Source organism: Macaca mulatta, chromosome 9 (genome assembly GCF_049350105.2).
Source record: "Macaca mulatta isolate MMU2019108-1 chromosome 9, T2T-MMU8v2.0, whole genome shotgun sequence".
In the NCBI taxonomy this organism is placed as follows: domain Eukaryota; kingdom Metazoa; phylum Chordata; class Mammalia; order Primates; family Cercopithecidae; genus Macaca; species Macaca mulatta.
In genome coordinates this window covers 33,370,245-33,442,333 of record NC_133414.1, presented here as the reverse complement: position 1 = coordinate 33,442,333, position 72,089 = coordinate 33,370,245, and the positions used below count along the sequence as shown (strand labels likewise).

General features: G+C 39.5%; 1 protein-coding gene across 1 annotated transcript; it reads left to right on the top strand.

Moving 5' to 3' along the window:
* The first annotated feature begins 23,556 nt into the window (after positions 1–23,556).
* On the top strand, positions 23,557–71,749 carry KIF5B (kinesin family member 5B). Its single transcript, XM_015146761.3, has 26 exons — positions 23,557–24,128; positions 31,545–31,632; positions 40,064–40,137; positions 41,085–41,189; positions 41,698–41,746; positions 42,313–42,368; positions 42,875–42,962; positions 43,100–43,224; positions 44,511–44,615; positions 44,911–45,056; positions 45,726–45,874; positions 46,531–46,724; positions 48,381–48,449; positions 49,888–50,094; positions 52,276–52,419; positions 56,730–56,918; positions 57,506–57,623; positions 58,479–58,540; positions 58,635–58,744; positions 60,461–60,562; positions 61,816–61,876; positions 61,992–62,063; positions 62,232–62,336; positions 63,024–63,240; positions 64,682–64,832; positions 69,235–71,749. The coding sequence occupies exons 1-25, from the start codon at positions 24,003–24,005 to the stop codon at positions 64,810–64,812; spliced, it is 2,892 nt and encodes a 963-aa protein (XP_015002247.2). The 5' UTR covers positions 23,557–24,002; the 3' UTR covers positions 64,813–64,832; positions 69,235–71,749.
* Positions 71,750–72,089: the final 340 nt, after the last annotated feature.

Sequence of the window (72,089 nt, the reverse complement as noted above, 5' to 3'; positions counted from 1 at the left end):
TTTGTTTTGTTTTGTTTTTTTGAGATGGAGTCTCACTGTCACCTAGGCTGGAGTGCAGTGGCATGATCTTGGCTGACGGCAACCTGCACCTCCTGGGTTCAAGCGACTTTCCTGCCTCAGCCTCCCCAGTAGCTGGGATTACAGGCGCATGCCACCATGCTTGGCTAATTTTTGTTATGTTTAGTAGAGATGGGGTTTCACCATGTTGGCCAGGCTAGTCTCAAACCCCTGACCTCACGTGATCTGCCCTCCTCAGCCTCCCAAAATGCTGGGATTACAGGCGTGAACCACTGCACCTGGCCTATACAGTCATTCTTATGGTGCTACATGACTGTGTGAAGTGAGGACTGCCTGCACAAATTTAAAGGGCTCAGAATGTCTAGTAACAAAGCCGTAGAAATCCATATCCCACTGATTGTCTCTTCTATTACAAAAACATACTCCTTTGTTCTATTATTACAGATAGTCATTTCTGAACTTTTCTATTTAAGGAAGCAACTGTTTTTAAATGTTTTTCAGAGCAGAAACCATTACAAAGCATACATGTTTCACATGTTTGACCACAGATGCAATGCAATTGGGAAGGTAATTTCTTAACTCACGTTTGGAAGTTGCAACCTTCAACTTTCTGGTCTTCTCCTCCTATATTCTTTGTCCTCTACTGTGCCTCCTGTGGAACTGAACTCCCCAAATCCAATCTCTAGCCCTGGGTCCTCACTAAGCCAACATTAATGAACAAGCAGGGATGGGCCCATGAGATCTCATTCACAACATGTCTAAAATCCATATCTTTATTCTTAAAATCCTCCCTCCTAACTTACTGATTTTTTATTTTTATTTTTATTTTTGTTTTCTTGAGACAGTCTCATTCTCTCGCCCAGGCTGGAGTGCAGTGGTACAAATATAGTTCACTGCAGCCTCGACTTTTGAGGCTAAAGTGATCCTCCCACCTCAGCCTCCTGAGTAGCTGGGACTACAGGCACACACCACCACGCCTGGCAGATTTTTTTCATTTTTCTGTAGAGACGACATCTTGCTTTGTACCCAGGCTGGTCTCAAACTCCTGGGCTCAAGTGATCCTCCCGCCTTAGCCTCCCAAAGTGTGGGGATTACACACATGAGCCACTGTGCCTAGACACATATTTATTTTGATTGATTATTGCTGTTTATTTTGGCTATTTGAATTTCAAAACTTGGAGTTAAAAACTCCTCATTCTTCCCTGTACATAACGTACCTTTAAGATATCTGTTCATTGGTAGGTTAATTTAAACTAATGAAACAGTACACTTATTTGTGGATACCACTGCACTAAAGGTTTTAAAAATTATTATTTTCTTTTTTCTTCTCTTTTCTTTTTTTTTTTTTTGAAATGGAGTCTTGATCTGTCGTCAGGCTGGAGTGCAGTGGCGTAATCTTGGCTCACTGCAACCTCCGCCTCCTGGATTCAAGGGATTCTTCTGCCTCAGCCTCCTGAGTAGCTGGGACTACAGGCATGTGCCACCATGCCCAGCTAATTTTTGTATTTTTAGTAGAGACAGTTTCGCCATGTTGATCAGGATAGTCTCGATCTCTTGACCTTGTGATCAGCTCGGCTTCCCGAAATGCTGGGATTACAGGTGTGAGCCACCGTGCCTGACACTCTTTTCTTAAATTTTTTTCTTTCTGTCTCTGCTGCTTGAATCAGAAGAGTTTGGAGGTACAAATATTCCACATGTATATACAGACATGTTTACTTATGTAAACGAATATATGAGAAGGGGAACTGGAATTATGCTCATGGTTTGAAGGAAAGGTGAATGAAAGAGAAAAGCTTTCTATCCACCATGACCTTTATGCTGTCAAAGCAGCCAGTGGCTCGGCAGAGACGGAATTCCCTTGAGGTTTGCCCTGACACAAAATCAGGCAGGAATGCCAAGGGATGAGTCAGAGGGTGGACTGGGATCTGCTTCTCCCAGCCTCCACTAAAAGAATGAAACTTTGAGGCATTTCACAAGGGCATGTGGACCCTCAGGTTGCCAGGGTACGTATGGCCATGAAAATGTGTAACCATGACTACATCCCTGTTCTGGTCTCTCAGTGCCAGCGTCATCCACTCCCAGGAAATGTCCTAGACCATCCCCTCTTCCCACTTTTCATACTACATCAGTCTTTTTGTTCTGTCGGCAATATTGGAGTTAGGTTTTCACAGAAATAAGTGGTTAGATGATCACAGCTTGGCAGACAAGGAGAATGGAAATTCCATAGACAGAAGTTCCTCTTTTTGTTTTTTATTTATATTTTTTGTAGAGATAAGGGTCTCACTTTGTTGCCCAGGCTGGTCCTGAACTCTTGGCCTCAAGCAATCCTCCTGTGTTGGCCTCCCAAAGTGCTGGGATTACAGGCGTGAGCCGAGATCATAACACTGCACTCCAGCCTGGGTGACAGAGTGAGATCCTGTCTCTAAAAAAAAATAATAATAATGATAATGAAAAGACAAAATGCTTTCTCCTACTTTCTTTTTTATTTTTTTGAGACAGAGTCTTGCTCTGTCGCCCAAGACGGAGTGCAGTGATACGATCTTGGCTCACTGCAACCTCTGCCTCCTGGGCTCAAGCGATTCTTCTGCCTCAGCCTCCCGAGTAGCTGGGATTACAGGCGTGCACCACCATGCCCAGTTAATTTTTGTATTTTCAGTAGACACAGGGCTTTGCCATGTTGGCCAGGCTGGCCTTGAACTCCTGACCTCAGATGATCTGCCTGCCTCGGCCTCCCAGAGTACTGGGATTACAGGCATGTGCCACCTCGACGGCCAATTCAATTCACTTCTGATACTGCCTGGAAACAGCATCAGATCCCTTAAGCCTGTGCGTGACTTCAGTTGCCAATCTTGTTTTTTTTTTTTTTTTTTGAAACAGAGTTTCCCTCTTGTCTCCCAAACTGAAATGCAGTGGCGTGATCTCCGCTCACTGCAACCTCCGCCTCCTGGGTTCAAGTGATTCTCTAGCCTCAGCCTCCTGAGTAGCTGGGATTACAGGTACCTGCCACCAGGCCTGGCTCATTTTTATATTTTTAGTAGAGACGGGGTTTCACTATGTTAGCCAGGCTGGTATCGAACTTCTGACCTCAGGTGATCCGCCTGCCTCAGCCTCCCAAAGTGCGGGGATTACAGGCGTGAGCCACTGCGCCCACCTCAGTTGCCAATCTTAAGGACTAGTCTAGCACCTATACTTCTGATCGACATGCTAAAAAATTGGAATTTCCACACAACTCTCTCCTTAGGTTCCATTAATTTGCTAGGGTGGCTCACAGAACTCAGGGGAACACTTTACCTACATTCATCCAGTTATTATAAAAGATATTACAAAGGATGCAGGTGAAGAGCCCAGGAGAGATGCCCAGGGTAAGGCACGTGAGAAGAGTCTGGGAGTTTCCTCCAGAAGCCTCCATGTGTTCAGCTCTCTGGAAGTTCCCCAACCCTATCATTTTGGGCTTTTAGGGAACCTTCATTACGTAGGCATGATTAATTAAATTACTGGCCGTTGGTGATCAACTTGAACTTCAGCCTTTCTCCCCTCCTTGGAGGCTGAGGAATGAGCTGCAAGTTCCAATGGGTCCCCTAGCCACCAGTCATTTTATCTGAATACAAAAGACACTTAAAGGCAAGGGGCAGTGGCTCACGCCTGTAATCCCAGCTATTGGGGAGGCTGAGGCAGGAGAATCACTTGAACCCAGGAGGCAGAGGTTGCAGTGAGCCATCACTGCACTCCAGCCTGGGCAACAGAGTGAGACTCCATCTCAATAACAACAACAAAAAACTTACCATGACATTATAATCATTTTAAAAGTATAACGTTATTAGGGAAAAGTGTACTGATGTCTGTAATTTAATTGGAAATGTACCAAAAAGAGGATGGATCAATGTATGGATACAGTGATTGATAGCTGTCAGGATACGTGATAAAGAGAAGATAATTTCCCACTAGTTTGCATTTTTTTCTCTGGAAAATTAAATAATCACAATAATTAGAAAGCACAATAATGATGTTTTATAATAATATGTATCTCAGATATACCTGATATCTTTTTGTTTGGTTTGGTTTTTGTTTGTTTTTGAGACAGGCCTCACTATGTTGCCCAGGCTGATTTTAAACTCCTGGGATCAAGGAATCTTCCTGCTTAGACCTCCCAAAGTGCTGGGATTACAGGCATGAGCCACCTTGCCCAGCCTACCTGATGTCCTCACCATGTGAGATTTCATTTCCCTGTATGCTGAAATATAAATTATCTGAACCTTCATCCTATATGACTGTTTGAAGTCTAGTATTTTTATTATTAATAATGATTAACTTTTATTAAGTACTTATTATGTGCCAGGTCCTTTGATTTTTTTTTTTTTTTTTTTTTTTTTTTGAGATGGAGTCTTGCTCTTGTCACCTAGGCTGGAGTGCTATGGCACGATCTCAGCTCACTGCAACCTCTGCCTCCAGGGTTCAAGTGATTCTCCTGCCTCAGCCTCCCAAGTAGCTGGGATTACAGGCACCCACCACCATGCCTGCCCAGCTAATTTTTGTATTTTTAGTAGAGATGGGTTTTCACCATGTTGGCCAGGGTGGTCTCTAACTCCTGACCTCATGATCTGCCTGCCTCAGCCTCCCAAAGGGCTGAAATTACAGGCGTGAGCCACTGCGCCTGGCTCCTTTGATCTTTAAACAAGAAAACACACAATACACATATACATCTATATGAATAATCAATAAAATTCAAAGACAGCAAAAAGTAAAGCCATGTTTAAGAAAGAAATATTATCCTAAAGAAATCAATTTACAGGAATATAACTCCTGCAATGAAGACAAATGTTCAAAATACTATGCAGAACAGCATAACTCCTCATTTTGTTGGATCTTTTTATTACAAAATAGAATCTTTCTTACCAAAAAATCTACCATCCTGTTTTTCCAAAAACCAAGAAAGAAAGGAACAGCCTGCCCTCAGAGAAAAACCTAAGTCTCCCCTTCTGGTAACATGAAGCGGAGTGTTTGAAATTGTAAGTTTCTCCTAATTGTAAGGATCCCAAGATCCAGATAATCAGGGTAGAGTTATCTCAGCTCCTTTCTCTCCCTTTGGCCTAGAATGGAGACCCCAGGCTCGAGAGGAATCTCTGCTGCATTTTTCCTTCACCATATAAGCCTTTGAGGTCCCAGTTTTGTGGTTTTTTCCGCTTTTCAACATCTTAATAGGAAATTGCTTTATCAAATTTTCTGAGCTATATAATTGAAAAATTCATTTGGGATAACAGTGAAACTATAAACTTACTGTGAAATTACAATTTTTAAAGTATAGTGTTATATTTAGGGAAAATTGTATTGATGTCTGCAATTTAATTGGAAATGTACCCAAAAAAGGTGAATCAATGGATATACAGAGCGATAAATAGCTGGGTGAATACATGATAAAGAAATGATAGGGAAGTGTTAATTGTAGAATCTAGGCGGCAGGTATATAGGTGATCGCTATAAAATTCGACTTTGCTGTAAATTTTTAAATTTATATGGTGAAGGACTATATAAATAGATTAATAGAATCGTAGAAGCTTTCATCCTAGAAGTCCAGAAACACACCCATAAATATGTGGAATCTTGTTGTATGACAGTAGCATCACAAAGTTTTGAGAAATAATGAATGATTTAATAAATGGTGTTGAAGTCCGTTTCTTTAAAAAAATTAGATTTCTATCCCAATTAGCCTTACAGTCTAGTGTTTTCCATTGAACTCTAAGTTCCATGACAGCAGAGTTTAGGTCTATTTTTCCTCCTATTATAATCCCAGGGCATGGTGCTTAGTAGGTGGTCAATAAATACTTGTCAATTGGTTAAATGAAGAATACATGAATGAAGACCTCAGTCCTGGAAGCATTGGAGGAAAGAGCCAAGCAGCTGAATCTGAAATCTGTCCACTTCCCTGTTCCTTCTTAGCTGAGCTAAAGCAGTTGTCACACTGACTGTTGATTACAAATAAGCAAACTTAATGATGAGTGCTATGAGGTTGTCCTAGATTTTATTCAGGGCTGACAGAGCTCCCTTGAAGACTTGCTTATAACTTTGGACTTGCAGGAACGAAGTGTAGCTGTTTGTGCTTTCTAAGGCTGTAATAAATGGGACGGGTGAGCAGGTTTTGGGGTGGGGGAGAAATAATGATGTAGAAATGATTGATCCAAGTTCATTGTATATACATATAATATATATCACATATATATGCATTATAGATGTATGTATAAATGTTACATATATTATATATATATGTTTGAGTGAAAGTGTGTGTGCATAAAGAGATAGCAAAAATTTCTACCATGAGCTTAGCCAGATCTAATATACATTTTCCTCATAGCCTTGAAAAAGGAGAGCAAGTTATTTCACAGGGAATCAAATTTGGCAACTGATACTTTGAACTACTTTCACATATTGATTTGATGATTTTGTTGTCAGGACACACATTGTACTTTGATTCTGGTAAGTCATGTGCTTATTCTCAGCACACCAATCATAAAATGAAAAGGCTGCATTTGAATTATGGATACTGCACTTAGAGTTTCCATTTTGACTGCTAAATCAATCAAAGTGTGTTTTGTTCCATTATATGATAAACATTGGTATATACATTTTAGTATAGTTGAATTTTTTTTTTTTTTTTTTTTTTGGTGGACCATGGGCACAATGCCTCCAAAGCCACAGTGGCTTCCTTTAATCAGATAGACTCTTAAAACAAATATTCTTCTTTTAACATAGAGCCATTGAAAAGAGGACACATTAAGAAACATGTAAACACTGCAGTAGCTTAATTACAAATTGTACTGCTTGATTTAGTACCTATGCACTCCAGGTTTGGGGACTTTAAAAGAAGGGGACAGGAGCCTCCCCTCACTTTCACAGTTGGATAGAGAAGGCAAGAATGTGGGTAGAGTAACAGAAAACAGAAGACCTGGCTTGTGCACAGCGCCTGAGAGAATCAAAGCAAATTCTATCTTCTAGTTCTTCTAGAAGAAAGGTTTAGATGTTAGGAAGGTTGGAAAATGAATGTGTGTTGTCATCTGGGAGGCAAAGGAATTGACAAATGCTTCTAGTTAGAATACGAGCTAGGAAAAGGAGGCACACAGAGCTGACCTCATGCTCTGAAAAGGCAAGGAACGCAGAACCTGCCTCCCTCATCCACTTAAGGCCCAACCTTGATCATCGAGGGCAGTGCATGGGTGATCCTGTGCATCACACCTGAACACAGGACCAGCATAGGGGAAACAAGCTTGCCTTCTTTGGTTCTGCTGCCCCCAGTCACCCTCCCAGGCCACACCAAATGCCTCTCCCTCAGTCTCAGCTCTGATCCATGAGCCCTGACAAAGGCCTGAGACTGCACTGATCTCAGGAAAACAGGAGTCTTCCTTTCCCACACTAACTAAAAGGTGACACAGGAGCCAACCCGTTAACTTTCCAAATGACTGAGAACTCAGACCACCAAATACTCTACCTGTTGGCCAGTGGAGCCTGCTTGGTCTTTCTATAAAGGGAAGGGAGGCCAATAGGAGAGTAATGCCTGTCATTTCCAGGGGAGGCAAAAAAGGACAGTAAACTTTACTACTATGGACCCTAGCGCAGAGCCATAGAAGGAGATGTGCCTTCCTCTCTAGCATAACAAGGATATTCACAAGAGTTTTTGTATATGTGTTTTTTAAACTAACAATATCAATGGTCCTAAACTTGGGTCAGTCAACTGGTGAAGATGACATATTTGGCAAGCAGAATGATTCGGAACTGTGGCAGCAGAGTCTTCTGCCGAGGCCCGGGTCTCACCTGTGTAACCTGTAGGGAGAGGGGTGAAGGGGCTTGGGCATTAGTAAAAACAACCTTGTGAGGGTTCAAAACTAAACCCCAATTCCCAGAAATGAAACGGAGGGTGAGGAGAGATGAGGGTCCACTCTCAGGGAGGCGGAGGGATCAAGGTTCCTTCCTGGTATTGCTTCTTAAGGGAAACAGGCTCTCTTGCTAAGGGCTTGTTGGGGCACATGGAGCAATACCTAGAACAGCGCAGATCTTGGGGTTACCAGGTGGAGCCATGTGAAGGGAGGCAGTTGCTATGCAATGATCTTCCTTGGTGGGTCAGGCTCAGCCTCCTGGGTTAGTTGAACAGTTTTTAAGTCTTCATAATCCTAAAAGTCAAAAGAATAAGCTGAATAAAAGTGTTGTACAGATCTTCAGTTTTCCTCCAGTATAACGGAAGGTAAAGTAGATACTTCACAAATATTCTCTGTATCACTGTGTATTATAGAGACTGTGTATTACATAGACAACTAATACAAAAATGCATGCTTTCCACAAACAGGAGTGCATGTTGTCTTTGCTTAGATAAGCCCTATATGCAGCATAGTAACTGTTTTCTTTATTTTAAGACATAAATCCAAATACTCTTTAGAGCACATCAAAGAAGATGAAGTGTGACCCATAAAAGAACTACTTACTAACAAAGATTCTTCAGAATGAACCATCCTAAAACACACACACACACACACACACACACACACACACACACACACACAAAGATTCTTCCCAAAGACTTTAATCTTTGTTTTTATTATCTGAATGAAATACATTTTCCTGTTCATGGTCTCCCCATTCATCAACAGGAAACTCAGCTCCTTCATCTCATGAGCATTAGAACTGCTAACTGCAAATGTGCTGAGTACAAATCACTTTCAGAAATGTCCAACAATCAGACCTATTTTAATGCTGCGAATAAAAGATTTGATGCCTAATCGGTTCATCTAGCAAGCAAGCTATTATAGCACTACTTTACTGCTGGTACTATTCAACTACCACCCGTAAATGATATATTTAAAGTTCCAGGATCTTGAAAATGAACAGAGCCCTTGTAAAAAGGGTGTTTATACATTTTGCATATTAAATAACTTAATGATTACTTTGAGTATTTGTGCAGCTGAAACCCAGGGGTGAGGCTGCAGTTGTCCTGATTAAAGTAGTACATTCCTGCAAAAGGCTTAGCTGCAATAGACATGTTACAACATGAACACAATTAGGATAAAAGAAACATCACCATCTTGATTTAAAGTGCCTATTTTAATTTTGTCTATAAGATGTCTATGATAAAACGTCAGACTACACTTTTAAATAACACTTCAAGGCCTCCAAAATAAGAGAAAATTATATTATCTTTCTAAATAGGTATATCGATATAATATAAATCAATACTTTTGTCTTGATTCCTAAACTTTTGGAGTGACAGTAATAAGCAGAACTAAAAAGAGGGTGGACAGTTGTGACACATACAGGTTCAATATTCCAAAGATTCATCAATGCTAAGAAATACATTTAGGGCTGGGCACCGTGGTTCACACCTGTAATTCCAACACTTTGGGAGGCTGAGGAGGGAGGCTCATTTGAGTCCAGACATTCAAGACCAGCCTGAGCAACACAGGGAGACTCTGTCTCAACAAAAAATCTGGCCAGGCACGGTGGCTCATTCCTGTAATCCCAGCACTTTGGGAGGCCGAGGTGGGCTGATCGCCTGAGGTCAGGAGTTTGAGACCAGCCTGGCCAACATGGTGAAACCCCATCTCTACTAAAAATACAAAAATTAGCCGGGTGTGGTGATGGGCACCTGTAGTCCTAGCTATTTGGGAGGCTGAGGCAGGAGAATTGCGTGAACCTGGGAGGCTGAGATTGCAGTGAGCTGAGATTGCGCCACTGCACGCCAGCCTGGGCGACAAGAGCGAGACTCCGTCTCAAAAAAAAAAAAAAAAAAAAAATCTAAAAAATTACCCAGGTGTGGTGGCATGTGCCTATAGTTTCAGCTATTCAGGAGGCTGAGGCAGGAGGATCGCTTGAGCCCAGGAAGACGAGGCTGCAGTGAGCCATGATCAGGCCACTCCACTCCAACCTGTGGCAGAGTGAGACCTTGTCTTAAAAAACAAAACAGCCGGGCATGGTGGCTCACGCCTGTAATCCCAGCACTTTGGGAGACCGAGGTGGGTGGATCACCTGAGGTCAGGAGTTGGAGACCAGCCTGACCAACATGGAGAAACCCCGTTTCTACTAAAAATACAAAATTAGCCGAGCGTGGTAGCACATGCCTGTAATCCTAGCTACTCGGGAGGCTGAGGCAGGAGAATCACTTGAACCCAGGAGGCAGAAGTTGCGGTGAGCCAAGATTGCACCATTGCACTCCAGCCTGGGCAGCAAGGGAGAAACTCCGTCTCAAAAAAAAAAAGAAACACATCTAGGAGGAGTTTACTATGCTTATCACTTAGAGAAGGTGGAAGTATCTGAACTCTGGGAAAGAGTTTGCGGAAAATGAATTTCAAGTTGTCTGCCTTTCAATTTAACTATCAGCCACTTGGTTTTGGTTTTGTTTCATTTTCGATAAAGAAAAAAGCAGTTGATGGAAGGGCACAAACTGATAGTTCTTACTGTATTAAAAATCAAGTTGTCTGGGCGCGATGGCTCACGCCTGTAATTCCAGCACTTTGGGAGGCCTGAGGCAGACGGATCACTTGAGGTCAGGAGTTTGAGTGAGACCATTTTGGTCAACATGGTGAAACCCCATCTCTATTAAAAACACAAAAATTAGCCAGGCGTGGTGGCGTGCTCCTGTAATCCCAGCTGCTGGGGAGGCTGAGGCACAAGAATCACTTGAACCCACAAGATGGAGGTTGCGGTGAGCTGAGATTGCACCACTGCACTCCAGCCTGGGCGACAGAGTGACACTCCATCTCAAAATAATATTAATAATGATAACAATTTTTATGTCATTGTACATTACTACTCTATTAATTGGGTTTAAGTGAATGTACTGGTTGTGATAACATTCCTGCCAGTTTTCTTGTGGAGCTGTCTGCTTAATTCTAGATGTGTGGACTTGGCTTTACAAATGTTAATTTCTGTAGGCCGGGCATGGTGGCTCATGCCTATAATCCCAGCACTTTGGGAGGCCGAGGTGGGTGGATCATCTGAGGTCAAGTGTTTGACCTACTCAGGAGGCTGAGGCAGGAGAATCACTTGAACCCGGGAGGTGGAGGTTGCAGTGAGCTGAGGTCATGCCACTGCACTCCAGCCTGGCAACAGAGCAAGATTTTGCCTCAAAAAAAAAAAAAAAAAAGAAAAAGGAGTCTGAAAAAAGAGTCTGAAAAAAATGTAAATGTATACAAGTCTTGTTTTTTAGAAATAGAATCAATTAGCTTGTCAAATCACAGTAAAAATATGAATAAATAGGAGAGGCTCTTCAGTTTATTTTTCAATTATGTCCATTCTCCTTATAATTATTAATATCAGGGGACTTGCTGAGTAACAATGAAATCTTGGTCATTGAAGACATGAGGAGGCTGGGAGCAGTGGCTCACACCTGTAATTCCTGCACTTTTGGAGGCCAAGGGGAGAGGATCACCTGAGCCCAGGAGTTGGAGACCAGCCTGGATGACATAGCGAGACCCTGTCTCTATAAAATATTTTAAAATTAGCTAAGTATGGTAGCACATGCCTGTAGTTCCTGCTACTCGGGAGGCTGATGCAGGAGGATCACTTGTACCTAGGAGCCTGAGGCTGTAGTGAGCTGTGATTGAGCCACTGTACTCCAGCCTGGGCAACAGAGCAAGACCCTATCTCCAAAAAAAATAAAAAATACAAAAATATGTGAGGGAAGCTGCTACGCCTGGTCAACGAATGGTGCATTTAACCTAACGTTCTGCACAGAGAGGCAAGTTTTATTAAACATCTTGACAATCATCCCTGATATCAACTTTAAATGGTCAGGAAAGTTTTCCAAAATATCCATTCTTTGTGCTCTCATGGCCCCGCTTTCATAGAACCTATCCCTATGGTTTCTACTATCCTAACTCCCCAACAGAATCCTGGTCTTTTTCAACGGGACCCTGTTCATATTTGTATCCCACCACCTTTTGAGCAGAGCATGTTAATTAATAGGCACTCGTTGAATTCCAATTTCAATCAGTACAGAGGACTTATTAGCATTCGTGAGATCCTGAGCACTGAGCTAAGCATTGTTGAAGGAAATGAGCCACAGTCACTGCCCTCAAGTAACTTATATTCTTGGGGTGACAACATAATTAAACTAGAGACTCAGACACAAACTGTGGCAAATTAAATATGGGAGGTTGAACATTTACATTTCTCTTCAAACCCCTTGAAGCTCCACTAAAATGTTAGTAAAGAAATACCAGGCCGGTCGCGGTGGCTCAAGCCTAGCCTATAATTCCAGCACTTTGGAAGGCCAAGGCGGGCAGATCACTTGATGCCAGGAGTTCAAGACCAGCCTGGCCAACACAACGAAACCCTGTCTCTACTAAAAATACAAAAATCAGCCAGGTGTGGTGGCATATGCCTGTCCAACCCACTCGGGAGGCTGAAGCAGGAGAATCGCCTCAGCCTGGGAGGCAGAAGTTACAGTGCGTTGAGATTGCTCCACTACACTCCAGCCTGGGTAGCACTGCAAGACCTTGTCTCAAAAAAAAAAAAAAAAAACCCCAAAACAAAAAACCCCCAAAAAACAAAATACCAAAGCCTAAAGCCACGGCATAAAGAAAACTTGAAAGAAGACCATCAGCAAACAGGATTTCAACAAAATGTTGGAAATGTGTAACTACCTAAATAGCCTGGAGAAAGCTAAAAACCTAAGCTTGCAGGCAGAATGTCAAGAAGTAAGTTAATTATCTATATAGAACACCAGAAAGCCTCGGGAAATGTAGACACCAGGAGGCTGGGGTGCAGGGTAGAGTTGAAAATAGGAGGGTTTAGTTAAAAATGTATATAAAGATCTGTTGAAATGCAATTCCCCCCCACCAAAAGTGCCAGAAGATTGTCCTCTCCCCCAGCACAGCAGAAAGAAGGAAGCTCACTCTCTAGAGAAGTTGAACCAGGGAGGCTGTGGACTCAGGGACACCACACACACGAAGATAGGGTGAGTCGTCTTACTGAAAACAGGGAAATAAAACCTACAAACTGAATGTTAAGATTGCCTAACCCCATCACTTCTGAGAAAACTGGCAGCCAGACTTATGTAAACCCGGCAAAAAATAAGATAATTCCTTTCTAGGGAAACGAACCAATTCACAAGAAATGTTTTAAAACGACATTGGGTCTACACTACCCAAAAAGGTCTATAGATTCAATGCAATCCCTATCAAAATACCAGTGACATTCTTCATATTAATAGAATGTTTTAAAAATCCAGAAATTCGGCTGGGCGCGGTGGCTCAAGCCTGTAATCCCAGCACTTTGGGAGGCCGAGACGGGCGGATCACAAGGTCAGGAGATCGAGACCATCCTGGCTAACATGGTGAAACCCCGTCTCTACTAAAAATACAAAAAACTAGCCGGGCGAGGTGGCGGGCGCCTGTAGTCCCAGCTACTTGGGAGGCTGAGGCAGGAGAATGGCGTAAACCCGGGAGGCGGAGCTTGCAGTGAGCTGAGATCCGGCCACTGCACTCCAGCCTGGGCGACAGAGCGAGACTCTGTCTCAAAAAAAAAAAAAAAAAAAAAAAAAAAAATCCAGAAATTCATATGGAACCACAAAAGAATTCAAAGTAATCTTGAGCAGAGAACCAAGCTGGAGGCATCACACTACCTGACTTCAAAATATGCTACCAAGTTATAGTAACCAAAACAGCATGGTACTGGCATAAAAGCAGACACGTAGACCAGTGGAACAGAATAAATAGCTCAGAAATAAATCCACACATTTACAGCCAACTGATTTTCGACAACAGTGCTGAGAACACACAATGGGGAAAAGATAGTCTCTTCAATAAAAGGTATTGTGATAACTGAGTATCCACATGCCAAAGAATGAAATGAGACCCTTATCTGCTACTATATTCAAAAACCAACTAAAAATGGATTAAAGATTTAAATGTAAGACCCAAAACTATGAAACTACTAGAAGAAAACAGGGGGAAAGCTCCATGACATTGGTAGGGGCAATGATTTTTTTGGATATGGCCCCAAAAGCATAGGCAACAAAAGCAAAACTATTTTTAGACAAATGGGATTATGTCAAACTAAAAAAGTTCTGTACAGTAAAGAAAAAAATTAACAGTGGCCTGGCACAGTAGCCCACACCCATAATCCCAGCACTTTGAGAGGCTGAGGCAGGTGGATCACCTGAGGTCAGGAGTTCGAGACCAGCCTGGCCAACATGGCGAAACCCTGTCTCTACTAAACATAACAAAAATTAGCCAGACCTCATGGCACTCACCTGTAACCCCAGCTACTTGGGAGGCTGAGGCAGGAGAATCACTTGAACCCAGGAGGCAGAGGTTGCAGTCAGCCGAGATCATGCCACTGCACTCCAGCCTGGGTGATGGAGTGAGACTTTGTCTCAAAATAAAAATAAAAATAAAATAAAAAAGACATTTAGAATTTCCCTAATGAAATGGCTAGTTTCTGCCCAATCACACCTTAGTGAAACGCATTAATCTCTAAACGCTACCAACATGCACAAGGTTTTCCAACACATGTTTTAGTTTCTCACTCAAGTTGTTAGAATACCAAGGCCCACCACTTATGTGAGGAAATCCTCTGACATGAGTGACAGACACCAGAGAAAATTTGGAGAACAAAAACAAAATAAAAAACGAAACATGCCGGGGGCAGTGACTCACACCTGGAATCCTAGCACTTTGGGATGCCGAGGTGGGTGGATCACCTGAGGTCAGGAGTTTGAGACCAGCCTGACCAACATAGAGAAACCCCGTTTCTAGTAAAAATACAAAATTAGCTGAGTGTGGTGGCACATGCCTGTAATCCCAGCTACTTGGGAGGCTGAGGCAAGATAATTACTTGAACCCAGGAGGCAGAGGTTGTGGTGAGCCGAGATTGCACCATTGCACTCCAGCCTGGGTAACAAGAGCAAAACTCCGTCTCAAAAAAAAAAAAAAACATATATTTTATAAATCTGAATAACAAGAGAAGATATTGGTTTGTGAATAGAAACATTTCATTAAAAACATCCATTTGGAGAATTAAGGGTTCAGAGAGTTTTACACACACACACACACACACACACACACACCCATAGGGTGGGATCAGCACATCAAAGACTTTTTTTTGTTTGTTTCAGACAGGATCTTGCTCTGTTGCCCAGACTGTAGTGCAGTTGCGCAATCACAGTTCACTGTAGTCTTGACCTCCCCAGGCACAGGTGATTCTCCCACCTTAGCCTCCCAAGTAGCTAGGACTACAGGTGCATACCACCATGCCCAGCTAGTTTTTTGTATTTTTTGTAGAGATGGGGGCTTGCCGTGTTGCCTAGGCTGGTCTTGAACTCCTGAGCTGAAGTGATCCTCCTGCCTTGGCCTGTCAAAGTTCTGAGATTACAGTTGTGAGCCATCATGCCCAGTCCATCCAAGAGATACTATCCTCCTAATTATACACACACACACACATACACACACACAGATCACCAATAGAAAAGAGTTGAAAATAAAGTTAAGAGAATATCTCTAAAAGGAGAACAAGAAAACAAAGAAATGGAAAATAGGAAAGAAAAGAGAAATGTAGACAAAAAGAGACTAAACGCTGCCTGGAAGAAAAATTCAGATCACATACAAATGATTAGGACTCGGAATCAGACTTAACAAAAGGAGCAATACCTTCAAAATATCAAGAGTAGCTTTATACTGCTGGTGGCTATTTGGAATGTGTTAAGAGTGAACTGGTAGAAAAAGTTAGGCAATTTTTAAATCCAGAGAAAACCAAAAAGTTGTACAAGGTAGGCAATATAATTACAGTGCACTATATGGCTAAGCTGGGAATAATAATTATGTAGCGTGTAAATGCTGTATATTAATTTAACTAAAAATACTGATAGAAATATATATTGAGAAGATAAAGAGAAGAAAATATGTTGATTCAGATGGAGGCTAGTGTAAAGGAGCTATAACCTCATTTAATAATAATAGTTCATAAGTCAAAAAGCAGCAATAAAATCATGCTACTTAGAAACATGGAGATAAATACTAGAAGAAATTGCTAAAAGATTTAAAGTAGTTGCCCTGGAGAACAGAAATGGAGGTTGGATCGAGTGGAAACAGAACTTCTATTTTTCAGGGTTGTAGTGTAGTTTTCACTTTTTAAACTATGAATGTGTTTCTTTGATAAAATAGAAAAAATATATAGGTTCTAAAGAATTAAATGAAGCTAGATGCGATAGTGTGTGCCTGTAATCCTATCTACTTGGGAGGCTAAGACAGGAGTATCGCGTGAGCCCAGGAGTTTGAGACCAGTCTGGGCAACGCAAAGAGACCCCGTCTCAAAAAATTAAAAATAAGGCCAGGTGCAGTGGCTCACGCCTGTAATCCCAGCACTTTGAGAGGCTGAAGTGGGTGGATCACCTGAGGTCAGGAGTTTGAGACCAGCCTGACCAACATGGTGAAACTCCGTCTCTACTAAAAATACAAAAATTAGCCGGGTGCGGTGGCAGGTGCCTTAGTCCCAGCTACTCAGGAGGCTGAGACAGGAGAATCACTTGAACCTAGGAATGGAGGTTGCAGTGAGCCGAGATAGTGCCACTGCACTCCAGCCTGGACGACAGAACAAGACTCCATCTGAAAAAAAAATCTAAAAATAAATAAATAAATAAATAAAACTATAGTATTAAATACCACGTAGGAGTTTTCACTCTGACCTCTGAAATAGTTCCGTGTGGTACAAACCACTTGCAGAAGGCGGAACCTGAGGAAAGATGGATGGGATCTAGACAAGTACAAAGGAGAGAGACACATATGGCAGATCAGATCGACTTTGAAATTAGCAAATTATAATGAAGGACAGTGAAAAGACCAGTTTCCAGGAGTTAAGAATGTAAGTCATGGAGCAGTGGGAAACCCTAATTATGTAATGGGGAGTCAGTGCTAGAATAAGGCCTTGGAATCCAAGCAGAGAAATTTGAATTAGTTTGAGTAGGAAAAGGGGGTGTTGTTGTAGGTTCTTGAGTAATGAAATGACGTAATAAATGTAATGATTTTGGAGACTTAATCTGAAAATTGCATGCAAAACAGTGGATGTGGGAGGAATTGTTTAGTCTTTTTCACTATTGTATTCCTTCAGTCTATCTCAGCATCTGGCCCATGGTGGGAACTCAACCTATAGTTACTGAATGTTTGAATGGGAAAGAGGCTGAGACCTCCCGTAGTAACCTGGGCCTGAAGTAGTGAGGCCTTGGACCAGGATGGGGTCCTGGAGCTAGAAAAGAGCAGGTGTGTCTTATACAGATTTGAAAAAGAAACGCTATAATTTTCTATTCCAAAAGCCCATTTCCAGTCATTTCAACTAGAAACAGAAAATAAATTTTCTTACAGTAGTAATGTTAAAAATAAACATACTTTAATAAATGTACTAATAACTTTAATAAATGTACTTATAATAAATAAGTACATTTATTTTTAAACAGTGGTGATGTTCTTAGATTCCCTCCATTTAATTCATAATTAATTTAGAATATAGCCCACTCTAATACATTTATTACATATAAGTAGCATTTGACAGGATTATTTCCAGGAGAAACATTTTAAATTCCAAGTTTTAGGTTATCATTCCAGGGATCTACCGCTACGTAACAAATGATTCAAAACGGAGCAGCTGAAAACAATAACCATTTTATTATATCTCATGATTTTATGAGTCAGGAATTAGGACAGGCCTCGGCTGGGTGATTCTTCTACTCCAAGAGTGTTAATTGAAATTACTCACTGGTATTCAACTGGTGGGTGTGCTGGCCAGGATGGTCCAAGATGGCTTCACTGACAAGTCTGGTCTCTGGAGGAAAGGCTGGGATCAGCTGAGACCATTGCTTAATGCCCACATCTGGCCTCCCCAGCATGGTAGTCTCAGGGTGGTTGGTCATCCTAGATGGCAGTTCAGAGCTCCTAGAGTATTCCACGAAACTAAGGTGGAAGCTGCAAGACTTCTTCTTGCCTAGTCTCAGATAGCATGTGGTGTCACACTTCTGCCACATATATTGGTTGCAAGTGAGTCATAGGGCCAACCATGTAAGATTTAAGGAGAGAGGCTGCACAAAAGTGTGAACCCAGGAAGGCACAGTTCATCGGAGACTAACTTCCACAGTGGAGATTTTTGTTTTTGTTTTTGAGACGGAATTGCACTTTCTTGGCCAGGCTGGAGTGCAATGGCATGATCTCAGCTCACTGCAACCTCTGCCTCCTGGGTTCAAGTGATTCTCCTGCTTCAGCCTCCCGAGTAGCTGGGATTACACGTGCCTGCCACCATGCCCGGTTAATTTTTGTATTTTTAGTAGAGATGGGGTTTCACCATGTTGGCCAGGCTGGTCTCGAACTCCTGACCTCAAGTGATCCTCCTGCCTAGGCCTCCCAAAGTACTAGAATTAGAGGCCTGAGCCACTGAGCCCAGCCCACAGTGGAGGTTTAATGTTCTTAATCTGTTTAGGTGAAAGCACCACTTGCATTTCCATAAGAAAAAGTTATGCTAATAAGTCTCAAAATGTGCTCTCAAGGAAACCTGCTGTTTCACTGCTAGTGCTGAATAATGGCAGTCTGTTCTATATTTGGAAAAATTACTAGGATTAACCAGGTGTTAAAAAATCAGTCTTTTGTTTCCCCATGAAAATATTTCTTAAACCCTTATCGCCTGATACCATTATTCTTTAGTAGTGTGACAGGACAATGTTAAGAACAATTTTGTTTTTCCATAGCATTTTTCTCCTTCCTGGTTCTGTGATAACATTCAGGCTTTTTGTGCTCTCTTTCCCAGGAAAAGTATGTATGTCAGGTCTAAAAGCAGAAAGCTCTTGCAGACACTTCCCTTTCTCGCTTTTATTTATTTATTTATGAGATGGAGTCTCACTCTGTTGCCTAGGCCAGAGTGTAGTGCTACGATCTTGGCTCACTGCAACCTCCGCCTCCTGGTTTCAAGCAATTCTCCTGCCTTGACCTCCCGAGTAGCTGGGACTTCAGGCACACGCTGCCACGCCCAGCTAATTTTTTTGTATTTTAGTAGAGATGGGATTTCACTGTGTTGCCCAGGCTGGTCTCGAACTCCTGAGGTCAGGCAATCCACCTGCCTTGGCCTTCCAAAATGCTGGGATTACAGGCGTGAGCCACCGCACCCAGCCTCTGGTTTTTATTTTTATGAAGACGGAGCTTCCAGAATCTGTTGTGCAGGAAGAGGAGAGAGGCAGGGGTTGAAAGGCAACAGAAGTTGGCCAGTACCTTCAGTAGCAGAGGTTCCCAGAGTTTCACTCCCTTCCTTCTACCTCCTTTCCTGCCCACACACATGATGTGTCTTCAGTCACCTCTTTGGAACCTCTGTTTCCATGGAGTAGAATTTGAAACTCACTGCTCTAGATCAATCAATCCTCAGGTCTTCTGAGTTGAGGAACATAGGGGAATGGTAGAGTCGAAGTTCAGGAGCTTCAAATACAGACTACCATGTTTCTCTTTTGCATGTATAGGGGATAAAGGGAAGAGCAGAATTACAGGTGATTGGAACTTTCTTAGCCTAGAAGTATAGAAGAATACTGATACCAGTCATGAATTAAGTATTGGCAGGGAGTGGGGGATAATTCGTTTCATTTCTGGAATGCTAAATTTGAGGTTACGGTACAGCATTCTACACAAGGTAGCCTGTAAGCAGCTGGAGAGATGGCAATGTCACACAGATGAAAACATCAGTTGTAGGTAAGAGACTCCAGCAATTGTTAAAGAAGTGAGCCCAGAGATAAGAGAGCCAGGGCTGGGGACAGAGCCCTCACCACATCCTGCTCAAAGGTTGCAAACTAGAGGCCCACCTGCCACATCCAGCCCACAGGGATGTTTTACTTAGTTCATGCATTATTTAAATTATTTTTAAATTGATGGCCAATTGAAGTTAAAAATTGAGAGTTTTAAGGAAATCTGGATTATGTCTTTCTGGAAAAAGGAAAACTTGGTAGTGTTGGGCCCACAATTCTCACGTGGTAGAAGCTGCATAGCCACTGCTGTCTTCAGATGGAACTGCCTCTGAGCAATCACAGTCCCTTCTAGTCAATTTCACCCACTAAATGGCAGCAAGAAGTGGCAAAGATTCTCCGCTTGACCAAACTCTAGCCAGGTTCCTCTGAGCCTTTGTTGAGTAGGCCTCAACCGTGGCCTATAAAGACTTGAACAAAACATGAACATAGCTTAACAGCTCAAGGTCACATTCCTGGGATGACCCTTACTTCCTTTAAAGTGGCTTCCTGAGAAAATTCAAGACTATAGAAAAGATACTGTTTGTTCCAACCAATACCTGAAGATAGGGTCCCTGTCTCCTAGGTTCTGTGGGAGTGCAGGAGCCTAATCTCCATAAGGATCAGTTAGCGAACCCAGATGGGTTCCATGTGGACCAACCCCCACTTCTTGCTTTTTGCCATTTTTCACTTCCCGGGCTCTACTGAGCTCCAGCTCATCCCCCTTTGTAGTTCTCTGTGCTCCCTTTAAAACATCTAGTTACCTCTGTACAAGTCAAAGTTGAGTTCTGTTGACTCTGGCTTATTTTCCCCATTGTAATAGTGTGTTATGTATTAAAATCTGTTGATACCACTTTAACTAGTGTCTGGCTTGTTTTATCTTTGACAGAAGGCAACTAGTCAACAGGAACCAATGAAGGTGTTAGGTTTCATTGTTGTTTTTTTTTTTTTTTTTGAGACGGAGTCTTGCTCTGTCGCCGAGACTGGAGTGCAGTGGCCGGATCTCCGGCTCACTGCAAGCTCCGCCTCCCGGGTTTACGCCATTCTCCTGCCTCAGCCTCCCGAGTAGCTGGGACTACAGGCACCCGCCACCTTGCCCGGCTATTTTTTTGTATTTTTTTACTAGAGACGGGGTTTCACCGTGTTAGCCAGGATGGTCTCGATCTCCTGACCTCGTGATCCGCCCATCTCGGCCTCCCAAAGTGCTGGGATTACAGGCTTGAGCCACCGCGCCCGGCCAGGTTTCATTGTTGTTTTAAAGATAGGGTGGCTGAGCGTATTTGTTTCCCTTTTTTCTCCAGGGAAGCCAAGAAAAGGGAGAAATCAAAGATGGAATAAGACGGTGGCCATTGGTAAGATCCAGGTATTGGACAAAGTTGGAAAGAATTTTGAATGCAACTGAGAAATTAGTTTTTGAGAGGGAGAGTGCTGACTTTTTCTGCAATTGTAGATAAGGATGACAGGATATAGATATGATGAAGGAACCAGGTAAAGAATACTAGGACTGAAAGAGTGACAAAGTAAGACTCTACCTTCATTGATTAGACTGGACTAACAGACAGAGTGTAAAGCCAGCTGAAAGGTAAGCAGAAAAGAGTATTTCTCTTAAGGACATATTACATTTATAAAGTGTCACACAAACTCCTTCTTTGAGTTACCTAATTTTTTTTTTTTTTTTTTTTTGTGAGACAGGGTCTTGCTGTGTTACCCAGACTGGAGTGTAGTGGCATGACCATAGCTCAGTGTAGCCTTGGCTCCTAGGCTCAAGCGATCCTCCTGCCTCAGCCTCTGTAGTAGCTAGGACTGCAGGCACTCACCACCATGCCCGGCTAATTTTATTATTTTGTAGAGACAAGGTCTCTCTATGTTGCCCAGGTTGGTTTTAAACTCCTGGCTTCAAGCAATCCCCCTGCCTCAGCCTCCCAAAGTTCTGGGATTACAAGCACGAGCCATCATGCCTGGCCTACGGATTTCTTACTGAGAAAACCGATTCTACAAAGATCATAGACTATTAGAAACTGTTGCTTGAAATTATATCAGTAAGAATAAAACATTCCACTCTTACTTGGAGGACCTAAGACACAGAGAAGCAGCCTTGACTTCCAAGCCAGGTGAAGAGCTTTGGAAAAAGGGGTTTCTGAAGACAACCCTTCCCATCCATCTTAACTTTAGTATTCAAAGAAACAGAACCTGGGGTCCACTGTAGTCCAGACCTGATTTTTGTTTGTTTTTTTTGAGATGTAGTTTCGCTCTCCTTGCCCAGGCTGGAGTGCAACCTCAGCCTCCCGGGTTCAAGTGATTCTCCTGCCTCAGCCTCCCGAATAGCTGGGATTACAGGCATGCACCATCATGCCCAGCTGCTTTTGTATTTTTAGTAGAGACAGGGTTTCTCCATGTTGGTCAGGCTGCTCTCAAACTCCCGACCTCAGGTAACCCGCCTGCCTCAGCCTCCCAAAGTGCTGGGATTACAGGCGTGAGCCACCACCCCTGGCCAGATCTGATGTTAATGCCTTTACTTGCAGCTCTGCCTTGCTTGGGGCCTCTCAAAACACTGCTTCATTGAAATGTTATCAGAACTCCACACCTCCCAGAAAGCCCCGGGTTAATTCCATCTATTCTTTTGTTTGGTGAGATGCTCTAAGGTTCCTTGAGCTTGAGCTCTTCTTCAAGGCAGTGGATTAATAAACCTGAATCTGTTGAACTCTGAATTGGTTTCTGGAGGTATTAGGATGATTGGGTGAGCACAGGGAGCCCTGGAGGTTTTCATAGTTCAATCCTTCGTTTTACAAACAGAAATTGGGGACCGGGGGAGGAGGTGTTACTGCAGTTCTTCCGCAGCACCTCAGAGCCACTTCCTCAGATCCACTTCCCCGTGGAATTTTATGGTACTCATCTTCTAAAACTAGAAGGCAAAATCAGCTATGGAGTGGTTTTCCTTGGATATGTAATGCACAAATTTACCTAGGCCTTTTATAAAGACCATCTTTATGCTCCAGGTCAGTCATTCCTCCAGTATTGGGATTGATGAGTTCCGTATGTTCATTGCCGGCGAAGTGGCGGGAATTCGCTGAACTGCGTGGGGGCGGCGTGGGTGCGGGCTGGATACAAGGCACTGGGCAGATGAAGTGACAGAGATGCTGTGTGAGGGGGGCTGAGGGCTCTTCCCCCTCCTCACCCTGCTGTTCCACATTTCTTCAGCAACCTTCTTCATTCCTCAGGAAAATTTTCCTTTTTCTTTCTTATTCCTGTCTCCCTACATCCCACTCTCAGGAAAGAGTTACCCTTCATTGAAATCTTACTTTTTCTGGCAATGCGCTCTAAAAAGGTAGACCAGGAATGATTCCCGCCGCCAGAAAAAAATGAAAGCAACACTTTCTTTTAGGAATATAGTACTTTATGTTTTTAATTTTAAAGCTGGTCAAGTGACACAGCGGGAGTGGAGAAGAAACAAATCTCTGGCTGTCATCAACTAGTTGCAAACACCACCGCACCCGGACCAGCCTAGTGATTTATTTAAACAAACCACATTAAGTAGTTAAAGCAAACCCTTTCTCCCCCAAAGAAAAGAAAGCTAAGTACGTCTGCCTTAGCTCTGGGGGATTCTTCGGCGGCTGGGGATGGCGACTGGGAGCTGCCGCCCTGCGTCCCCAGGCACTTCTGCGAGACTGGCAGTGCTGTAAAATTTGAATCTGCGACTCCTGGCCAGGAGTGGTGGCGGAACCGGCGGCGCGGCCGCAGAGACCGGCTGCGAGCTCGGGCACGGATTGGTCGCCGGGCCTCCCGGCCCACCGCGCCTGCGCACTCCTCCTCCCGCGCCGCCCAGTCGCCCAACGGCGGCCTCAGGAGTGATAGGGCAGCAGCCGGCCAGCCGGCCAGCGGACAGCAGAGCGGGCGGACGGGTAGGCCCGATCTGCTCTTTGCGAGGAGGAAGAAGGTGGCCGCTTCCCGGCCCCCAGAACCTCCCCAGCCTCCGCAGCACGCCCAGGCCGTCGAGGGCGTCGCTGAGGAGCCGCAGACGCTCTCCCCGGTGCCGCCGCCGCCATGGCTGCCATGATGGATCGGAAGTGAGCCTTAGGGTAACGGCTGCCGGCGCCGGCTCTTCGAGTCCCGGCTCCCCGGCCGCCTCCGCCCGGGGAAGCGCTGCGCAGCGCAGCTGACTGCTGCCTCTCACGGCCCTAGCGACCCCAGGCCCTTAGCCCCGTCGCGCTCCCCGCAAGACTAAGCAGCCGGGAGTGGCTCCCGGCCGCCGGCCCCGGCTGCGAGAAAGATGGCGGACCTGGCCGAGTGCAACATCAAAGTGATGTGTCGCTTCAGACCTCTCAACGAGTCTGAGGTGAACCGCGGCGACAAGTACGTCGCCAAGTTTCAGGGAGAAGACACGGTCGTGATCGCGGTGAGTGACCCCCTCCGGCACCCCTCCTCCCGCTTCTTCGGGCCGGGCTGTGCAGAGAGTTTAGGGAAGTGGCAGGGTGCAGAATTGAAAGGGAGCAGCGGTGTCCCCAGCCCTCCCCGGCGGGGTTTGCCGGTTCAGATAACCCAGTGGAGGAAGACTGCGCAGCTTCGCGTGCGTTCCGGGATCGCCCCCACCCCGGTCTTTGGCGCCGGGAGACGGGAGGCGCCCAGCCTCAGCCCTGGACACTCCCCCACCTGCGGCAACGGAGGAACGTCCGGGGAGCAATTTCAGTGCACGTTTGTCTGCGTTTCTGTGTGTGCAATTACGGATATTGGTGTTTTGGATTAACCCCAAATTTGCCATTCAGAAAATATGTAATGCTTATATAAAGTTCAGCTGGGGACATTGAGCTGTGAGACAAGCCGTATTATGCTTTAGTAAAGATACTTAGTTTTATAGAAACATAACCAGTCCTTGAACCGTGTTGTTTCCCCCTGGGAGAAGGAAAAAGCACCAAACAGCTACAAATATTATCTACACCTCAAACTTTCACCCACCACTTTTTGAGTGGTGAATGACTTTTCATGTTAACAATTACAAATGGTAAATGGATGATTGTAGAAAGAAATAGTTGAGCTTTTTTTTTTTTTTTTTTAATAAATCGGAATGATCAATTTTGTTTAATCTAGCAGACCTAGCCGACTTTGGTTGAGTCAGATAAGTGCTCCGAAAGACAAATCGCACTCTTGCTAGGTTTTATGGGATAACAGCCTAGGAAAAAGTATCAGCTATTTGTTTTTATATCAGACAAAGTATTATAAAAACAAGCTTATAAAAAAGATAAAAATTGACCAGTATTAGATTCATACTTCTGCAATTAAGGTCTATCTTGAAGAAAATTGATCTTTGGTAATCCCAAGAATAGTGAGATACTGTTTTTTTGTAATGTAAAACATAACTAGAGTTGAGTGATCATTTGAGACCAGAATGTGAGGGTGTTTTAAGGTCTGATCTCTGGCATTGAAAGGTCTGAGAAAATAGCACTCCTAGTTGAAGGAGATTAAAAATTAATTGTAAAGTATGGCATACGAAACAGTGAACTGTGACTAAATTATGTTGATCTTTCTTGGCAATGCTATGTAGTAGAACTAACTTTCTACATTGTTACCGTAGTATGAAATTTTAATATGTTAATTTTTCCTCTAATGTCATTCTGTAGTTAATAATTGTATGGGGCTATTTAATTTGGAAATAGGGCAGAGGTCACAGGAGATGGGACAAGGATGATTGAAAGCATTGACACTGAAGACAGACTAAAGTTCTTTAGGGTTTTGATGTGAAAGTTTCTCCAAAGTTCAGCTCCGAAAAATGAATGTCTTAGCTCCTTGGTAGGCCTTTGGCAAACAAGTCATTAGGCCACTAACAACTGCCAACTATTACTGTGTAAAGATTGTCAGGCCAGTTCTTTGTTAACAAGTGCACAAGAAAACCTCTTGTGTAAATGACATCATAGGTTGGCAGAGGCGGAGTAGGAGTAGTTAAGTGCAGTAATCCTTTTCCTTTAGGATGGTATATTTTACATATAGTCTGGAGGCTTGCAAGGCCTAGATTAGTTGTCACACTTGAGGCCATTAGTTTCTTAAGAGTTTTTGTAATTTACAGTACTCAGCTTCAGCAGTGGTTGGCACATAACAAACCTATTTTTCCTTTTACACTTGTCTTAAGAATGTCTTATTTCTTCAGATTTTGTGTTTACACAGATCTGTAGTTATCACTATGATTCTTTTTGTTGGAATGCTAAAATTTAGGATTCATAAAATGTATTAAGATTAGAAGGTAACCTTTGATGAGGCCCAGATATGACATAAACTATGAAGAAAGAACTAAAGGAAAATGAATAAAGGAAACATACATTTATTCTAGGTTTCCATTGGGAAAAAGTTGCTTATAAGTTCTGTTTCAAAATTTCAGTACTCTATATAAACGGTAATATTAGGAATAAATGTATAGGTTGTTGGTTTGTGAATCCATATTGAACAGTTAACCTTTAGGTAAACTGATAAGCATTTTAGTTGTTTTTTGGTTGGTTGATTTTTTTTTTTTTTGAGATTTTTTTGAGTTGAGTTTTGCTCTTGTTGCCCAGGCTGGGAGTGCAGTGGGGTGATGTCAGCACACTGCAACCTCCGCCTCCCAAGTTCAAGCGACTCTACTGCTTCAGCTGCCTGATTAGCTGGGATTACAGGCACGCGCCACCACGCCTAGCTAATTTTTGTATTTTTAGCAGCGATGGGTTTCACCATGTTGGCCAGGGTGGTCTAGAACTCCTGACCTCAGGTGATCCACGTGCCTCGGCCTCCCAAAGTGCTGGGATCACAGGTGTGGGCCACTGTGCCTGGCCTGTTTTTGTTTGTTTGTTTGTTTTAAGTGTAAGCAAAAATACATTACAACTAAACAGCTTTAAAAAATGAAAGGCAACATGTTTTGTTCATTGTTTTCAGAAATAGTTTCTTGCCTATAGTAACGACATTAATTACTGAAGTCTCATATTTTTGTTCAGTTTTTTAAATGAATTACTTCATTTTGTAAATGGTTATAAGAGCAGCCAGGAGGAGCGGAATTAGAAAATCTCTGGGTAAAATCTCGGTTTATTTTTTTCATTTTACTGGGTTCTAATCCTGATTCATAATGAACAGTTTAGGAGAGAATTGCTGCAATGCAGCATTTAAAACTCAATTCTTTAAAACATGATTTAAGAACATTTTGTACACAATCTTCTATTTAGATCAAAATTGAAAGAATAGTTTATGATGTTAGAAGCATAATCAGTGCTTATGGAGAAAGTAATTTTTAAGGATTCTGATTTTTCTTCTAACTTCAGTTTTTAATACTTTGTCTAAACTTTTTTCCTGCTACTCATGTAATCAGTGATTTTAATAGGACACCATGGCAGGCAAATCTTTCAATTTCATAGTGTTTCTCTGTATGCTGTACAGCCTTTATTACAGAATTTATTTTTAATTAAGTGCTTGGTGAAGTGTTATAAATGTAACATTGAATGAAATGAATTATTTTACGAAAGTCTATAAGTGATATAAACTATTTGCTTTAAATTAGAGAACTTGTTACCTGCAAAACAAGGACAAGGGAAACAATTTATGTCTTTGAAATGAGCTTGCTGAAAACACCAGAAAAAAAAATGATAGAAAAAATTAGGAGCTTGCTAAAAATGCCAGGAAGAAAAATCAATAAAAAATTACACCTGTTTATGAACCATGAAAGTAGAATATGGTTATTTGCATCATTAAGTATCTTTACAAATCATTATTCCTTATATGGTACACCGTGAAGGCTTCCAAAAACAAGTTGTGGTAGTTCAGAGAAATTAGAAGAGAACTAATTAGTTAATCTTGCCCAGTTCCTTGCCTAAAGGAAAACAAGATTCTCCCTTTTCAAGTGAATGATTTGGTGTTTGGACCTTCTTGATTACCTTAAGAGGGAAAAATGAAAGGGAGGAGGGAAGGAACCATCATCACATACCTTTACAGTTGTGGAATGTTAGCCCACTATAGTGTCTAAGGAAAATCTAATATAATACACTCCCAAGTGATCTGAAATAATCAGCTATTCAGAATTCCAGAGAAAGATATATCCCTGCCAGAAGGGTGTCCTTCATAACCAAATTTGGTGTTCAGCCTGGTTGGTGCATACTCAAAACAGGAATCACTTCCCTTAAGAAACCTAAGGTATGCAGTCGAGATCAATTTACTCCTTTTTGATTTGTCCCCTTAAAGCGTCAGTCAGATGTGAATGCATCTTGTGACTTGGAGTTATTAGTAAAATTGAAATCTGAAACTTCAAGGATCTTTGAAGATACATGGGATTAAAAGTTACATAATGTAAATTTCGAGGCTGAAACCAGGTTTGAAAAATACAGATGTCCAGATGAGTTTTTCTTTGTTTAATCTATTTGAAAAATAGAGATATGCCTTAATTATAGACCATTAGAAATAATCTTTATGTATCACAAAGTCAATTTTCATTCCAGGAAGCCAGAGTCAGTCATTAATTTATGGCTAGATCTTTAATTAAAATATTTGCCTTACTTAGTATTACAAAATCATAATTTGGATTTGCAGTCAAGATAAGAAGACTGTTTTGTCAACTTAATGCTAAGCACTTGAGTTAATTTTTATTGAACAATAACTTTTAGAAAGATAATCGCTCCAGTCTCAATTATTTTTATGTTTGTGTGTTACCTTTTAATAGTTGCCAGTTATATTATTTTAGTAAGGTTGTAATGGTAGTTTGTATATTTGCTTTGAGTTGGTAACAAGAGTAAGCAGCTTCAAAAAGTACTTTTGAGGCAGGCTTTACTACTAAAACTGTTTACTATTGTGAAGCTGTTTACATTATTGTCTGGCATATCTCTTGGTAAATGGTTTAGTAGCACTATTTTCTATTGATGTAAACATTGAGGCCAGGCATGGTGGGTCATGCCTGTAATCCCAGCACTTTGGGAGGCTGAGGCAGGTGGATCACTGGAGGTCAGTTTGAGACCATTCTGACCAACATGGCAAAACCTCATCTCTACTAAAAATACAAAAATTAGCCAGGTGTGGTGGCACGTGCCTGTGGTCCCAGCTACTCAGGAGACTGAGGCACGAGAATTACTTGAACCCAGGAAACAGAGATTGCAGTGAACTAAGATGGCGTCACTGCACTCCAGCCTGGGCAACAGAGTGAGACTGTTTTAAAAAAATATATATGTGTGTGTGTGTGCCTGCGCGCATATGTATATATGTAGATATATATAAAATTCAGCTGACATCACTAGATCACTTACATTAGATCCAAGTATACAGCTTAACTTAGTATTCAGGTTTTTGCCTGGCCTTATCCTCTATTACTCTTTGAACGCTACAGTCTGTGCTAATTATTTCTAAAATTGTGTTACTCATCTACAGTATCTCATATCTTTATAGTCACTAAATGAATGTCTGCTGAATAAATGAGGAGGGAAAATTATTTTTGCGTAGAAAAACTATTAGTATGGTTCATTTCTGGGTGGTGATTGTTACTTTGATTGTACTTAACATTTGTTTTCAGAATTGTTCACCATGAATATATCATGTGTCAGCAGTAAAATAATAGATTTCTTTTAGCCACACCTGTAGAATTGAATGTTATTTGTTTCAGTAGCATCTAAGAAAAGGATACGTTCACATATGTCATAACTAAAGAATAATCAGACATTGATGCCTATTTTAAATTGATGCCAAAGTGAGATCAGCTTATTATATCTGTCAGTAATGCTTTCAGCTTTAGAGGGAAAACCAACAGCTAATAGTGGCCTAAATAATAAGAGGATGTTTTTCTCACATAACAGAAAGCCTGAATATAGGTCCTTCATGGTTCCTCACTCTGTTATACTTTGTCATCCTTAGCTGTTGCTTTTCATCATTCTATTTGTCGTATTTGCAAGATGGATACTACAGCTCCAGGCATTCATTCCAGGAAGGAGAAAGGGCAGTTTCAGCTGAGATGGTCCTTTTTATCAGGATAACAACACCCTTCTCAGAAACCTCAAACAGACTACCACTTCGTATTATTCAGAGCTTGGTCATGTGACTACTACTTGCAGGGAGACTAAGCTAGCAGGTATTTGGCTTTCCAGCCTATTGGGAGGTAGCAAGGGAAAGGGGAATTGGGAACAGCTTTAGGAGTGTCTGGTTCATTGTTACTTTTATTTCAGACTTTGAGGTGGGGATGTGGAGTGTAGTAGGTCTTTTTCAGCTAAGACCTAGAAAGTGTTTTCTAATGTTGGGGGCTTTTTCTGGGGTCATGATTGTTTTGTGTTTTAGGGACCAGCTTCCTTTCTTTCCTTTAGAAGAAACTAGAGAGCAGGCAGATACTTGCAAATACATAGAACCCCTTACCTCTTGTTTTCGGATACCTATTCTTTCTCCTAGATTATTAAATTGTTCCTGCAAGCATTTAAAGTTCCTCAGGTCTTACAAGTTTTTAAAACAAAAAAACAAAAAAAAAAACTTTCTTAGACATATAGCAGATTTTCTGCTTCACTTGGTTACCTCCCATTCTTTTTCAATCCATTCCAATCTGACCTTTGTCATTGAGTACTTTTTAGTTTTGTCTTAGCCTCACAACTATGTTTGACATAATCACTCCCTCCTTGAAAAAAAATTTTTTTTTTGACTTACATGGACACTACTGATTTTTTTTTTCAATACCTCTGTCTCCTCAGACTATATAAGTGGTTCTCCAACAGTGGTCCATGGAGTCCCCAATATCATTTTTGGGGCCCGGAAGATCAGAGCTGTTTTCAGAATAAGATGATGTCTTTTTAACTGTTTTGATATTTGCATTTGATTCTTGCTCCTTGTACTTCAACGTAACAACTTCCCTTGGTTTCTTGCATTCTATACTATTCTTTCTGCCTTAGGATCTTTTAAGCATCCTCCCAATGCCTAGACTACTTTTCTACACGAAACCTTTTTCATCCTTCATGAGTAATACTGGAAAGAGTGATGATAAATTAGTTGCTGCTTATTCTTCCATTCTTAAATATTCTTTCTCCAAGCGTGTTTCCCTGATATTCTGCTTTCCCGTAGACTTAGGTTCTCCTCCTATATGCTCTCATTGCGCTTTCATAGCACTCAATTGTATGAGTCAGAATTCTGATCACTTAATTGTTTAATATTTGCCCCACTATTACTTATGCTCCACTAAAGCACAGAGGGAATCTGTCTTGGTTATCATTCTAGCATGTCATCTCACATTCCATAACTATTTGTTAAATGAAAGAATGGTTGAAAAGCTGTTGCAGGACAGGCATGGTGTTTCACACCTGTAATCCCAGCACTTGGGGAGGCTGAGACAGGAGGATCTCTTGAGCCTAAAAGTTCAAGACTAGCCTGGGCAACATAGCATGGTGGCACATGCCTCTAGTCCCAGCTGCTCAGGAGGCTAAGGTGGGAGAATTTCTTGAGCTCAGAAGGTTGAGGCGGCAATAAGCAGTGATTGTGCCACTGCACTCCAGCCTGGGTGACAGAACGGAGACCCTGTCTTTAAATAGGTATTTAAAAAAATAAAAATCACTCAGCAATATTTGGCTGCCATAGTAGTGCTAATTATAATTTACCGGGAATTACAATTGTGATTACTGGGCCCTGGGATTGCAGCAAAGACTAAAGACCATTCATGTTTTCCTGGAGTTTATTCTAATGGGTTTGTATATGGTGATGCCTAAGATCCTTTCCACTTCAAAGATTCAATGATATTAAATTATGCATACTAGGTATACTATTTTGAAGATTAAATATATGATGGCATCTGTAAAGGTTAGAAAGGTTCCTTTACCTTTAATTTGTATAGTTGAAACACTTTTTTGTTTTTCAGTCCAAGCCTTATGCATTTGATCGGGTGTTCCAGTCAAGCACATCCCAAGAGCAAGTGTATAATGATTGTGCAAAGAAGATTGTTAAAGGTAAATATATTTAACCTGCTGAGTTGTCTCAGCAATAAGTAAATAAGTTTGTGATCTTTTCTACTTATTCAACTTTCTCTTTTTCATTTTAATGCTCCTTTCTTCTAAGTTAATTGCAGAAGAAAGTTGTTTAAATAATAAAAAGGTCAAATACAATTAGTAAGTATTCTATTGCTGAAATTCCGTGATTATGTACAGTACCTAATTAAGGGTATTATGAGAACTATGTTACACACTTATTCTTGAGAGATGCATTTCTATTAGATATTCCTGGGAGAATTTCCAAGGTGGCAGTTCTAGAAAGAGAACAGCATGAGAATGAAAACAAAATGGCTAGACACATTTCTAAAAAGTAGTGGAAAATGGCAGTCTATCATTCTTCCATTCCATTGTTATTCCTTCCCCAAAGACTTACCTATATCCCTTGAGGAATTTAACAAGGGTTGCCAAGGGTGAGAAAAGTATGTGCATTCCAGTTAATACTGTAACTTATACAAGGATATGTATAATTTTACGTTTTCTAAAACCATTGAATTTTAAAGCTTAGAGAGTACTCATTGTTTATCTGGAGTTACTTCCAGTTACTGTAGAAATCTGTTTAATCAAAGGGATGACTATTACTTTGTGATATGATTTATTTCATTTTTTTACAGCTGTAGTTGTTAAAAACTGCTTCTTAGATTGAGGCAAAATCTGTGTTGTGGCATTCACCACATTTGAGGAGTTGAGATTCAGTATAAAAGTAGATGGATTAGGATAGCATAGGAGCACAGATGTTCATCCTAGTAGCAGGAGATAAAGTGGAGTTATAGAAGGTCTATAGATGTAAGGGAGGGAAAATGTGGATGTACTCATTATATCAATTCCATATTGTCTAATACAGGGAGGAGAGTCATCATGGAGATGAGGAAGGGGGAAGAAGTTCTAGGAAAAGGCATGAAATGGATGGATTCAGGCAGTGTAAGAGTATTGCCAGGCAGTATTAAGGGCCCACGTGAGGTTAGCTGCTGAAAGAGTTGAATTTTTGCCCATTTGGAGTTTTGCTAATTGAGTACAAAAGAGGGAAGTGGGGGACAAGAGAATTGAGGAAATAGTCAAAGGAGTGATTATAATGGTGGACCATGGGATCTAAGGTGATTAAGTTACAGGCATAAGGATATGAGGGAGGCTGAAGGGCAGTGAAAAAAGGTGGTTACATTAGTGGGTTGTAGATCTCAGTGGGGTCAAAGATTTGTTGGAATCAGGGTACTGGATGGAGTAATAGAAGGTGAATACAGACAGTCCCTGACTTAGAACAACTTAAAATTGTTTGACTTTATGATGGTGGAAAAGCAATACACATTCATTAGAAACAATATTTCTAGTACCTGTACAACCATTTTGTTTTTCACTTTCAGTATAGTATTCAATAAATTATATGAACTATTTGACACTTTATTATAAAATAGGCTTTGTGTTAGATGGTTTTGCCGAATTGTAGGTCAATGTACGTGTTATGAGCACTTTTATTATTATTATTATTATTTTTTTTTTTTGAGATGGAATCTCGCTCTGTCGCCCGGGCTGGAGTGCAGTGGCGCAATCTGGGCTCACTGCAAGCTCCGCCTCCTGGGTTCACGCCATTCTCCTGCCTCAGCCTCCCGAGTAGCTGGGACTACAGGCGCCCGCCACCTCGCCTGGCTACTTTTTGTATTTTTTTTTAGTAGAGACAGGGTTTCACCGTGTTAGCCAGGATGATCTCGATCTCCTAACCTCGTGATCTGCCCGTCTCGGCCTCCCAAAGTGCTGAGATTATAGGCTTGAGCCACCGCGCCCGGCCTATGAGCACTTTTAAAGTAGGCTGTGCTAAACCATGGTGTTTGGTAGGTTACATGTGTTTGATGCATTTTCAGCTTAAGGTATTTTCAACTTACAATACATTTTTCAGGAAGTAGCCCCATTGTAAGTTGAGTATTATCTGTACTTGAAATTGAGATTATGGAAGCAATGCAGTTAGTAATGAAAAGGTAAAGGAGTTGTCATGGAGTTGGCTTCTGAGGTAGTAAAGAAAGGATAAGGCCAGACATGGTAGGTCACACTTATAATTCCAGCACTTTGGGAGGCTGAGGTGGGAGGATTGCTTGAGGCCAGGAGTTTGAGACCAGCCTGGGCAACAGCGAGACCTCATCTCTGTTTTTAAAATAAAAATGAAAGAATAAGATTGCAGAAAATTTGGTTGAGGAGCTGAGAGGCCAGGGTATTTTAGTGGGATTATCTGCTACAGACTTTGAAACCACCAATACTGTTGTATTACAGCAGTAATGGTATTGGTGAGAGGGAGTGAACTGGGTACTGAAATCTTTGTAAAATGAAGGGGAATTAACACTTGTAATTGTGTAAATGACTGCAGCAAAGAGGAACAGGGTCATCATGTTGTAAGCATCATGTGGTTTTCCAGAGGGATCTGTCGTAGAACACAATTTTTTTGATTGAGACATACTTCTGTCTCATCAGTACAGTTTAAGATTACATTAGCTTTCTAACGAATAGAAAGTTACTGATTCATGAATTCATGGGCAATTTGAATATACAGGTCTTTTTTATATCTCTTGCTGCCTACTTTAAACCCCACCCCATACTTGCACTTTGGAGAGCAAACCTTTAAGGCGCAGATTCCATTTTGTTCATTTTAGCTCTTAATCATATTTTGAGTTTTATTTTTATAATTATCTTACCGGGGGGGATCTAGTAAGTTGGCTGTCAGCACATTTGATAAGTCTATTAAAGTGTCAAAGGCATTGAAGTTCGAAAAATATGATTCTAAATCATTTATAAAGTGCTTAATGGGCCATGGTCCCTAGCTTAATCTTCTAAAATGAATAAGATTGTTGACAGTTATTTAAATCACACTGTTTGGGTATTCAGCCGACCTCAGAGCGTCTTACCTATACAGTTGGCTAGTCCTTAATTTGTCAACATACTCACAAGAAGATGATGAAAAACTTGAATCCTTTTATCAAGCGTTGGTGCATGAGTCTAGTATATGCCCAAAGTACCAATTGAATAACCATATCCAAACAGGAAATGAGGTTAGTTCAACCATAGTCTTTACTTAATGAAATTTTGGTATACTTATTTCATAATCTATTGCTTTTTGCATTTTGAAAATGTATGTAACATTTGTGTCTTCTATTACCTTTGTTCTCTTTGGGTTTTAAAACTAATCTACAGTAGCTGTGAGATTTTTATCCTTGGAATGTAATCCTCCTTAGTAACTAGAAACTTGGGTTCATTTGAAGCCATTCTTTTGCTATCATACTATCCACATCAACCTTAAAGTCTCTCTCAACACTGTTTATTCTGTTGTTCTGTTTTGAGGATCATATTTGTGGAAGATGGTAGTAAACAGAAATACCTCCATTATAATATCATCAGTTAATATTTTATGGTCTTTCCTAAGCAGCGCAGGTTCATTCATTCATTCATTCATTTTTTTTTCTGAATATGACTTTAAAAGTTCTTCTTAGGGCCTTAGTTTTTATTTTGTTTCGGTTTTCTAAGAGTTACTTATCCTGGACTTTTATCTTTCTCATGCTGTTCTGATGAGTTCTCTCTCTCTCTCGTACATCCTTAGTTACATAATCTCTTAATAATAGGCTCATACTCAGAGTTTTTCAAAATCTATTGTTTTTTAAGTGGTACCTAACCTTTAGGAAAAGAAGAAGATGAAGTCTGTTGTCCTAACATTTAGGATATATGCATCTATTACTTTTGTTCTGCTTTATTACTATTTGCAGTTCTAAGGTGAAATCGTTAGCTTCCTGAAATTTCTCTTCTTTTCTCAAAATTTCAGTCCCTTCTTCATCTTGCTTTACTGTTTGGAACTGTGTTCAGGATAATAGTTCCCTTCTCTGTAATATGGTAAGAGTATAATCTTAGGAATCAGACAGTCCTAGATTGAATTCCAGGCTATGCCACTTTCTTGCTGTGTGACTTTTGGCAAGTTACCTAACCTTTCCAAATCTCAACTTTTTTTTCTGCAAAATAGGTACTAGGAGTTGTTAAACACAAAACGGGTATCAACTGCTAGTTGTGGCCTCTGTCGTCGTCTTCTTCCTTTTTTTTCTTTTTTTAATTGAGATGGAGTTTTGCTCTTGTTGCCCAGGCTGGACTGCAATGGCACGATCTCAGCTCACTGCAACCTCTGCCTCCTGGGTTCAAGCGATTCTCATGCCTCAGTCTCCTGAGTAGCTGGGATTACAGACATGTGCCACCACGTCCTGCTAATTTTTGTGGTGTTAGTAGAGACAGGGTTTCTCCATGTTGGTCAGGCCGGTCTTGAACTGCCAACCTCAGGTGATCTGCCCACCTTGGCCTCCCAAAGTGCTGCGATCACAGGCGTGAGCCACCATGCTCGGCATGTGTCCTCTGTCTTCTTAGAGGAAATTATTAATTCAATCAGTCATGGTTGTATTTGGGATAAACTCATAGTCTCAACTATTTCTACTGTACAAAATTAGACTTCCAGCAAGTGTTAGAAGACAAGGTTTCTATCATAATCTCTTTCTTCTTCTATGCAACCTTTGTAATTTATGTCAGTATCACCTGGCCATGATTTCCTTTTATCTTCACCCAAGGGCTCTGTACCATTTTGGAGACAGAGACTGTGTGTAGTAGCTGGTGGGACTTGTCCTGGAGAAGGATATGAATGTGGCAGGGTTACCAGTAATACATGTAGGAGAAGGATGGCGTAGGGGTAGGTACCTAGGGAGGTGTGAGGACAGGAAAGCAATTAAATACATGGTAGGTTGTACTTGGGACAATCATTGTTAAACAGATTGGATGGGAAGCCATGGTTAGAAATTGTTGGTAGGCAAAGATCAGCAGAATGATGGGCCAGCTGGAATTTCTTTTGAGATAGAGATTTGATGAGCAAGTTGCCAGTAATGACCTGAAGCAGATAGTACTCTCTGGGTCACTGACAAATTCATTGAGATTGCACTCGCTCATAATTGTCTGGACAAGTTTATAATTTGATTATATGTAGGGCTGTTACCATTCCCTATTTGTAGATTTGTTAGATACAATTGTTTCTTTTGAATAAGATTTATCCACTTGTATTCTCTTGAATTCCGAATCCGAGTGATTTGTTTCCCTTGTGTTAAGTAGTTATTTATTCAGTGCCCACTATATGATAAGCATCTCATCAGGTCTTTGTAGATTTCCTGTTTTTTCCACCATGGCTTCCTGACATGAACTCACTGCCACTGTATTCACCTTTGGTTTTTCCAGATGTAGCCTGCCTTGTGTTTATTTTGGTTCCTCTTCTCCTTGAATATATAGTACAGTGGTTAAGAGCAGGTCTCTGGAGCCAGGTCTATTTGCATTTGCATCTCAACTTCATCTTACTAGCTGTGGAGTTACAGTCAAGTTTATTGAACCTCTCTGTCTCAGTTTTCTCATCTCAATAATGGTACAGTGCAGGCCAGGTGTGGTGGCTCACACCTGTAATCCTAGCACTTTGGGAGGCCGAGGCGGGTGGATCTCCTGAGGTCAGGAGTTGAAGACCAGCCTGGCCAACATGGTGAAGCCCCGTCTCTACAAAAAATACAAAAATTAGCTGGGCGTGGTAGCACACGCCTGTAATCCTAGATATTTGCGAGACTGAGGCAGGAGAATTGCTTGAACCTGGGAGGCAGAGGTTGCAGTAAGCCGAGATTGCGCCACTGCACTCCAGCCTGGGTGACGGAGCAAGAATGTCTCAAAAGCAAAAAGCAAATAGTACAGTGCAGGGGGTTTTGTGATGATTAAATATAATAATACATAAAAAATGGTTAGAACCTGACTCATTGTAAGCTCTCAGATGTTAATAGTAACTTCATATGATGACTTCTAATTCTCAGAGCTTTTCCCTAAGTAGTCATTTTGTTGGAGCGGCTGAAGTTCAGAGAGATAAAGCAACTTTTCTAAAACGTGATCTCACTAGCTAAATATTTAGCTGTTATCTCACTAGCTAAATATGTTTTTTCTGTTGATAAAGTATGAAAGAAGTAATACTTATTGAGAGTTGTCCACCTCTGTTTCTCATAGGAATGACAAAAGTATATTAAAAAGGGTGAGGGAGGCTTTAGAAAGATGCTGTACATTGATGATGGTAATAAATATTCAGCAAGCATTTGAGTTCCTCTGGAGTACCAGGCACTGTGTTAGGAGTTAAACACAGTCCTGACCTTGAGGAGTTGACAGGCTGGTGAGTAAAGCAAACAAGTAAATTGACAGAATACTCATTGGTAAGTATTATGATTAAATGCAGATACTGTAAGAACACATAGGATGAGACTTTTACTCAGATATTTTGGGGGTGGGTTGTGGAATTGGTTTCGAGGAAGAAGTGAATGTGATACATGAAATAATTTTGCTTTCCTTCTGAAAAATGAAAAGATTTTGAAGGAAAGTTTCAAATGTTTGGAGTCTCTTAAAATCTTCTCAGGGAAGTAAGTAATGATGTCTTTTTTCTCGTTAATAAATGTTTCTGTAGGAAATCTATTATCTAGTTAGTTGTGCCCAATGTTGGGGGTTTTTTTCTTTTAAAAATAATAAAAACAAGGATTGGCTTGCTTACTGGTTTACTTTTCACTGTTATATGCTGTTTCCAACAGAGGCTTCTCTTTTTGACTTCCTCTAGAATAGAATGTAATTTCATAGTACTTTTCTTGTTATCAAAAACAAAAAACAAAATCCTCGAAAGCCAGAAATCAAAAGATTGCCTTTTTCCCCCCTTTGACCTAATAAAGGAATATATTTAAACGTTAATGTCAGAAGCTAGAAAAAAATTGAAAAAAAAATTCATAGGAGGGTCAGGTGCAGGGGCTTACTTAGGCCTGTAATCCCAGCACTTTGTGAGGCTTGTGGCAGGAGGGTTGTTTGAGCCCAGGAGTTTGAGACCAGCCTGGACAACATAGCAAGACCCTGTCTCTACAAAAAGTTTTTTAGAATTAACCAGGCATGGTGGCATGTGCCTCTCTAGTCCTGGCTACTTGAAGCTGAAGCAGGCAGCTTACTACACCCAGAAGGTCTGCAGTGACCAGTGAGCTATTTACTGTGCCATGGCACTCTGAACAGATGGGAGACCCTGTCTCATAACTTTTTTTTCCATAGAAACTTCTTGGTAATTGATTTTGATTTTTCATAGGAACTTCTTGGTAATTGATTTTGAGGTAGGACTGAGTGTTATACTTCGTGGGTAGGGTAAAGAGGAAGGTAGGGGTTTGTGAGGATTAGCTACTAATTAACCATCAATTAGTCTCGTTTCTAAAATCTCATCTGTATGTAAATTGACAGAAGACATTTTTCTTTTTGATCACATAAAGCTTTGGAATGTATAGTAATGACATTTGAGATACATGCTGATAGAAGAGATTCTTTATTATAAGCAATGGAATTTAAAATTTGTTTCTTAATTGACCACAGAAAGCAGTCTGGGTCCAGAAAAATTGCTTAGATGGATCATCACTAAGAAATTTACTATTGTTATATATTTATAACATATATGTATAACACACACACATATATAACATATATTTTTATAACATATATATGTTATGTATTTCCTTTAATGTCTTTATAAATCCTTTGTGTACTAAACTTTGATGGAGTCTTCCATATTAGCAGAAAGAAAATCTGAATCTTTCTTGCCACTCTTTCCACAAATAATTTTGGTAGTTTTTTTGAGAGAGTCTCACTCTGTCACCCAGGCTGGAGTGCAGTGGCTCCATCTCAGCTCACTGCAACCTCCTTCTCCTGGGTTCAAGCGATTCTTGTGCCTTAGTCTCTCGAGTTGCTAAAATTACAGGCATGTACCATCACATCCAGCTAATTTTTTTTTTTTTTGAGATGGCGTCTCACTCTGTCACCCAGACTGGAGTGCAGTGGCACAATCTTGGCTCACTGCAACCTCCGCCTGCCTGATTCAAGCAATTCTCCTGCCTCAGCCTCCCAAGTAGCTGGGACAACAGGTGCGCGCCACCAAGCCCAGCTAATTTTTTTGTATTTTTAGTAGAGACGGGGTTTCACCATGCTGACCAGGCTTGAACTCTTGACCTCGTGATCCCCCTGCCTTGGCCTCCCAAAGTGCTGGGATTACAGGAGTGAGTTACTGCACCCAGCCACTCCCACAAATATTTTATTTTACAGAATTTAGTATGCAAGGATTAGGAAGAGGGTGTGTGCACGTGTGTGTGTGTGTGTGTGTGTGTGTGTGTGTGTGTGTGTCTTTTAGGGTCTTTTATACCTCACTGAGAATAAACATCTGACATTTCCCTGTAACATTCTTTAAGTAATTTCTTTTTTAACCTTTTCTCCACCCTATCATCTTGTAGTTTAAGTAATTTCTTATGAATCTTTCTTAAGGAAGAAAATCCCCTGAATTATAAAGTCTCTTATTTTCTCATAGATGTACTTGAAGGATATAATGGAACAATATTTGCATATGGACAGACATCCTCTGGGAAGACGCACACAATGGAGGTAACATTTTATAATCTGTGCTTAGATGTAGTTTGCAATACATACAGCATTCATTCATTATTTGTGATACTGTTTCACCATGCATAAACATTTTAATTTACTCTTTATTGCCTTTTCTCATACAGATAATATGCATGTAACATCACTGTTGGAATCTAATCAGTTCCTGAGTTTAAATAGTAAGGGATACCTGTATTTGAGGTTATATTTGAGATTGTTTTATCAGTTAGCATAACCATAAAATAATGAACATTTTAGACAAGAATTTTCTATCACCCTGTTATATGGGAAATTTTGAATGCTTATGTGTTGTTGATTCTATTTAGTATAAATAACTTTTTCCTGTTCTCCTTGGCTCCTCCTTCCTCAAAATACCTCTTACTCTTCTCTGATAAGAATGTTGCCATAATTATCAGTGCTGCTGTTAATAATAGATGGGGACTCACTATAGCTTTGCTTCTAGAAAACAGCCTGTGATTTTCTGCCACTGCTAAAGAGCATCTGTTTTTATCATTTATTTGACTACTATATTAAGTAAATGACTGCTTTTAGTGTGATTCATATTACTGATTTTCATATTATAGAGAACAAGGACATCCTAGTATTTGCATGAATTTGCCTTGAAGTAGAAGGAGCAATGTAGAATTATGGAAAGAAACTAAAATCTTTTTTATTATGTTCATTTTACAATGAACATTTTACAAGCATGGATAATCTAAATCTAGTGATTAAATGAAGTGTTAAGATCTGTTGGTGACCCATGTGGTTGATGTACAGTACTATGTGTATGTGTAATAGTTGAATTGGATTTTTTAGGTATTTACAGAGCCGTTTCCACAAAATACAGTTCCCATCCTTTCTTGACTATAAGTTGTAGATTGAAACTCTTTGTTTTTACTTCATATTTTATAATTTGTCTAAGAAGTCTAGTTTTGTTTTTTGTTTAGGGTAAACTTCATGATCCAGAAGGCATGGGAATTATTCCAAGAATAGTGCAAGATATTTTTAATTATATTTACTCCATGGATGAAAATTTGGAATTTCATATTAAGGTAAATTCCTTGAGGAAAGTTTGTATTTTATTTTACAGCAAGAATACTGTTCTTAAAAAATTGTAAATGCTAGTTTCTTTAAAGTAATTTTAAAAATTATTTTTATGGAAAGGCATAGTTGAAAGATCATTCAGGTTAGTAAACTTGGATTCTTGTTCATCTGCCATTAGATGAACAGGAATGTTAACTAACTTAAATGATTTAGTCTTTAGCCTCCTCCATAAAATAAAGGAGGTTGCTTTACTGCAGAACTTGAAAGTTTCTACTACACGAAACTATTCTAATTCGTTTTAGATGAAGATAATGTGAATTATGTCCAGTGAGAAGACTGCTTAAATAACTAAGCTAATTTGGTTAATTTATGTCTTCCCATTAGAATGTGAACTATGGCTGGTATGTTGATAACTGTTCTCCTAGTCTAAACAGTGCCTAGCACTCAGACCTCAATATGTGAGTAAGTTATTATATAATTTTAGTTGATTGATGTTTTTTTAAATTTGCCCTTTAGGTTTCATATTTTGAAATATATTTGGATAAGATAAGGGACCTATTAGATGGTAAGTTAAATTCTTGCTAGTTAATCAGTTTTAAGTAGCATCTGTTAATTCCTTTTTAATAGTAGATATGAGACTATTTCTTTGTAACCTGTATGAAACTGTCTTAAGTTATTGGAAATAGAATTTTTTTTTCTTCTAAAGTTTTAGTTGAATACCTCTAAATAGAATAATTTGTTTAAAGCGATGTTTATGGGTACTTCTTAAGTAGTAATTAGAGCACTGGACTGGGAGTTACATAATCTGAGCCCTGAGTTCTAGTATTCTGTCAGCTCTCAATTAGATACGTTGTCCTTAGGCAAATCATTGAACCACTCCCGGTTAACGTTCTTGTTTATAAAATGTGGGTGGTATAGGTTGGAGTGGTCCTAAAATTCTATATTGTTACATTGGTTTCTATTTAGATCTCCTACTGTGTCTATAAGGTCTGCTTTAGAGCAATGTTTTAGCACTTTTTTTAGAGTTCAACTATTGCTGTTAGGCTGCTCAGAGACGCCTATCAATTGAATTATTTCACATCCAGTGTTAGTTTTAGGAGAATGTTGCTAATATTTATTTTTCTTTTTCAGTTTCAAAGACCAACCTTTCAGTTCATGAAGACAAAAACCGAGTTCCCTATGTAAAGGTATTTATAGTACAGTTGTCTAGAAAAACCCTGTAATACTTTTTTTTTGAGACAGTCTCACTCTGTCTCCCAGGCTGGAGTGCAGTGGTGCAATCTTGGCTCACTGCAACCTCTGCCTTCCAGGTTCAAGCAATTCTCCTGCCTCTGCCTCTTGAGTAGCTGAGATTACAGGCGTGTGCCACCACGCCCAGCTAATTTTTGTATTTTTTGTAGAGACGGGATTTCACCATGTTTGCCAGACTGGTCTCAAACTTCTGATCTCCTGATCCACCCGCCTTATTTATTTATTTATTATACGGAGTCTCACTGTGTTGCTCAGGCTGGAGTGCAGTGGCTCACTGCAACCTCCACCTCCCAGGCTCAAGCAATTCTTCTGCCTCAGGCTCCCAAGTAGCTAGGATTGCAGGCATCTCCCACTGCGCCTGGCTAATTTTTATATTTTTATTAGAGACAGGGTTTCACTATGTTGGCCAGACATTAATGTATTTTTAAAAATTATTTCACAGGGGTGCACAGAGCGTTTTGTATGTAGTCCAGATGAAGTTATGGATACCATAGATGAAGGAAAATCCAACAGACATGTAGCAGTTACAAGTAAGTAGAAAATAACACCGGTTAGGATTTAAAACCAGCTTAAAATATCCTTATCCAGGTGATTAATTATAAGATTGCTTTAGGGAAATTGTTAAGAGGAAATCATGTTTATTTATATTTGTGTAATTTCCTTGCAGATATGAATGAACATAGCTCTAGGAGTCACAGTATATTTCTTATTAATGTAAAACAAGAGAACACACAAACGGAACAAAAGCTCAGTGGAAAACTTTATCTGGTTGATTTAGCTGGTAGTGAAAAGGTAAAGTCTTCATGTATTTTGATAAATATTTAAGCATCTTTGTAAACTTTAGTTTGAATTGGGAGTTATGCAGGATTCGTTGTTGCATCTTGAAAACTTATCAAATTGGATTTGGTAACCTGAGATTTGTAACTGCTGATACCATTGCTTTATGATGACATCAACTGAATAATCAGTTCCAAGTTACTGTTGTTTGACCATAGTCTAGTTCAACTCATAAATAGTTTGTGACTTAAGATGTGTTCATGGTGAGAACTTGTTCGGTGTATGTTGTTATAAACTTTATTAGGTATCCCTTTTCTAATTTTTGGTATGTATTTTATCCATATTGGCCAGCGGGGTCCCTATTAAAACTGGTAACTGTCCATTAGTCTTTTCTGGTTTGGTTGGACTTGCTTCTTTCCTTTGGATGATTGTTTCATTATTACAATTCTATACAGTCTGATTCTTGTCTGTATCAAATTAAGTTTGAATGTTATAATAGGGACCTCTGTGACCATTTTTGCTGTTGTGCTAATTTTGTTTCTTCTGCTTAGAATGATACATCTGTTCTGTTCTGTTGTGAAGTCTTATACACATCTTTCGAAGATTATCTAATGTTGAGAATTCTCCTAAGTTGTTTATTCAGCCAACATTGCTAATTTATTGGTCTGACCTATCTTTAACATAGATACTAGCTGGGCGTGGTGGCAAAAGCCTGTAATCCCAGCTACTGGGCAGGCTGAGGCAGGAGAATTGCTTGAACCCAGGAGGCGGAGGTTGCAGTAAGCCGGAATTGAGCCACTGTACTCCAGCCTGGGTGACAGAGTGAGACTCAGTCTCAGAAAAAAAAAAAAAAAGCCACACAACATAGATATTTAGATACTTTATTTTATTTTATTTTTTTTTAGAAGAAGCAGGTTTGCTTATATAATGAGTTTAAACTCAGTCTCTGTTTTCTAATAGTTACAACATCAACATTATGCATTAGCCAGTTTTAGAAGTTTCCTCTTTTCTAATGTAGCAAAGGGGACTAAGATTAATGAACTACAAATTTACATTTAAAGCGGTTATTTTCAAGAGTACCTACAAACTACAGATAAAATTTGATGTCTCTCTAATCAAACTCTTAAGAGTAGTACTCAAGAAATGGTGGTACCTAAGAGTAAATGCTTGGCAAATAAGATCATGAAGCTTTTCATGTTCTTTTTTCTTTTTTACTGGTTGTTGATGACCTCTGAAAATTTTAGAAAATTTAAAGAAAATTTTTGTAATTTTGTTCCGTTCTTTTGAAATCTTATGTATAGGTTAGTAAAACTGGAGCTGAAGGTGCTGTGCTGGATGAAGCTAAAAACATCAACAAGTCACTTTCTGCTCTTGGAAATGTCATTTCTGCTTTGGCTGAGGGTAGTGTGAGTATACATGTCTTCTATCTCCCTGTTACCTTACGGGGCATTATTTAAATATAGGTGTATATGTGTGCATGGGTGTTAGAGAGGGAGAGAGAGAGATTCACTGTGTTTCAATCAGTATGTGTAAGTTGTCTTTTGGGAGTTTATAATATTGTATGTATATCCTAGTTCACATTTTAATATCAAATAGTTAACTGAAATAACCTTTTAATTTATTTAAAGTAGCATATTTTTATAACATTTTATTGTACAGAAACCCACTGGTCTTGTTTTCTTTCTTTCTTTTTGTATGCAGACATATGTTCCATATCGAGATAGTAAAATGACAAGAATCCTTCAAGATTCATTAGGTGGCAACTGTAGAACCACTATTGTAATTTGCTGCTCTCCATCATCATACAATGAATCTGAAACAAAATCTACACTCTTATTTGGCCAAAGGTTTGTTGTTAAGAAAGTACAAAACCTAAATGTAGATAGACCTTTTGTTTATAAAATGTAGGAAAATGTGAGCTGTTATTCCAACCTGTACATATTGTTTTGTGCTAGACACACTCAATTTGAATTGATGACAGATAATACAAGATGGGCCTGTTTTTGATACTGCTTGGTTTAAGTTTTAGTACACATTAAAGTCAGATGTAATTTTAGTCAAATTTATGTGACAAGCTGTAATTTGGTATTAAAGAAAATAAGCATTTGACTCAAATAATGTTGTAAAAGCCTGGCAAACATAATCCTGTGTTAGGCCTGTAGACATGCATGACAGGTTAACATCTATATGAGTTGATTAGGAAAATCAGTAATGATGATTCCGTCTTTGACTTTCAACAGTAATTTCTTAATTCAGCCTTGCAAACAAATTGGAAAAATATAGGTCTTTGTCTTTTATTTTTAGTGATTTTTTTTTTTAAGCTATTGACGGATTTTGGAGCAGACTCAAATTTAGTTGGGTTGTAAATAACCTCATAGGTTGTGTCTTTTAGTATTTAGTCTAAGAGATTATTGGAGAAGAATAAATTTCTTAGCCATATATACATATATTCCATATAGATAAAATTAAAAATAATTTCAGTCTCATCCCTTTTTTCCTCCAATTACATCTCTTAGGGCCAAAACAATTAAGAACACAGTTTGTGTCAATGTGGAATTAACTGCAGAACAGTGGAAAAAGAAGTATGAAAAAGAAAAAGAAAAAAATAAGATCCTGCGGAACACCATTCAGTGGCTTGAAAATGAACTCAACAGATGGCGTAATGGTAATAACTTAAGAATTTGTCATCTTAAGTTTGTTAAATACAGATTTAGAGCATAGAAACGTAGAAATAGTTCAGCAAAATCAGTAAGTGACTAGATCAAGAAATTTAATAGACATCGAAATAATTATTTAAAATCTAATAGAAATCCTGGAGCTGAAAAATAAAATGAGCAAAATGCAGTAGAGACCATCAGTAGTAGAATTAATTGACCAGAAGAAAGCATCTGAACTTGAAGACAGATTATTTGAAAATAACACAATCAGAGAATAAAAAGTTTAAAAGAACGACGCTGAGTGCAGTGGCTTATGCCTGTAATCCCAGCACTTTGGGAAGCCGAGGTGGGCAGGTCACCTGAGGTCAGGAGTTAGAGACCAGCCTGGCCAACATGGTGAAACCCCATCTCAACTGAAAAGACCAAAATTAGCCTGGCATGGTGCTGGGCAGCTGTAATCCCAGCTAATGAGAAGTCTGAGGCAATAGAATTGGTTGAACCCTGGAGGCAGAGGTTGCAGTGAGCCTAGATTGCACCACTGTACTCCAGCCAGGGTGACAGATTGAGACTCCGTCTCCAAAAAAAAAAAAATTTTTTTGAAGGAATGAAATTGAAATTAGTTTTAGACATGTTGTTTCTTATTAACCACTTTATCATATTTTAGGGGAGACGGTGCCTATTGATGAACAGTTTGACAAAGAGAAAGCCAATTTGGAAGCTTTCACAGTAGATAAAGATATTGCTATTACCAATGATAAACCAGCAACCACAATTGGAGTTATGGGAAATTTTACTGATGCTGAAAGAAGAAAGTGTGAAGAAGAAATTGCCAAATTATACAAACAGCTTGATGACAAGGTAGGTATTTCCCGATTTAGGTCTGTTTTATATTAGGATACTATTGACATGAGTGTTTTTATTTTCTAATTTTTCATATTTTAGTGCTGTGGGCACTTAGGATCTTTATACATATTCCTTGATTTCTGTTAATCTTGTAAAAATTATTAACAAAATAAGTCATAATTTCTATGTGGAAACTGTATGAGGGTGTATCTTTTTTTCCCCTCTTTTTAAGCTGAAAGAATTTTATAAGGCAGCAGTCCCCAGCCTTATTGGCACCAGGGACTGGTTTCAGGGAAGACAATTTTTCCATGGACCAGGGTGGGGGAGATGGTTTTGGGATGAAACTTCCACCTTGGATTATCAGGCATTAGATTCTCATAAGGAACCTGTAACCTAGATCTCTTGCATGCACAGTTCGTAATAGAGTTCACACTCTTAATGATATTCTAATGCCGCTGTTCTGTCAGAAGGCGGAGCTTAAGTGGCAATGCTTGCTGCACACCTCCTGCTGTGCGTCCCGGGTCCTAACAGGCTTCCAGTACTGCTCTGTGGCCTGGGGACTGGGGGACCCCTGTTCTAATGAAAACTTGGCATTGGGTCATTGGGAGCCTTAGTGATACCAACTGTTAGAATCAGGGCTCTGAAGATTCCAATAAAAGATGATGTAGGAGATTAAGGGAAACACAATAGAGTGGAAATACTATCTTCCTGCTTTGCATATGGAAGTAAAGTCAATAGTATGAATAATAGCAAATTAAGAACATAAGAATGGAAGGCAAGAAGAAGAGCAGTAAAGAAATTAGGCTGGGTGCGGTGGCTGAAGCCTGTAATCCCAGCACTTTGGGAGGCCGAGATGGGCGGATCACGAGGTCAAGAGATCGAGACCATCCTGGCTAACACGGTGAAACCCCGTCTCTACTAAAAAAGTACAAAAAACTAGCGGGGCATGGTGGCGGGCACCTGTAGTCCCAGCTACTTGGGAGGCTGAGGCAGGAGAATGGCGTGAACCCGGGAGGCCGAGCTTGCAGTGAGCTGAGATCCGGCCATTGCACTCCAGCCTGGGCGACAGAGAAAGACTCAAAAAAAAAAAAAAAAATTAGAAGAAATTTTTTTTTTTTTTTTTTTGAGACAGAGTCTCACGCTGTTGCCCAGGCTGGAGTGCAGTGGTACAATCTCAGCTCACTGCAAGCTCCGCCTCCCGGGTTCATGCCATTCTCCTGCCTCAGTCTCCCGAGTAGCTGGGATTACAGGTGCCCGCCACCACGCCCAGCTAATTTTTGTGTATTTAGCAGAGACAGGGTTTCACTGTGTTCACCAGGCTGGTCTTGAACTTCTGACCTCAGGTGATCCATCTGCCTCAGCCTCCCAAAGTGCTGGGATTACAGGCGTGAGCCACCACGCCCGGCTGAAAATATTTTTTTAAGCTGATATTTTTAATGTGTTTTAAGCAGAGATGGCAGATTCGAAGTACATGACCATTATAAGTATTGATAATTGAAAGAAATTCCTTTTGTTTTGCCATTTTCTTAAAAGACATTAAAATAAGCAATGTTGAATTTGGAGAAATGGTTTTGAATATTTGTGGGGGAGTAGTAATCTTATAACCTGTATTGGGAAACAACTAGAACCAGGTTGTTAACTACTTGGTTAACTGGATACTTCAAATTCTAGGATGAAGAAATTAACCAGCAGAGTCAACTGGTAGAGAAACTGAAGACGCAAATGTTGGATCAGGAAGAGGTGAGTTGAGTACCTTTTATATTGCTTCCAGAAAAGCTTTATAGTTTTGGTTTCTGAATCCCATTGACTTTGTCTTTAGTAGTTGTATAATTTTGGGTATGACTCTCTTAGTGGGAATAAGAATGTCACATGGATAAAATGAGTTTTTACTCATTCGTCGTATCTACCCACATAAAATCTGTTGTTCATTTCTGCCATCGTTTTTTTCATCCTGGTTCTTGACTTTTCTCTTCTTGTCACCTACTTTGGATTCTCATTTTACCTTCTCACCTAGCAGAGCAGGGGGATAATTGAAAAGCAGTCCTTTAAAATTTTTTTGTGGGAGTGGTGTGTAGGGTGAAGACAAAGACTGCTTCAGTAAGAAGGAGATACTCTCCGTCGGTGAACTTAATCCTGGTCAGATCATCTTTCAACTATAGCATTTTGTATTTCAACTATAAGTGCATTATTCCTCAAAGGGGCACTATCGACATTTTGCATTGGATAATTTATGTTTTTCTGTCCTTTGCATTATAGGACATTAAGCATTCCTGGTCCCTACTCCTAAATGCCATTAGCATTCTACCCTATTATTAACACTCCCACAGATTTCCAGGTATCCCTACAGGAGAACCACTAATGTGGATGATTGTGGTGTTCTCCTAATCAGTCTCTTGGTGTCCTTGCAGTTCAGATTTTGTGCTGATACCAGGTTTTGTTTTTGTTTTTGTTTTTGTTTTTGATATGAAGTCTCACTCTTGTCCCCCAGGCTGGAGTGCAGTGGCGTGATCTCGGCTCGCTGCAACCTCCGCCTCCCGGGTTCAAGTGATTCTCCTGCCTCAGCCTCCCGAGTAGCTGGGATTACAGGTGCCCGCCAGCACGCCTGGCTAATATTTTTGTATTTTTAGTAGAGACAGGGTTTCACCATGTTGGCCAGGCTGGTCTCAAACTCCTGACCTCGTGATCTGCCCACCTCGGCCTCCCAACGTGCTGGGATTATAGGCGGGAGCCACCCCGCCTGGCCCAAATCTAAATTTTTAAGCAACTCTTGTAGAATGCTGTTTTCCTTTATTACATTAATTTGCGTGTGACTGCAGTCGATCTCTCATAGCCAGCTTCTCCATGAATACCCTTTCCTGTATTACTAAGCACTTTATCTGTCCCGTCCCTCTCTTACGGTTCTTACCTTCTATCTTGTATTGCACTTATTCATGTACCTATCTTCTCTTCTACTGTGTTCCTTAAACATACAGTCTTTGATTTTCTTTCTGCCTTGCAGCATCCAGCACAGTGCTTGCACATAGTTGACATTTAGTAAACCTGTTTAATGAATAAATGTTGCCACACTGAATACCATCCATATTTCACTCCGTTTGTTCTTGGCAAATGGTGAAGCTTCATGGGTGTTTTTTAAAACCTGCATACTTTTGGGGAAAATAAATTATTTTCTGTCCTGTAGCTTTTGGCATCTACCAGAAGGGATCAAGATAATATGCAAGCTGAGCTGAATCGCCTTCAAGCGGAAAATGATGCCTCTAAAGAAGAAGTGAAAGAAGTTTTACAGGCCCTAGAAGAACTTGCTGTCAATTATGATCAGAAGTCTCAGGAAGTTGAAGACAAAACTAAGGAATATGAATTGCTTAGTGATGAACTGAATCAGAAATCGGTAGGATATAGCTTTATTTTCTTTTTTAATGCTTTAGTACAAGTATTCTTAACCTAAAAACTACTTAAGTAACTTATTTCTATGTAAGTCAAATATCGATAACATCAATTTTCAAGGACTCGGGTTTCAACTTCTATTCTTTCTGTATATGAAGCCTTAGAGGTGGAGGAAGACAGTTATCTTAGTTCCTAAGGTCTGTTAATATCTAATTTAAATGCTATTTTAAAGGATGTTTGCTACTCCTAATGTTTAATTTTTTTAATTTAGTATATAGCATGTGGAACCTAATGTTATTACTAATGTTAAAGGAAAAATAATTTAAAGCTCCTAGTTGCCAAGTAAAGCTACTAGATGATTGTTCAAACAATAAATTAAATATGCAATACAAATTAAAATGCTATTTAATCAACTATGTGAATTATTTGGAATAGATGTGAGGATATGTAACTTAATACGATTTATGTTTTATTTACTGTTATATTTCCACTACCTGGAGCAGTGCCTTCTTAGCACAGTGTAGTTGTGGTTCCCCAATAGATGGAGATTTTTCCTTGCTAAAAATTGATACAGGAGAGACATTGCCAACCTCCAACAGTGATGGCAGAAATAATATCTGTGATTGTTTCAACATCATGAAGGAGCTATTTTGTGATTTTGTTGTGGTTAATGCTAGCTTCTTGTTTAGAAATCAGCATCTAGAGTTGCACTCAGGACCCGTGTCCACCCTTTATTTCCCCACTCACATTAACTTGTCTAGAAGAAAGCAGTCAACAGTACAAAATAACACTTTTAAAAGGTTTCCTGCGCCCCTATGAGTTCCTTTTCTCTTTTTAATCTACAAAGTTACATTTAGCTTGAAGTTAACATTGAGTACTGTAGAGATCCAAGACACCATTATAACTAACTCTTACTGAGTTGCATTATTAACAAAGCTAATTGTTGTATGAAAGAATAACAGGAGTTTCTTACAACTCTGAAAGGTGGTCCTTGGCCACTGATTGTGGTCTTAAGACAGCTATATATATGTTTCACTTGTGGAGCTGAAATCTATCAGCATTACATTGATAATAGGAGTTAGAAATGCCTAGTGTTTAGCATCTATTTATGTGCTTAGACAGTGTTGCTGTTTAGTTGTTAGAGAAAACGGTAATTTAAACAATTATGGTAGAAGCATGCTATATTATACGACTTGCAAGATAATTGGTATCATATTGTAGATTAACCTGGGTGGATACACACTCTACTGATACTCAGAAAGTTAAGGAAATGATCAACTACCATAAGAATTAAGCAATTGGAATGATGGCATCTTTCCTAAAAGATATTGATGAAAAGTCAATAAATGGCATTAAAAATACAGTACAGTACAGGCATTAAAAATAAGCCCCACACTTTTCAGATTTTGGAATGTGTGCATTATACTTACCAGTTGAGCATTTCTAATTGGTAAGTCCAAATGCTTCAGTGAGCATTTTCTTTGAGCATCATGTAAGCACTCAAAAAGTCCCAGATTTTGGAGCACTTCGGATTGGGGATGCTCACCTTGTATCTAATCTGCGATATGAGTTATTTTGAAGTGGGCCAAACTGGGTTGGACTTTTCAAAATTTGGTGATTTTGTAGCTGGTAAGCAAGCTATGATTTGAGATTTATAATTATAGTCATTAAACAGATAATATTACTTTATCATGATCTCCTGGATAATTGCTTGTATCATAGTATTGTCACATGGATTCTTTCCAGTGAATAAGTATATAGAAAGTAGATGAAGAAAGCATACTAACCATCTAGAAAACAGTGTCATTGTAACATTAATTTGCTGACTCACTTTCTAAAGATAAGACATAATATAGTAATAGATGATAATCAAATCTAGTTAAATTTGAGGCTTCCCATTTTTTTAGACAGAAAATATTATTCAATCTCAGGAATTTAGTGAAATAACAACACAAACTGCCTGCTCTTAATGGAGAACAATGTGGCTACTTTTACCATAGCCTATTAGGTCTAAAATATTTTTTAAGTTTGAGCTGGGAGCCCAAAACTTGGTAGATGGTTCAAGAAAATGAAAGCAGAAAAGGCATGGTTTTGTAAAACCATGTGTAAAACATGAAACATCTATGAGTATTTGATTTGAGTTTTCACGTAGATTTAACTATACTTTTGTTTTGGGTTCTCTTAGGCAACTTTAGCGAGTATAGATGCTGAGCTTCAGAAACTTAAGGAAATGACCAACCACCAGAAAAAACGAGCAGCTGAGATGATGGCATCTTTACTAAAAGACCTTGCAGAAATAGGAATTGCTGTGGGAAATAATGATGTAAAGGTAAATATAATAACTAAATATTAAGGACAATTTTCTGTATACACTTGTACTTTTGTTTACTACTAATATGAAGTTCTTTTCGTATTCATGATCTCATCCTCACAATCAGTCATGTGTAGTAGGTGCTATTAACTGCATGTTAAATAGATCAGGAGGGAGCAAGAGAATAAGGGCGCCCAAATAGATAAATTCAGTAGGTGGCATTTATTGGATCTCATGTTTGATTCTTTACTATAACATTTTCCCCAACCTGGGCAATGTGGCAAAACCCTGTCTCTACAAAAAATACAAAAATGAGCCTGGCATGGTGGTGTGTCCCTATAGTCCCAGCTATTGGAGTGGGAGGATTGCTTGAGCCTGGGAGGTCAAGGCTGCAGTGAGCTGCAATCACACGACTGCACTCCAGCGTGTGCAACAGAACAAGATGCTGTCTCCAGAAAAAAAAAAAAAAAAAAGATTTAGCACTTAGAAATTACGTTAGTAAATTTCCGTAAGTGAAATGATTGGAACAACAATTAAGATAAGTTCAGGGACCAGACATAGCGGCTCAAGCCTGTAATCCCAGCACTTTGGGAGGCCAAGGCAGGAGGATAACTTGAGCCCAGGAGTTCGAGACCAGCCTGGGCAACATGGCGAGACCCTGTCCCTACAAAAAACTTAAAAATTAGCCGAGCATGTGGGCATGGTGATACGTACCTGTAGTCCAAGGTATTTAAGAGACTGAAGCAGAAGGTTAAGGATGCTGTGAACCATGTTTGTGCCATGGCACTCCAGCCTGAGCAACAGAGTGAGACCCTATCTCAAAAAAAAAAAAAAAAAATTAGCTCAGGGAATACATTTATAATGAATGGGCTTGTGGTTGCTTTAAATATTTAAAGAAAAGTAAAAGATGAGCACCGCTTTCTTAATTCTTTTTTATTTTAGTGTGAAAAATTGCAAACATATAATAGTAGAGAGAATAATGTAATGAGCTCCAGAGTTTTCAGTTTTCAAAATATTGCCGTATTTTCTTTATATCTCTTTGTCCTAATCTTTTTAAGAATACTAATATTGGTTGTTAGCATCAGGCATGTGACTTGGTAAAAACTAAGACCAAAGAATCAAACTAAGACTCTTAACTGAAAAACCATGCATATAACATGAAAGATTTGTATGTTGCAGTAGCTGTTTAGACTTTACCTTTTTGATTAAAGCCTAATTACAATAACAAAGAGAACATACACTTGGGTTTATACTGAGAGCCTTCTAAAAAGCTCAGTCTGTTAACCAGAGTTGGAACTGAAATAAAAGTTTTGACAATATGGAGTACACATTTCCGTCTGTTGTATTGTTTGATGTTGCTGTTTGCTGTTAACTGATTCTTCAGTTTAAAAATGAAGAAAAAGTATTTTAAAAAATAGAAAAAGAATAAACTAAAATCAAAATAAAAGTTGCTGTTTGTTGATGGAGGCAAGGATTCTCATGACTCTTCATATGTTATTCAGTGTACTCACTTTCGGGCCACTTGACTTGCTTTCTTTTCACCATCAGTCTAAACATTTCTGCCCTGTCCTGTTTATGGTGAAGTAATGTGAGATGTAGAGTAATGATGTGAGATGGAGAGAAATCTCTACGATGGAAAAGTACATTTATTTTATATCGCAGAACACCAGAGAGATGACGTTCAAAATTTGCTTTGTAGGTTTGCAACTTTTCAGAAAAATCTTACATTTTATGTTCAAATAATTATGATTTAAGTCAAAAAGTGTCGAGAGAGAGTGGAAATGGCTTACGTTTAGTGGCAGATGGATGAAATCCAGGTTCCCTGACCACTAGATTTTTTTTTTTTTTTTTTTTTTGAGACGGAATTTTGCTTTGTCGCCCAAGCTGGAGTGCAGTGGTGCTTGGCTCATTGCATCCTCCACCTCCCAGGTTCAAGCAGTTTTCCTGCCTCAGCCTCCCGAGTAGCTAGGATTACAGGCATGTGCCACCACGCCTCACTAATTCTTTGTATTTTTAGTAGAGACGGGGTTTCACCATGTTAGCCAGGATGGTCTTGATTTCCTGATCTCATGATCCACCCGCCTCGGCCTGCCAAAGTGCTGGGATTACAGACGTGAGCCACCATGCACGGCCATAGATTTTTTTTTTATTTCCCACTATACCATAGCATTTTGGAAATAAGTCATCTTTGCAAATAGCTATTCTGATTTAAAAAAAAAAAAAAAGGATCCTCAGTATTTTTGTCATTAACAAGTAATTCTTTTCCTCTCGTCATATATGTCTGTTAGAGTGCTACTTTTTTTTTTTTTTGAGATGGAGTCTCGCTCTGTCGTCCAGGCTGGAGTATAGTGGCGCGATTTCGGCTCACCACAACCTCCGCCTCCTGGGTTCAAGTGATTCTTCTGCCTCAGCCTCCTAAATAGCTGGGACTACAGGCATGCACCACCACACCTGGCTAATTTTTGTATTTTTAGTAGAGATGGGATTTCACCATATTGGCCAGCCTGGTTTCGAACTCCTGACTGCAGGTGATCTGCCCGCCTCAGCCTCCCAAAGTGCTGAAACTACAGGCATGAGCCATTGTGTCTGGCCCTATTGCCGAGTTTTGTTTTGTTTTGTTTTTGTTTGTTTTGAGATGGAGTCTTGCTCTGTCGCCTAGGTTGGAGTGCAGTGGCACTGCAACCTCCTTTTCCTGGGTTCAAGCGATTCTCCTGCCTCAGCCTCCCGAGTAGCTGGGACTACAGGCTCCCACTCCCACGCCTGGCTAAGTTTTTGTATTTTTAGTAGCAACGGGGTTTCACCATATTGACCAGGCTGGTCTTGAACTCCTGACCTTAGGTGATCCGCCCGCCTCAGCCTCCCAAAGTACTGGGATTACAGGCGTGAGCCACCTTACCTGGCCTTCTATTGTTGAGTTTTAAGAGTTCTTCATATGTTTTGGATATAAGTCTTTTATCAGATAGTGCTTTGCATTATTTCGCAGTTTGTGGCTTTTTTTACTCTATTAATTGTCATCTTTTGCAGACTAAAAATGTTTAATTTTGATGAGGTACAACTTACCAAGTTTTTCATTAATAGATTGTGTTTTTGGTATTGTATTTAAAAACTTATCGCCAAACCCAGTATCACCTAGATTTTCTCTTATGTTAAAGTTTTCTTTTAGTTTTGCATTTACATTTAGGTCTGTGATCCATTTGTAGTTAATTTTTCTGAAAGGGTAAGGTCTGTACCCAGGATTCATTGTTTTACATCTGGATGTCCAGTTGAAGAGACTATCCTCTCCATCAAATTGCCTTTGCACCTTTGTCAGAGATCAGTTGACTGTATTTTGTGGTTTTATTCCTGGGCTCTTCATTCTGTTCTGTTAACCTATTTATCTGTTCTTTTGCCAGCACTCTACTGTTGTGATTATTATAGCTTTACAGTAAGTTGCATAGTGTCAAGTCCTGTGACTTTGTTCTTCCTTAGTATTGTGTTAGCTATTCAGGGTCTTTGACTGTACATGTAAACTTTATCAATCATATCATCTGCAAAGACAGTTTTATTTCTTTCTGAAAGTTAAGGAATATACAGTGACCACAGTTCCTTTTGGTTGAGCTTAAAGGTCATCCTTTCCCCACCACCTAAATATCCTCTTGTTAAATTTTAAGCTGAACATGTACATGATTAACAGTGAATTTCCTGAAGAGGTCCTGTGAAGAGGAAATAAAAAAATTGAAAGAGGCAGAATTTATTAGTTTGGTTATATTTTTGTATTTTCCTTAGGTTTACATTTATTTATTTTTCTTGTTGGCATGTATTAACATTATTTTCAGTTTAAAAAAAAAATAAGGAAAGCAAAAAGTAAGCTGTGTTTATTTACCTTTCATTGAAAACAGTAATAAAAGAAAAAAATAAGATCCAGACTTTGTATGAATATTGAGTAATACTAAAATATATTTTATAAAAAGATTTTACAGCCTAATTGGGAAAACACACATTGAACATTTTTTTGGCTTTAATTTTTTTTTTTTTTTTTTTTTGAGACGGAGTCTCGCTGTGTCGCCCAGGCTGGAGTGCAGTGGCCGGATCTCAGCTCACTGCAAGCTCTGCCTCCCGGGTTTTTACGCCATTCTCCTGCCTCAGCCTCCCAAGTAGCCAGGACTACAGGCGCCCGCCACCTCGCCCGGCTAGTTTTTTGTATTTTTTAGTAGAGACGGGGTTTCACCGTGTTAGCCAGGATGGTCTCGAACTCCTGACCGTCTCGGCCTCCCAAAGTGCTGGGATTACAGGCTTGAGCCACCGCGCCCGGCCTGGCTTTAATTTTTTATTTTACTTTTTCCTCACAGCAGCCCGAGGGAACTGGCATGATAGATGAAGAGTTCACTGTTGCAAGACTCTACATTAGCAAAATGAAGTCAGAAGTAAAAACCATGGTGAAACGTTGCAAGCAGTTAGAAAGCACACAAACTGAGAGCAACAAAAAAATGGAAGAAAATGAAAAGGAGTTAGCAGCATGTCAGCTTCGTATCTCTCAAGTAAGTTACAGAACAAAATTTATTTTTTGAAACAGCCACATAGAAATTGTATTTATTGTACAAGTTTTCAGAAAAATGTGTGTCTGTAGGTGAAATTTAGTTGTTTTTTTCCTAGTCTAGCTGTAGTAAATTTGAATGATTTAACTGAGTTATATTTGCCTAGTATAAATGTGGGTTATGTATAGAAATTTACCAGAAAGATGTGACTGGTAGTAACTTGTTAAAGACTCCAGAATTCCAGGGTGGGCAAAACTGCAGGGAACCAGTTTCCTGGCAACTGAATGAATGGGGCCATTCACCACAATCGGAATTTCACAAACAGGGAAGATGATAACGTTAGATGGCGGTATCTTTAAAATTAGTATTTCATATTTGAGTCTTCAGTGCCTTAGTTTGCAAGTTATGATGACCATTTAATTAATTGATTAAATTCTTTTAACATTTCAAAATTGGCTCCTGAACATTTTAGGTTTAAATATTCCCAAGTTTATCATATATAGATAATAAAATGTTTACTGTCAAATATTCTTTAAAGTGTATGCATGAGATATGTTTTCCACTTCATACCAGTATATTTTTTCCAAAAGCATGAAGCCAAAATTAAGTCATTGACTGAATACCTTCAAAATGTGGAACAAAAGAAAAGACAGCTGGAGGAATCTGTCGATTCCCTCAGTGAAGAACTAGTCCAGCTTCGAGCACAAGGTATAGCTCCCAACTGTTTATGAGTTACATCTATGTTCTTATTTTAGTATAATTGTAGTAAACTTAATATTCACACTGACAGAATAGTAGGGATATGACTGACTTGGAATGCTAAACAAATCATACATATTAATGTTGCTTTGAAACATAATTTTTTTTTGCTGTTTTGAGACGGAGTCTTTGCTGTGTCACCCAGGCTGGAGTGCAGTGGCGCTATCTGGACTCACTGTAGCCTCCACCTCCTGGGTTCAAGCGATTCTCCTGCCACAGCCTCCCTAGTAGCTGGGACCACAGACACATGCCACCATGCCCAGCTAATTTTTTGTATTTTTAGTAGAGACGGGGCTTCACCGTGTTAGCCAGCATGATCTCGATCTCCTGACCTCGTGATCCACCCGCCTCGGCCTCCCAAAGTGCTGGGATTACAGGCATGAGCCACTGTGCCTGGCGAAATTTTTTTTTGTTTTGTTTTTTAAGATTTTGTTTGAATATGGAAATAGCCAATCTGGGGATTTCCCACAGTTATGAAGGGGGAGGGGCGTGTGTGTGTGTCTGTGTCTGTGTCTTAACATAGGGGACTTAGGAGTTACCTCATTTCTTTACCATTCCCTTAACTGTTCTGGATTAGGCAAAAAAAAAAATGAATAAACAAAGGAATACATAATACCAACACAATGGATATGACTTGTATACTAGTCTACATGTCATTGAACTGGGAGAGCAGGTGACATTTGGGTAATTTGAAGTCGAATATTGCTAAGGAAAATGCTTATTGTAAAATCCATTTGCTCCTTGGTTTATATGAGGAACCTTAAAGGCTTATTTCACTCTTCTATTTTCTCTCTATTCAAACAGAGAAAGTCCATGAAATGGAAAAGGAGCACTTAAATAAGGTTCAGACTGCAAATGAAGTTAAGGCAAGTTTGATGTCACGTATCTAATGACTTTAATTCATCAGTATTAATTTTGATTAGTCTGACTTTAACATCCTTTTCCCCCTCAAAATTTTAGCAAGCTGTTGAACAGCAGATCCAAAGCCACAGAGAAACTCATCAAAAACAGATCAGTAGTTTGAGAGATGAAGTAGAAGCAAAAGAAAAACTTATTACTGATCTTCAAGAGTAAGTATACTTCTCTAGTTAGACAGGAGGAAAGAAGCAGTTACTGATGGACACAGTATATTCTTTTTTTTTTTTTTTTGAGACGGAGTCTTGCTCTGTCACCTAGGCTGGAGTGCAGTGGCCGGACCTCAGCTCACTGCAAGCTCCGCCTCCCGGGTTTACGCCATTCTCCTGCCTCAGCCTCCCGAGTAGCTGGGACTACAAGTGCCTGCCACCTCGCCCGGCTAGTTTTTTGTATTTTTTAGTAGAGACGGGGTTTCACCGTGTTAGCCAGGATGGTCTCGATCTCCTGACCTCGTGATCCGCCCGTCTCGGCCTCCCCAAGTGCTGGGATTACAGGCTTGAGCCACCGCGCCCGGCGGACACAGTATATTCTTATTAGAAACCTGCAGTTTTCATCAAAATTACATTTTTATCTTGGAAAATAAAGAATTTTCTCATTTATGAGTAAAACTTCTAAATTCCAGGTGAAATTTTTGAAACTTTTTTTTTTTTAGATCTTTTGTTCTAAATTATTCAGTAAAAAGGAAGAAAAAAAATCCCCAACCTAAGTCCATTATTGCAAATAGATACCACAGTCTCCTCCAAATCCTTTATTTAATTTCCTTTTTTTTTTTTTTGAGACGGAGTCTCGCTGTGTCACCCAGGCTGGAGTGCAGTGGCTGGATCTCAGCTTACTGCAAGCTCTGCCTCACGGGTTTACGCCATTCTCCTGCCTCAGCCTCCTGAGTAGCTGGGACTACAGGTGCCCACCACCTCGCCCGGCTAGTTTTTTGTATTTTTTAGTAGAGACGGGGTTTCACCATGTTAGCCAGGATGGTCTCGATCTCCTGACCTCGTGATCCGCCCGTCTCGGCCTCCCAAAGTGCTGGGATTACAGGCTTGAGCCACCGCGCCTGGCCTGATTTCCTTTTTTAAAAAAATTCTTGGCTGCGTGCAGTGGCTGATGGCCTGTGACCCCAGTGCTTTGGGAGGCCGGGACAGGAGGATCACTAGAGGCCAGGAGTTCATCAAGACCAGCCTGGGCAACATGTTAGTGAGACTCCGCCTCTACACAAAACAATGTTTTAAATTAGCTGAGCATGGTGGTACATGCCTGTAGTCCCAGTGACCCAGGAGGCTGTGGCACAAGAATTACTTGAGGAGTGTTGGAGTTTTGAGGCTGAAGCAAGCTATGATTGTACTCCAGCCTGGGTGACAGAGTGAGACCCTGACTCAAAATTCTTAACTGGGAAAAACTTTTCTGGAAATTCTATGGATTTTCAAAGGTTTTTTGTTTTGTTTTGTTTTTTTTAAGTTGTCATCTTAGTTTATCTAGAAGACAGTTTCCCTGCCTCCATAACCATGTGCACATACATAGAGTTTGTGGAAGTCAGAGTCTGCAACAATTTGAGTAGGGACCAGAAGAGAGTAACACAACAAAATGATAATTAGGTTTGGGGCATAGGTCTTACTATGAGTACCTGATGGAAGTAGGCATAAGGATTCAGGAAGATGAAAGACAGAGGAGAACAAAACCATGATTTCAAACCAAAATACAAAAAATTTTGTATGCCTGCAAGTAGCCAGGTCCCTTCCCTGTTTTCCTCCATGGGGGATAGGATAGCAGAAAAGTCCTTGATGAGATTATAGAATTTAAAAGTTTGGAAATTTTAATGATGACATTGAGAAAACTATGATATTGATACTGTGTTAATTTTTTTTTTCTTTTGTCAGCCAAAACCAGAAAATGATGTTAGAGCAGGAACGTCTAAGAGTAGAACATGAGAAGTTGAAAGCCACAGATCAGGAAAAGAGCAGAAAACTACACGAACTTACGTGAGTAATTGTTTTTAATTAAAGTTTAAAAATAAAAGCTAAATTAGAGAATTATAGGCATTACCCTTGGATATAGCCAGTGGATACATATTTTACTTTGTATGGGCTAAAGGATTTTTTCTTAAATCCACTGAGTTGGTTTGATTTATATCTAAATACTTGTAATATATACTTGTATTTTAGTGAAAGCAAGGTCTTATATTTCATTGTGGTTAAGATTTAGATTTCTGTTTATCAATCTGCTTGCTGTTTCTTTATCTCCATATTACTTCAGGATCCAGCATAAAAATGAACCTAAAACAATATATTAAGTAATTTAGAAGATTTTAAGATCTATCACAAAAACTGACTTTTTGTTAAATTTTCTTTTGCATAAAAGAGCATTGTGGTTTTTAGCCTTGCCATTTTGAACAGAGGTTTTCATAGTTTATCTTTTCTTATTTTCTCAAAACTCAGTTTTCTAGAATCTTAGGTAGAAAATTCATGATTATAATTTTTCACATACCTTGAGTTTGTGAGACAATTTGCAAATGAACTGTGATATTATTAGGATAGTTGGAACATCAGGACCAGTTCAGAGTGGATTTTATGAAGATTCTGCTAACTTGCAGCTGTGATTTTGTTTAGAATACTTGATAGTTTATAATCTATAATCAGTCAGTATCATTTTGGATAAATAGCAGTATAATATATGTGGCATATTTTAAAATATAAATTAGAACCATTCCTTGTTCTTTGAATTCTGCCACATTTTATTTCATCTCTTCCATTGCTATATATGGAATGTATAACAATAAACTTGTTTTAGAAGGCATGTGAAAATTTTTTGAAATCGCCCAGGTGCAGTGGCTCACACCCATAATCTCAGCACTTTGGGAGGCCAAGGCAGGAGAATCAGTTGAGCCCAGTGTTTGAGAATCAGCCTGGGCAATATAGTGAGACCCTGTCTCTACAAAAAATTTTTAGACAGGCCTGGCTGTACATGTCTATGGTCCCAGCTACTTGGGAGACAGGTGAGGAGGATCACTTGAGCCCAGGAGGTTGAGGTTGCAGTGAGCAGTGTTTGGGACAGAAACCCTGTGTCCAAAAAAAAAAAAAAAAAAAGACAGCATGGATAAATTGTTTAAAATAGGCATCTTGTATTTATTTAAGAATTTAGCCTTTCAGATACAAAATATTTTATTCAACTCTCATGCTAAGTACAGTTTTACAGAATAAAATTTGAAAATACATGTTTGTTCTTCTACTGTTAGGGTTATGCAAGATAGACGAGAACAAGCAAGACAAGACTTGAAGGGTTTGGAAGAGACAGTGGTAAGAAAAACATGAAAATAAATAGGATTTGGGAATATTTTGTGTGTTTTTTTCTACCATGATTATTCTAAATTTAAAGTCTGAACTCCAAAAATATCACTGTTCTTAATCCAAGGCAAAAGAACTTCAGACTTTACACAACCTACGCAAACTCTTTGTCCAGGACCTGGCTACCAGAGTTAAAAAGGTAAAGTAACTATGCTGAGGTGGGTGTTTGCATAAATGGTGCTTGCTTCTAGGTAATTCTTTGTATTCAAAGTGAAATAACTTTACAGTCATGTCAATTTTTGTATAGTTAAGCTTAGATTTTTTTTATTTTTTAAATTTTCATAATCTTATTGACCTCTTTTCTCAGAGTGCCGAGATTGATTCTGATGACACCGGAGGCAGCGCTGCTCAGAAGCAAAAAATCTCCTTTCTTGAAAATAATCTTGAACAGCTCACTAAAGTGCACAAACAGGTACTAAAGAGTATATTTTCTGGTAGCTGCAAGATAGTAAAAATAAAAAATCGAGGATTGGCAAGTGAGTATTTCAATCTTTCAGAGTCCTCAGGAATGTTTATATGCTGAGCCATTTTATCAGAAATTATATAAAGAAACCACAAGTAACTTTTAGAGGAGTTAGTATTTTTAACAACCTTATTACCAAAAGAGGCAGTAAAAACATGTATTCTCATTTTCTCTTTAGGATTTTAAGACTGGATTTTCATAATTTATTCATGGTAATTTTGAAATCTCTACTACACAAGACTGCAGTTAAAATACTGCAAAGTCTTTTGGGGAGAGTGGTCTTTTTATATCTAATACCCCAGTGTGTCAAATATAATGAAGCAGTTTTCATTTCACCAGATCAGTTGTCTTACTGAAGAAACATAGCGCTATCTTGTATTGTCTTTGCTCAGTAGAGGGAGAGAACAATTCTTCCCCTAAAAAGTTAAAAGAAGCTATACCTTTGTCAATAAATAGATGTGTGTATGATTTGTAGAGATGGATGTATTCCCTGTGTGTTTCTGCCTAAATTAGATAAATGGGAAACAATATAAAATGCAGTTTTACTTCTTTTCTAAAGAGCAATTATGAAATGCTCGTACTTTTTCAAATCATCCTGTTAAATCTGGAATCCTTGTTTTGTTTGTGTACGTTTAGTTGGTACGTGATAATGCAGATCTCCGCTGCGAACTTCCTAAGTTGGAAAAGCGACTTCGAGCTACAGCTGAGAGAGTGAAAGCTTTGGAATCAGCCCTGAAAGAAGCTAAAGAAAATGCATCTCGTGATCGCAAACGTTATCAGCAAGAAGTAGATCGCATAAAGGAAGCAGTCAGGTCAAAGAATATGGCCAGAAGAGGGCATTCTGCACAGATTGGTTAGTAGAACACATTAAAACCTTTAAACCTTGCTCAATTTGAATGTTTGCGTTTAGCTGAAAACATAATCCGAATTTTATGTGTTGTCATGGTGCATCTGTCTTTATTTTCTAACTTAGCAAAGAGTGGCACTGTTGGGAGAGAGGAATAACCACATTAGCAGAACAAGAAGATAAATGAGAACTAGAGAAGCAAGCAAGAATGGTCATGGAATGGAGAAACTATATAGAGCAGTATTATTAAAGCCAAGAGAATTGCAAGAAAATAAGCCATCAGCAATGATTTAATGTTTAAGAATGATCATTAGTGGCCAAGCGTGGTGGCTCACGCCTGTAATCCCAACACTTTGGGAGGCCAAGGCAGGTGGGTCACCTGAGGTCAGAAGTTCGAGACCAGCCTGACTAACATCATGAAACCCTGTCTCTACTAAATACAAAAAAATTAGCCAGGCATGGTGGTGAACACCTGTAACCCAGCAACTTGGGAGGCTGAGGCAGGAGAATCGCTGGAACCCAGGAAGTGGAGGTTGCCAAGATGGCACCATTGCACTCTGGCCTGGGTGACGAGCGAGACTCCGTCTCAAAAAAAAAAGAAAAAAAAATGGTGCAGGAAGTGTTTTTTTGTTGTTTTTTTTTTTAGTTTGTTTTTTGAGACAGAGTTTCACTCTTGTTGCTCAGGCTGGAGTGCAATGGCGTGATCCTGGCTCACTGCAACCTCTGCCTCCCGGGTTTAAGTGATTCTCCTGCCTCAGCCTCCCTAGTAGCTGGAATTGCAGGTGCAAGCCACCATGCCCAGCTAATTTTTTATTTTTAGTAGAGACAGGGTTTTTCCTTGTTGGTCAGGCTGGTCTCGAACTCCTGACCTCACATGATCCACCTGCCTCGGCCTCCCAGAATGTTGGGATTACAGGCGTGAGCCACTGTGCCCAGCCTTTTTTTTTTTTTTTTTTTTTTTTTAATGACATGGTCTTGCTTGTCACCCATGCTGTTCTGCAATAGTGCAATTACGGCTCACTGCAGCCCCAACCTCCCAGGCTCATGCGATCCTTCTACCTCAGCCTTCCAAGGAGCCGGGACTACAGGTGCATGCCACCACACCCAGCTAATTTTTTTATTTTCTGTAGAGACAGGATTTTGCCTTATTGCCTAGTCTGATCTTCAACTCCTAGACCCAAGTGATCCACCCACCTCAGCCTCTCAACATGCTGGGATTATGCAGGCATGAGCCATTATGCCTGGCCAGAAAGATTTTTTTTAAAGGCTAAGAATTATATAGGTCCTAGAGAAAAGGATGCTACAGAAAAGAAAATGTGATGGAGAAACAAAAAGGCGAAGAAAAACAAAACATTTGGGAATTTGTTGTGAATAGAAGAAACCTTAACAGTCATTGCAGTCACATCTTAAGCTTTATTCTAAAGTCCGTCTTTGTTTTTCATATTAGCTAAACCTATTCGTCCCGGGCAACATCCAGCAGCTTCTCCAACTCACCCAAGTGCAATTCGTGGAGGAGGTGCATTTGTTCAGAACAGCCAGCCAGTGGCAGTGCGAGGTGGAGGAGGCAAACAAGTGTAAACATTTATACCTACCCACAGGTTTGTATTTATATCTGGCTTTTCATATCTGTCTGTGGAAAATTGGTTGTCAAATAGGTTTTTTGATTTTTAAAAAAATTCTCACATTGGTGTTATGATTTTTTTTTTTAACTTAAGCAATTATAAAAGTAATTTAGCTTGATCTTTTTGTATAGTTTAGATCATACTGTATATTCAAATTTGTGGTCTTAATTGTTTTGAAATCTAGCATTGGACCATTTGTAATAGCTCTTGATATTCAGTCTAATGGATGTACCATGATTTATAAACATTCCTTTTTGCTGGACATGTAATTATATAATTTTTTCCATAATTGAAATTTTCAAAAACTAAAATTTTCATATATGAAATTTGAAACTTTTTTTTTTTTGAGATGGAGTCTCACTCTTGTCACCCAGCCTTGAGTGCAATGGCGTGATCTCAGCTCACTGCAACCTCTGGCTCCTGGGTTCAAGCGATCCACCTGCCTCAGCCTCCAGAATAGCTGGGATTACAGGCTCCCGCCACCATGCCCGGCTAATTTTTGTATTTTTAGTAGAGATGAGGTTTTACCATGTTGGCCAGGCTGGTCTCAAACTCCTGAGTTAAGGTGATCCGCCTGCCTTGGCCTCTCAAAGCACTGGGATTACAGGCGTGAGCCACCGCGCCCGGCCTGAAACATCTTGTATTCCCTAACCTGTTAGAGATTATTTCCAGGAGGTTCCCAGAAATGCAGTTACAAGGAAATGTGAACATTTTTAAGGCTCTTGCTCTACATACTAACACATTGGTTTCTAAAAAGACTGCACCAAATTGCATATGAGCACAGCTTACTAACAAATTTCTGAGTTTTATTTATAATTGTATAAGTAATGTCTGTTCTTTATAGGGCATAAAACAATCACAAATTAGAAAAAACATCTAGAGATACTATACAATGTACTATATTTCTCTTTTTGGAACTTTCTGTATTAGTTTTTCAATTTAAAAGCTTAAATTGTTGATAACTATTCTAATACACTCCACCTATTTTACTACATATGCTGCTTCGTAGCCTGCATTCCCCCCACCCGCTCCAAGACAGAGTCTCGTTCTTGTTGCCCAGGCTGAAGTGCAATGGCGAGATCTTGGCTCACCGCAACCTCCGCCTTCCGGATTCAAGCGATTCTCCTGCCTCAGCCTCCCAAGTAGCTGGGATTACAGGCATGCGCCACCACGCCCGGCTAATTTTGTATTTCATAGCCTGCTTTTTAAACTTAGCAATATATTTGGAACACGTTCTTCTACAACATGATTGAATTAGTTAGCGGTTGTCTAATAATTCATCATATAGAAGGAACTCTGTAACTCTTCAGAAAGTCCCTGATGTGTATATATGCTTTGGAAATAAAATATACTAGATAATTACGAAATGATTAGCTGTTTCTGACAAATACTAAAGCAACTTTATTTTAATGTTGCTTGTTTATACTTGGACATTTGGCATAATACTGGCTCTAAATTTGAGTAGAGAATTAAGAAATATTCTGAAGGATTCACATTTCTAACAATTTTAAACATTTTGTTCACACAATGTAGAATTTAAAACAGTAGTAGAGTGAAAAGAACATGGACTGTGGAGTTCCATCCAAGTTGGAATCCTGACTCCTTTTATGAACTTGAGCAGATAAACTTTTTAATAGTTTCTTTCTCATTCTGACTTGTTTTACAGTACTTCAGCATAAAAATAAATTATGGATTCATTGCCTATTTAATGAATCTCTAAAACAACATTTTTCTACATAGCCACAATATTATCACACCCAATAAGATTATATTTTTAATATTATTTAATGCCATTCCATATTCAGATTTTTCCAATTTTTTTTACTATTCTGTACAACTGGTTTGTCTAAACCAGAGTACAATTCAGGACTGCTGTTTGCATTTGGTTTTATCCCTTAAATCTCTTCTGATCTTGAATGAGCACCCTGTTTAGTGATATTGACTTAATGAAGAGTAGACCCAGTTGTCTTGAGGGTATAATACCTTCTGGATGTTGTGTCTGATTGTTTTTATGTGTAGTCACCTTGTTCTCTCTCCCCTCTATTTCTATGCAAAAGCATTGATTAGACTCAGCATAAACATTTTTGACAAGATTATGTCATAGATAATAAGTATTTAATATCAGTAGACATACAATAGCTGGTTTTCCTGATAATTAGAGATAGCTCCTGTGTTCTTCCCCTTTGGACTAATAACTCGTTTTATTAGTAAGATGGAAGTCATTCTTAAGAATTACATGAGTTGGCGGGGTGCAGTGGCTCACACCTGTAATCCCAGCACTTTGGGAGGCTGAGGTGGGTGGGTCACCTGAGGTCAGCAGTTCAAGACCAGCCTGACCAACATGGAGGAACCCTGCCTCTGCTAAAAAGACAAAATTAGCTGGGCATGGTGGCGCATACCTGTAATTGCAGCTATTCGGGAGGCTGAGACAGGAGAATCACTTGAACCCGGGAGGTGGAGGTTCCAGTGGTCCGAGATCGTGGCATTGCACTCCAGCCTGGGCAACAAGAGCGAAATTCTGTCTCAGGAAAAAAAAAAAAAAGAATTACATGAGTTAAGATGTTACCCATCACACAGTATTCAGTAGATGCAAGCCTTTTCCTACCTTTCTGGAAGTGGGAGCTGGGCAAGGGGATTTCAAAGCATAGATATAAAGTTTATCCTTTTTGGATATTGTCCTCACATTAAAATTCATATGTCAACTTTAAACTTACCTCATTGTAGAGAGGATAGACCATACTTTTGTTAACTGTATACTGTTATATGTTAACATTATAGGTATATGTTAACTGTATACCATACTTTTGTATAGCTGATCCCTGCATAGTGACACCAGGTTAGCACATAAGGGAGATAGCTAACTCAGCCAAACTAGGTTTTTAAGATTTGAAAGTTATGGTGTAAAAATACAATTATTTACAGGTTTGTTTTGATGCTGGTCCAAGGATAGTGGTTCTTAGTTTTCAAACTCTTGTAGCCTATCTTAAACCATGATTGGGGAGTATGTGATTCACTTAAGTGATAAATTATTTAAATGTTAAATAATTTGCAGAGGTTTGTTTGTTTGTTTGTTTGTTTTGAGACAGAGTCTCGCTCTGTCGCCCAGGCTGGAGTGCAGTGGCAGAATCTCAGCTCACTGCGACCTCTGCTTCCTGCTTTGAAGCAGTTCTCCCTGCCTCAGCCTCCCGAGTAGCTGGGATTACAGGCGCCCACTACCACGCCCGGCTAAGTTTTTTGTATTTTTACTAGAGATGGGGTTTTGCCACATTGGCCAGGCTGGTCTTGAACTCCTGACCTCAGGTGATCTGCTCCCCCCTCGACTTCCCAAAGTGCTGGGACTACAGGCATGAGCCACCGTGCCTGGCGAGAAATTTTTTTAATGTTAAAAACATTTCAAGTCACTGTGTTTATTTTTGGAAAGGATGACATTTATAATACTGATACTTTTAGTTCCCAGTTTTACATGGCTGGTCTTCTGCCTTGCATAGTACTTTAAATAGGTTGAGTTTTTCTAAATGCATAGGTAAGTAGGCAGTTTAATACAAAGATGTTTAATACTACTAGAATTATTTTGCTGTTACTTTTCCTACTGTATACACCTCTTGTTTATCCCTATTCCTCTACACCTCTCCCCCTCTTTTTTTTTTTTTAAAGCTTCTGTATATATAACTAGTAGTTGCTGGTTAGTGTTGCTTGGTTTAAGGATGTCACTGACCACTGTCTGCTGGTTAAAAGATTAGCCATCTTTTTCTTTTTTAAACAAATATAATTCATAAATCAGCTTACCCATAGCTTTATTGGGGAGAATAAAAACAAAGGGAGGGGCCGGGCGCGGTGGCTCACGCCTGTAATCCCAGCACTTTGGGAGGCCGAGGCGGGCGGATCACAAGGTCAGGAGATCGAGACCACGGTGAAACCCCGTCTCTACTAAAAATACAAAAAAATTAGCCGGGCGCGGTTGTGGGCGCCTGTAGTCCCAGCTACTCGGGAGGCTGAGGCAGGAGAATGGCGTGAACCCGGGAGGCGGAGCTTGCAGTGAGCCGAGAACGCGCCACTGCACTCCAGCCTGGGCTGGGCGACAGAGCGAGACTCCGTCTCAAAAAAAAAAAAAAAACAAACAAACAAACAAAGGGAGGGCTGACCTCCCTTTAAACATTACTGCTTCTAAACAGTTCTACTTAGGCAGTAAATAAAAGGAAACCAACTCATTTAATATTGCTGTCTTTGTAATTTTGGGGAAAGTAGCCACAGTTGTTGGCTAAAATGTTTATAAACTATTGGCATATTTTATTTTCTTGTTTTATTCTTCATGATTATCTCAAACACAAATTTTGTAAAACTAAACATATTTACTCTCTATGCTTTCTCCCATTTTTAGGTATTAAAAAGTAATCGAAGTATGAAGAGGACATGGTATCAAGCAGTCATTCAATGACTATAACCTCTACTCCCTTGGGATTGTAGAATTATAACTTTTTAAAAAATGTATAAATTATACCTGGCCTGTACAGCTGTTTCCTACCTACTCTTCTTGTAAACTCTGCTGCTTCCCAACACAACTAGAGTGCAATTTTGGCATCTTAGGAGGGAAAAAGGACAGTTTACAACTGTGGCCCTATTTATTACACAGTTTGTCTATCATGTCTTAAATTTAGTCTTTTCTGTGCCAAGCTAACTGTACCTTATAGGACTGTACTTTTTGTATTTGTTTCTTGTCTATTTTTTAAATCTCAGTTATTTTAAATTACCTAGTTGCTACTGCTTCTTTTCTTTTCCTATTAAAGTTTTAGTCTTCCTTTTTTTTTTTTTTTTTAAAGAGAAAATGGAACATTTAGGTTAAATGTCTTTAAATTTTACCACTTACAACACTACATGCCCATAAAATATATCCAGTCAGTACTGTATTTTAAAATCCCTTGAAATGATATTATTAGGGTTAAAATTACTTGGATTGTTTCTGAAGTTTGCTCCTGAAAACTACTGTTTGAGCACTGAAACCTTACAAATGCCTAACTAGGCATTTGAGATTGAGCAAGGCTACTTGTTATCTCATGAAATGCCTGTTGCCGAGTTATTTTGAATAGAAATATTTTAAAGTATCAAAAACAGATCTTAGTTTAAGAGAGTTTGGAAAAGGAATTATATTTCTCTTTTTCCTGATTCTGTATTCCACAAGTCTTGATGGAGTGAAAATACCCTGCTTTATTCTGGTGAGCCTGCTAGCTAATATAAGTATTGGACAGGTAATAATTTGTCATCTTTAATATTAGTAAAATGAATTAAGATATTATAGGATTAAACATAATTTTATACTGTTAGTACTTTATTGGCTGACCTAAATTTATAGCCTGTGGAAATTGAGAAAAATGAAGAAACAGGACACATATGTGATGAATTAAAAATATATATAGGTCAATTTTGGTCTGAAATCCCTGAGGTGTTTTTAACCTGCTACACTAATTTGTACACTAATTTATTTCTTGTTTAGTCTAAAAATAGTAATTTGTTTGCAAGTCACTAATAATCATTAAATAAATTATTTTGTTGGCCATAGCCCATAATTTTGTAATTAGTACTAAGTGTATACGTATTTTTGCCACTTTTTCCTCAGATGATTAAGTCAACAGCTTATTTTAGGAAACTATAAAATAATAGGGAAAGAGATTTCACTATTTGCTTCATCAATGGTAGGGGGCGGTGACTACAACTGTGTTAGCAGAAATTCACAGAGAATGGGGATTTAAGGTTAGTCAGTAGAGAAACTTGGAAAGTTCTGTGTTAGGATCTGGCTGGCAGAATTAACTTTTTGCAAAAGTTTTATACACAGATATTTGTATTAAATTTGGAGCCATAGTCAGAAGACTCAGATCATAATTGGCTTATTTTTCTATTTCCTTAACTATTGTAATTTCCACTTTTATAATAATTTTGATTTAAAATATAAATTTATTTATTTATTTTTTTAATAGTCAAAAATCTTTGCTGTCGTAGTCTGCAACCTCTAAAATGATTATGTTGCTTTTAGGATTGATCAGAAGAAACACTCCAAAAATCGAAATGAAATGTTGGTGCAGCCAGATATAAGTAATACAGTTAACAAGCAAAAAGAGTGCTGCCACCTCTTTATGATCGTTTTCTAAGTGAAGAAACATTTGGCTGCATTCACATAGACCTGTATGTTTTGTTTTCAGTTGAAAACTTGCCTCCTTGGGCAATATTCATAAATGAAGCAGAATTTTTTTCTCTTTTTTCCGAATATGTTAGTTTCGTTCTTGTAAGATGTATCATGGGTATTGGTGCTGTGTAGTGAACAATGAATTTTAATTAGCATGTGGTTCAGAATATACAATGTTAGGTTTTTAAAAATATCTTGATGGTTCTTTTCTATTTATAATTTCAGACTTTCATAAAGTGTACCAAGAATTTCATAAATTTGTTTTCAGTGAACTGCTTTTTGTTATGGTAGGTCATTAAACACAGCACTTACTCTTAATGAAAATTTCTGATTGTCTAGGATATTGACACATTTCAATTTGCAGTATCTTTTTGACTGGATATATTAACGTTCCTCTGAATGGCATTGACAGATGGTTCAGAAGAGAAACTCAATGAAATAAAGAGAATAATATTTATTCCTGGCGATTAATTAAATTATTTGCCTAACTTAAGCAAACTAACTGCTGTGCTTAACTCTCAGTTTGTGCTTAACTCCATTTAACATGAGGTGACAGAAGAGTCTGAGTCTACCTGTGGATTATGTTGGTTTATTTTCAGTGCTTGAAGATACATTCACAAATACTTGGTTTGGGAAGACACCGTTTAATTTTAAGTTAACTTGCATGCTGTAAATGCGTTTTATGTTTAAATAAAGAGGAAGATTTTTTGAAATGTAATGACTTTCTTAAAACTTAAGTGTTACATTGATTTTACATGACTGAGTTCAGGCATGTCTTGACAGAAGAGTGACTGATACATCATTATATTTATGTATATTTTGTTTCCTAATGTCTTGCAGTCTTTTAGACAGCAGGTATTAAATGTGTAGAGCTAGAAATGAATGACCAGTCTCACCTATAAAACTTTTTTTTTTTGAGATGGAGTCTTGCTCTGTCCCCCAGGCTGGAGTGCAGTGGTGTAATCTCAGCTCACTGCAACCCTCACCGCCTGGATTCAAGTGCGGATTCAGGGACTCCTGGATTCAAGGACTCCTGCCTCAGTCTCCAAGTAGCTGGG

What these genes read in the sequence shown, in the direction of transcription:
- KIF5B (XM_015146761.3), top strand. Translation starts at nt 24,003, where the DNA reads ATGGCGGACCTGGCCGAGTGCAACATCAAAGTGATGTGTCGCTTCAGA. An exon ending in CTGCTTTGGCTGAGGGTAGT is followed by an intron (nt 44,616 to 44,910) that starts GTGAGTATACAT and finishes TTTTGTATGCAG; the next exon opens with ACATATGTTCCATATCGAGA. An exon ending in AGGGTTTGGAAGAGACAGTG is followed by an intron (nt 61,877 to 61,991) that starts GTAAGAAAAACA and finishes TCTTAATCCAAG; the next exon opens with GCAAAAGAACTTCAGACTTT.